The sequence below is a fragment of the Populus nigra genome, chromosome 9 (genome assembly GCF_951802175.1).
Source record: "Populus nigra chromosome 9, ddPopNigr1.1, whole genome shotgun sequence".
Lineage (NCBI taxonomy): Eukaryota > Viridiplantae > Streptophyta > Magnoliopsida > Malpighiales > Salicaceae > Populus > Populus nigra.
In genome coordinates, this window is record NC_084860.1 from 11,488,432 (window position 1) to 11,560,520 (window position 72,089).

The 72,089-nt window shown below is 30.9% G+C and overlaps 4 protein-coding genes and 2 long non-coding RNA genes across 6 annotated transcripts in view; 3 read left to right on the plus strand and 3 right to left on the minus strand.

The window, feature by feature from the left end:
* The first annotated feature begins 9,820 nt into the window (after positions 1–9,820).
* Positions 9,821–14,411, plus strand: LOC133702611 (fatty-acid-binding protein 3, chloroplastic). Its single transcript, XM_062126918.1, has 6 exons — positions 9,821–10,096; positions 11,629–11,730; positions 12,623–12,778; positions 12,867–13,081; positions 13,240–13,403; positions 14,027–14,411. The coding sequence occupies exons 1-5, from the start codon at positions 9,883–9,885 to the stop codon at positions 13,396–13,398; spliced, it is 846 nt and encodes a 281-aa protein (XP_061982902.1). The 5' UTR covers positions 9,821–9,882; the 3' UTR covers positions 13,399–13,403; positions 14,027–14,411.
* LOC133702612 (receptor-like serine/threonine-protein kinase At1g78530) lies at positions 13,875–15,245 on the minus strand. Its single transcript, XM_062126919.1, has 2 exons — positions 14,805–15,245; positions 13,875–14,716 (listed from the first exon to the last, which is right to left on the minus strand). Exons 1-2 carry the CDS (start codon positions 14,905–14,907, stop codon positions 14,535–14,537), a joined length of 285 nt encoding a protein of 94 aa, XP_061982903.1. The 5' UTR covers positions 14,908–15,245; the 3' UTR covers positions 13,875–14,534.
* Positions 15,246–24,023: 8,778 nt separating this feature from the next.
* On the plus strand, positions 24,024–25,084 carry LOC133702613 (uncharacterized). Its single transcript, XR_009843771.1, has 3 exons — positions 24,024–24,628; positions 24,718–24,770; positions 24,872–25,084. It is a non-coding gene; the product is annotated as an uncharacterized LOC133702613 (long non-coding RNA).
* Positions 25,085–44,555: 19,471 nt separating this feature from the next.
* On the minus strand, positions 44,556–45,466 carry LOC133702614 (uncharacterized). Its single transcript, XR_009843772.1, has 2 exons — positions 45,078–45,466; positions 44,556–44,928 (listed from the first exon to the last, which is right to left on the minus strand). It is a non-coding gene; the product is annotated as an uncharacterized LOC133702614 (long non-coding RNA).
* A 974-nt stretch (positions 45,467–46,440) lies between these two features.
* On the plus strand, positions 46,441–52,395 carry LOC133702610 (mitogen-activated protein kinase 19-like). Its single transcript, XM_062126917.1, has 10 exons — positions 46,441–46,923; positions 48,520–48,928; positions 49,107–49,234; positions 49,319–49,378; positions 49,938–50,087; positions 50,175–50,330; positions 50,474–50,685; positions 50,792–50,893; positions 51,069–51,232; positions 51,752–52,395. Exons 2-10 carry the CDS (start codon positions 48,532–48,534, stop codon positions 52,171–52,173), a joined length of 1,791 nt encoding a protein of 596 aa, XP_061982901.1. The 5' UTR covers positions 46,441–46,923; positions 48,520–48,531; the 3' UTR covers positions 52,174–52,395.
* Positions 52,396–71,729: 19,334 nt separating this feature from the next.
* The window catches only part of LOC133702753 (probable LRR receptor-like serine/threonine-protein kinase At3g47570), a 3,286-nt gene continuing 2,926 nt past the window's right edge, over positions 71,730–72,089 (minus strand). Inside the window, exon 2 of the mRNA XM_062127077.1 lies at positions 71,730–72,089. This exon is cut by the window's right edge and continues 50 nt beyond it. Within this exon, the coding sequence (XP_061983061.1) occupies positions 71,730–72,089 (360 nt within the window).

The following is a 72,089-nucleotide window of genomic DNA, read 5'->3' on the forward strand; positions in this document are numbered from 1 at the left end:
CTTCTGGCCCACTCAAAGCAGGAAGTATAAAAGTCCTTCTAGGTTGGGATGGCCACGTTCTCTCTCGAAAGGATATCCGTTTCTTCCAAGCGTCAACTAGATCTCTAGACCGCATGGCCTGATCATAGCCCTACAGACGAGCTAGTCTATGGTGGTTATATCTCTCTAATAAGGCAAGCTAATAAGGCAAGGCCTTCCTTAAAACTGAAAAAATCAAGAGCTTTTTCAATAGTTAAGAAAAAATGTTCTGCCGTATTGGTATAATCGTTAAACCAGTCAATACTTCCATGAGCATGACTATAAATCCTTTGATTTCTTCGTCCTGGCATGGGATCACAATACAGACGAAAGACGAATTGATTTCTGTATTTAGCCTAGCTCCTAGCCTTTCTCTTTCCTTCCAGCCTACCTCTAAAGTTCTCCACTGTCACCTAGGCCTGAGACATTCCTCCTATCGTGCTTTCCTACCTACTTAATAATCCATAGGTGAATTCTCTCCTAACTAGCTTGCTACCCGGGAAGCTCCTCTGCTCTAACCTCCTTGCACTCAACTACTTTGGCATAGGGGTCGTGGGGTGGGGGTCCTGGGGCCTTCCGGCCTTTTTTTTAGAGTGCTGAATTTTTGCGATATTTTGAAACAAGAAGCGGAGAAACCTCGAGATACTTTTCACTTGTCTTCTGCGAGTCTGAGACCGTCACTTCTGCGGCTACTCGACTTTTGCAAGTCCTGATCTCGAAAAAATCCCCTTTAAGTCTCTCTCCTCTATCTCAGAGTCTATTCTAAAAAAAGAATCCACCAATAGCCCTAAAATAGATTGAGTTACATAGTGCCGCCCGGGTTTGGAACCCACTTTTTATAAGTTCATATGCACGCATGCATGTGTCATCACCTCATTGGTCTAAGGTCTGAAGGGAAAAGAAAAATCTTTTTCTTTTCTTATTTAGATTCTTAGTTTTTCTTATAAGAGAGAAAGAGTAGAAACAAAGGGTACGCTCTCTAGAAGATCGGGGCTATTCACTTTCTTTCACTTGGTCGCCTGGTATCCCACAACCTCTTTGCTTGCGGGGGTAGGAGTGGTGAAGTCTGAGAGAGCGCTTCGCGAAAGAATGGTGTGCGCGTAGGGTTCCAGTTGGGGTTTCCGGCCCCCTTGGTCTTCACCTAATTGTGGAAGAGGGGAGGTGAGTATCAACTCTCTCTCTCTCTCTCTCTCGCCTTTCTTCAGCTTGTTCATGTTCGTCTATTCGGGACGGGGCAGGTAGCCCACATACATGAAGAGAGGGGGGGTTCTTTGATATTAAGGTCGTGAGGCGGTCGAAGAAGGCCACAAATGGAAGCAACCGAGTCCGTGCTTGCTGTCATGCTAGCAAAAGCAGGGGTTTCGGCCGATTTTACCTACTATTGGATTTGAACCAATGACTCTCGCCATATGAAAGCGATACTCTAACCGCTGAGTCAAGTAGGTCAAGCTGAGTCAAGTCAGAAAAAAGAAAATAAACCCCTATAAGAGAAAGCCGCGCAACCCGAGTTCCCCAACCTATACGAGGGGGGGCGAAGCGCTAAGAAAGAGAAAGCGTTATCACTATACGAAATGAAGCAGCGGCTAGTACGCTAAGATCAACCAATGTTCGAACGTGGAGCCTTTCTTTCTCGGTCGTCTAGCTTAATCTTAATCTAAGTGGATTTCGATTCACGCGGTTCTCTACTCTACTGCATTGGTGTTTTCACTCCCCACTCTCCACTATAAAAAAATGTTTCCAGTCAAAGGTATGAAGTCACTCGACTGATAAGGAGAGGAAGGGAGGCGGGTCCGAGTAAGAAAAAATGAACTCAGAACTAGGGCATACAATAATGGATCAATTCATTCAACAAGATCCGTTCGGATCAGACCAGGATGAATGGGATGGGTCTGACCTCTCGCTCGGATGTGACAACTCCCGCCGTTGACAGATGTCTCATGCCACGTTTCGTGAACAGCTATGCTCGAGAATAAATTGTGATATAGTGCCGAATAAGCCACTACTCTATTCCCGACTCGAAATCTATAAAGGACTTTAAGGGAGAGAAAATAGGGGGCCCTACACCATACATCCTGCTGCCTCGGGACGACTGCACGTTACATCATAGCAGAACGACCAAATGAAGGCGGAAACCCCTGGTTGGATGTTCCTGCGCACCCGGCATCCTGCAATAAAAAAAAGGCCCTGTCACTATAAGATAAGGGCGTTAGTGCTTTAGTTTCGTTTTCAATAAGGACGTTTAGGCTTTTAACATAGAAAGGGCTTTTTCAGCTTACTCTGCTACAGCGGACCATTAACAGGGTGGGTGCCGCGGTTTGTGGGCTTGAAGGACGTCAGCTCCGTGACAAGTGGTATCAGAGCCAAGGGTTAGGCCAAACCATGGCTAGTGGGAAGAACCCGTAGGCTAGTGCTGTCGAAGAGGCTCGACGGAGATGGTTCGAATCAAGCGAAAGCAAAGGCATTCGTTGGCACCCGAGATGCTAAGGATCGAAGACTTTTTGGATATGGAGCGGCTTGTCGGACGTAGTCCGAGGAGGCATCGGTGAATATGGTTGCCATTGACAGAATCTCAGTGAAAAATAGAATATAACGACTAAGTAAAGAGTTTCGTCCTAGTTCGGAATCACAAGGCTGGGGCGGTTGCTGGGAAATAGCATCAGTAGTTCCACCCTGTTCTGATCGAGTAGGAAGCTAACATACAGTAATGGAAGAGGGCGGGTTTGTAGCAGAGGTGGACTCTGGTAGTGGAGGAGATATAGTAGATGGGATGGGCGGTCCTCCCTCTGTCTTCTGTGTTTGCAAGGGTGAGTTGATTGATTTGCGATCGGGTCGGTCTTCCAATCGGGGGGAGGTGAGCGAAGAGGGATCTTTCTGAGTAGAAGGAGATTTTGAGGAAATGGGAGCTTGATTACACAATCCACCAACATCTGATCAGGGGTCTTCTTAACCTATTTAGGGAAAACTTGCTTAGAAGAAGGGGGCTTGGATTTCATTTTTGCCGTGCAGATGTGAGAAATTGCTATCAGTCATGTTCAATTGTTTGTACTCCCGCTTCTTTCTCCTTTTTCAAATTGAGAGCCTTTTCATATAAACCCATCATTTGGACTGGCTAGGTATACTAATTCGATCACGGCGGTTTTGACGCCTATTAAAAAAAAGTATGAATTTTCATTTTGGTATCTAAGACGGTTTAGAAAGTCTTATATGCTTTCTACTAAAAATAGGCGTCCTATGGAAGAGTTGTTCGGCCGGTGGTACCTATTGTTAGGCTATGCCCATGAGTAGAGAGTGCTTTAGAGTTTAGTCTTGTATTGAGAGAGGGTTGCTGGAGAGAGTTTTCTTACTTTTGGAAGGTTTGTTGTCTAATCCTTGTGATCTCCATAGTGGAGCTTTGTCGGCCTTCACCGGTGGACATAGGTCTACTGACTGAATCAGGCCAGTATGGTTGGTCTTCTTGTGTTTTCTTTGCCTCACTAAACTAGGAAATAAGCGCTCTAACAAAGCAAAAGAAGGATGCCCTAAGCGTCGAGGAACATGTACCTTGGTCTATGTAAAGGATGCACTCTTTCTCAGGGCATGTTTCCTGAAAAAGTAGCTGGACTTCGACGATTCTTTCTTTTTGGCTATGAAGGACACCATCACGACTTTGTTCCAGACTATAGGAAGTTCTACGGAGTTACATTCAGTTGCTAAAAAGCTAGTCGCCGTTTTCGAAGTAACGGGAGATGGAACAAACAAGGGCGCCAAGGATCGTTGAATTGGATTCCCAATCTGATCCATCTGAGTCAGGTCAGAAGAGGTGTAGAGGGATAGGAAATATTAACAAACGGTCTTATGCTTGCTTTTTGCTCCTAATTGGAGGGATCCCTTTCTCTATGCCTTTGTTCTATTCTATGATTGACTTCGGCTATGCAACCCTCATCCAAAAAAGGATGTGTGCAATCACTAATGATGAGTCCCTCCTATCGATTTGTAAAAGGTTTTGAGATTGTTTACCTTGACGCTCAACAACTTCTAAGATAGGGTGCCTTGGATCAAGATGTATGAATGAGTGGCTTTCTATATGCGGATGTGGTATTCCATGTCACCAAAGTAGGCAACTAAGCTTAAGCTTACTTCCATCTCCTATCAATAGCTTCCAGGATACCAATTAGGATCTTTATTAGCAAGCAGTTTCTTTAAGTAATTTCGATCACCCATTGCATTTGAAAACATCCTCATGTGGGATTCCTTATCTGGTCTCCTTTTCGTTTGATCTAGAGCATTTCTCGGGGTAGTTTTGGATCTCAACAGAGAGAAATGGTCTCTGGAGACAGCCTTTGGGGTATCCCCTGATTGACCGACCATGCTAAATAAGCAGGCTCGTTAGGAAGAGTAGGCACCTTGGTTACCGTCAATTCTTGGAATCACATTATTTAAAGAGTCAGAAAATGCCCGTGGAAAGAGAGTCACATTCCCTTATGCTTTTGGTGAAAGGCAATCTTACCTATTAATATAGTCCTTGCGAAGCTCGATAGCCTAAGGATGCGAGGTTGAGCGTTAGCGAAGAAGCGAAGCTTAAAGAAATATGGATTCATAATTAGTTTGCATGATTTTGATGTTTTAATGTTATTTCTTAGAACATGTTTGTGTATGATAATGTAACTTATTATGATAAAGAAAGCATGTTTTAAAGGCCAAAAATACTCATTTTTGGGGCTTGGCAGTGTTGGGCGGTAATTGGGTTTTTTAGCGTATTCTTAGGAAGAACATTGTCTTAACCTCATGATTTAGATCATTTTTTATCCATTTCTTTGCACATGCACCTTCTTTATGCTTGATTAATAGATAATATAGTATCAATAATAAGTTTTTGATGGAATTTAATCTCAAGATTTGGTTTTGAACTAAAACTCATTTTGATCATTTTGTGATATTTCTTTGATAATAGAAGTGAATGAATATTAGATTATTAATCATTGCATAATTTTCAACATGTATGTGCCTTTGTTTTAACCGTATCTAATATGTTTTGGAGCCCATGTTGTTGGGTTGGGTTTTATTGTTCATAGTATTCCTCATTTATTTTTGTGTTTGATCCGTTTTGTTCAAGAATTTTTAAGTTTTTTTTATCTATTTTTTAGCTTTGGTTTTGTTTTTGGATTGTTTTTTGGGTCAAACCATGATTTTTTATTCGATTTATGGTTAAACCAAAAATTTCTAGTCATCCTAGTCGAGTTGACCTAATCGAGTCGAAATTAAGCAAAAGGGTTAAGACCCTATTTAGTTTGTCATGTTTTTGTTAAAGGTTTCTTTTGGTTGAAGGGTATGATTGGCAAACACCTTTAGATATATTTTGGTTGTTTTATTACAAAGAGAAATAGGTTTTTGTCAAATATAGCCTAAAAAATAAAAAAAAAATATTTTTTTTTCTTGTATATGGCTAAAATCCTAAAGTTATTTAAATATGTTTTTAAAATCTAAAACACTGTGACATATATATATATATATATATATATATATATATATATATATATATATATATATATATATATATATATATATTGTATGGATTTTATAACAAGTTTGTAAAATTTTAAAAGATTTTGGCTAACATTTCAAAAATACCAAAAATATTTATTTTGTTTCTTTTTAATATGCAGGATTATGAACTTCTACATGAAATGTATTTATGATATTAAATAAAAAACTAAAAAATTTATTTTGTTTTTTTTAATAAGCGAGATTATGAACTTATATGTAAAACGTATTTTTGATATTAAATAAAAGATCATTTATTTTATTTTTATATTAACATTAGAATGGCTATGTTTGAACCTAATAAAACAAGAACCTTATTGAGAATGACTTTTTTAAAAGCCTAGATGGACCAATGGTTAAAAAACACAACATTACCTTAGTTTATATCAGACAAATAAACAATGCAACTTACCTAAGATAAAATGTATAAGGTGCTAATACCTTTCATTTACACAATCAATCCCCCTACTCAAACTATGAGATCAGTTGCAGTTCCTAGTGACCTACTAGATGACAACTCTCGTTTCCTTTTTTCTACTAATAAAAAACAATAATTCATTATCCTTTCCACCCACATCATTTCTGGCAATCCTGATCTGTTAGAATGATTGTCGTGATACTATACACGTGGGATAAATAGGATCACAAATATCTTTTATACTAGAATTAGAACTACCATCAACATCTATATTTTCTTCAAACATGATATCATTTGTTTCTACTCTAGATTTATCATTATGTTCCAGGTTATTATTGATAGTAATATTTATATCGATATTATTTTGATGTTCCTCAATTATATAGTTATTTGGTTGTTTTTCGGTTACTAGAGTTTCATTTTCCTCTAAACTAGATATAAGTAAAATATATTGTTGATTACTGACTATAAATTTATTAAGGGCACCCTTTTAAGATTGAATCAAACTATCAATTATTCTTTTTTTATAAGTTTTTCATAACCATATGTATATTTTCTACTAGACATTATAAAAATAAAATGCAACAATTCAATAATATATAAAATATAAAAATATACTAAATTAGAAAATTAAGAAAAAAGACATGGAATAAAGGTTGAAAACAAATTCATGTAGCAGCACAACCTAGCATAAAGAATCAAACTAGTTTTACGTGCTAGATGATAGGTGGCAAAAACAATCCACTCTTGGTAAGCAAGGCGTGGTGATTAGCATGCCTATTTAGATGATGAAGTATGGACCGTTGGATTTGACCACTATGATTCTTGATGTAAACACCAACACAAGAAGGATGCATGCTCATCTGAAAATATGTTTTCTTTAATTAACAAACTTAAATAATGGTAAGTATAAGAATTCCTTGTCATTGTCATTTCCACTCATATTATTCCTGGCAATTTTGATATGGGAAGCTGATTACAAATATATTTTACACTATAATTAGAACTATCATCAACATCTATATTTTCTTCAATCATGATATCAATTTGTTTCTACTCTAGGTTCATCATTATTTTCTAGGTTATTATTAATAGTAGTATTTATATAAATATTATTTTTTTGTACCTTAATTGTAGAGTTATTTGGTTGTTCTTCGGTTACTAGAGTTTCATTTTCCTCCCAACTAGATCTAAGTATAACATTTTATTGATTACTAACTACAAATTTATCAAATGCACCCTTTTAAGATTGAATCAAGGTTATCAAAAATATTTTTTTAACACGATAAGAAAATACAGTATAAACTCAAATCGTAAAATCATAAGTAATTTTTTTAACTAATTATATATTGAAAATTCCAACCAAAAAATTAAATTATATTAAAATCTGATAAAGGAAATAAAAAATATTATAATCAATAAGTGATCTAAATAAAACGAGAGAGATAAATAATATGAATCAATAAATTAATGACATGGAGAGAAAAAGTCGTAGAACAAAACTTCATAATATAGGGGAATCACTGAATAGTAGAAAGTACACATAAATATGGTGACAACTTAGTTGTTCCCATCACAATAAGTATTAATGGATTCCTTTTGGGTTGCAAACTAATAAGCATAAACTAGTAATTAACTAACATAAATTCAATAATGAAATAAACCCCTAAAAAATTGCTAATGAGCTAGAAAAAATCAAATTAAAAATAATTATTCAAAAATAAAAAAATAAAATAAAATAGAATAATAAAAAAAGTCTTCATGTTAAAATTCCTCCATATAGCCCGAATCTCTAATTTTCGCACATTCTTGGCAGATTTAAGTCCTGATTTCAAACAAGTCGTTCTCTTTCATCTAGATGAATTACTAGACCTACAATATATTGTTGGAAAGCTTCAGATGTCTAATTTTTAGCCCAATTTTAATCGCAACAAACTTTTACTGGTAGCTCCAGATATGTCTCAAACAATACATGAAGGTATAGTTTGACATATTTGACAAGATTCGTCTACTAACTTTGACCCTCTAAAATATTATGTTCCAGAACTCTATTTGACCTGAAAAGTTACCACAATATATTTTCATGTGTTTAATATTTTTCTGTAAAATTTCAGTTTTATCCAATGTACGATTTAAAAGATATGTTCAATCTCACAAAACTGATCAACAAACATTTTAAGGCCAATTTTGAACCTGACTTGGTTCATATCATAAATTTAGTAAACTTGTAAAATTGGATCGAGTTTACCGATTTTACACGAGTTAAGTCCGATTTTAATAATTTTCAAGTTTTAGTCTGGTTTTATACGTTAGATACATATTGACTCGTAAAATCATACAATTTTACAAGTTAACTCATGATTTTAACAACAATGGATTGAATCAAACTATCAAATATTCCTTTTTAAGTTTTTCGGAGCTAGATGTATCTCGACATTATAAAAATAAAATACAATAATTCAATAATATATAAAATATAAAAATATAAAAAAATTATAAAAAAACATGGAATAAAAGTTGAAAGCAAATTCAAGTGTTGTTAATTCACATATCTCGACTAATTCTCACGGTCTTGAAGTTAATAACCATGTAAGTCTTTAATGATAATCAATATTAATAATTATAAAGCTCAAATCTGAGATCATAAAAAAAATAAACTCCTTAATCCCAAATTTTTACCATTAAATCACCTTGTAAATGATTACACCAACGTTGTTATTATTATTATATATATGTTTTTGCCATTCTTGTTTTGTATCACAAAATTATCTGGTTTTATCATCTACTTTATTACTTGCCATTTAACTTGTGCTTCCTTTTCTTTTATCCAATCACACGTGTTGTTAATTTTTTCGAATTCAAATCTTTTTAGATTTTGAGTAAAAATATTGATCATGACCTTATTTTCTTTATACAAGTGTATTTGAACAGGTTCATACGTGTCACTTTGCTATTCATTTAATAAAGTAAGTTGATGAAAGTTATCTAAATGTGCAATTGAATCGAATTTAAGAATTCAAGGTTTTGATTGGCTAAATTTAGAGCTTAATTAAGGAGCATAATTTAAAGTTTTATTATGAAATTCATAAGTTTATTGGGTTTTTCTTAGAATAATAAATTTATTATCTTTAAGTAAAGTAAAAAATAGAAATTCTAAGGGATATAATTCAACTTGTCAGATTTTAAATTTACTTCGTAGAAGTTACTAATTTAAATTTCATAAATTTTAAGGTCACTGAAGACTTATATAGTCATTAACTTAAGAACTCGTAAAATTAGTCGAGGTACGTATAAATTAATCCGGATATCCACACTAATAATAATAAAAAAATCAGAAGGGAAAGTACGGTACACCTATACAAGTTTTTGTTTATCATATAAATAATATTGTTTTAACTTTTTATAATTTTTTTATTGATTTTAATTAATCCTAATTAGTCTATACGTCTAGTAATTAACTAATTTTTTTTGTTTTATAAGAAAATAATTTTTTTATAAATAAATTTTTTTATGATGTTTTGTGATGTTATAGAAAATAAATAATAATAATAATTTTGAGTGTTTGACTATATAAGATAAAAAATAAATTATTAATATTTTTTAAAAAAGGTTTATTAAAAAAACATGAATAAAATAAAAAATAAAAATTGAAAAATAATAAAATTAAAAAAATTATATTTCATAAATTATTACAAATAGAATAAAAAATAAAAATAAAATTTGACAAATTTAAAAAATTAAAGGAGAATAAAATTAAAAAAATCTAATTTTAAAAATTATTTAAAATAAAATAAATATTTTATTTTAAATAATACGTGAAAAAATGATTTTCGGAAAGTTATTTTATAAAAACAAACGTCCTTATCTCTTTCTGCAAGTCTTTGAACACTTACTTTTTGTTTCTTGATAGTACTTTCTACTGAAGCATGGCAATGTCAATGTGTTCTACTCAGGCCTGGAATATCTTACATCATTTTCCACTCAAATCTCCAAACCATCCAGTTTCGTTACCATTCTATAAAACCCACTCTGATTTCTCACCCTTATCCACATTCCCTCACCTCAACAACAACTCAACTCCAACCCATCTCTCTTTCAAAGCCTCCTCCTCCTCCTCCTCCTCCTCCTCCTCTTTTTCATGTACATTTCTCAACTCTTCTTTTAATTTATCACATTTCTTTTTCTTTGATAATTCATATTGAGATTGATAGTATTGTCATGCATGCCAAAGTTCTTTGCAATTTCGCCAATTTGGTCATAATTCACAAGAAGTGATTCACTTTGTGTGCAATTGGGGTATGCTTGAATCATCTCAAGGATATTTGAATATTCTCATTGAAATTGTATATATATGGAGTGCTACTTTCTTGTGGGGATTGTTTTTTATTTTTATTTCTAAAATATATTTGTGAAAAGTGGCAAAGTTTAAGAAATAGGAATCCTGTTTAACTAATTGTGGTAAATATTATGGAAAAAACTTTGGAACAATGTGGGATCAAGTCTACGGTATTGGAGGCTTGGAGATGGTTAAGGTCTGGTAATCCTTCAAAGAATTAGTCCATATTTTGTTCTTGACTATGTGATTATAATTTCTATTCATAATTCACTTATGTCATTGTTAATTTCTTGTCTCAGTGGATTTTCATAAGAATATCATCAAGGTCGTTATATATTTCCTATGATTGCCCCTAGCAATCTTTAAGGGCTCACTAGTGATTAAATATGAGCTCAATAATAATTGCTGCATCATTGGCATAGAGGCCGAGCTTGAGGAAATTGCTCTTGATTAAAAGCCGAAACAATAACTTTTTTGTGAATCTAATTGGTGGATGTAGTTATATGAACCCAAATCTAAATGGAAGTGGGAAAAGGAAATGGTTGATGGTTTCCTTTTTAGGGAGAACATCTGGAGTTGAGTGCGTTAATAACTGTGGTGATGAAGGTTCAAGAGTATTACAGTAGGATTTATGAAGTTCTCTTTGTATAAGTTGATGACAGAGTAGTGCCTGTTCAAATATTAGATTAGACACCTGAGACCTAGGAAAACATCATCTTCCTCTTAAAACTGAAACTCATCGGCAGCATATCAAAATTTCAGGAAGGGAAAAGCAAAGGGATAATAAGCATATATTAGAAATAATGTTGCTTGTCAAAAACAAATATGTGAAAACTATTCTTTTTAGTATGCGTGTCTGTGTGTTGGGGGCTGGGTGGGGGGCGCTGTATCTTGGATACAAGATCTTGAGGCTAGTTAGCTAATTCAGGAAAAAAAAAAAAATTTCTGTATCAGTTACAATGACCAAAAGAAGAAATGCATGGCGTCCTTTGACTGGAAAACTTGTGTTTCGTTTAGGTTGTCTTTATTCTTAAGAATATTTAATACTAGACATATCACTATGGAATCTGCTATGTGGTTTCATTTAAGATTGTAATGAAAAGAGAAAAGAATAGTAACTGATAAGGAAATGGAATCAGATTGAAATATGTGAAGGTTACTCTAACTTCTTATCTTTCTATTCTAAAGCTATACATTAAATAGAGGTTGAAAGTCTAAGAGAAAAACAATATAAACATGCTGCTTGTTTTCTTTTCTTTCTTTGTTATTTTTTTCTCTAAATTTGAAATCATCACAAAATTATGAGACCTTTTGCTCTCTTAACCCATTGCTGCAGTTGGGAGTGCAGAATACACAGAGGAAACAGCAACCAAAGAGAAATTTCAGAGATCGTTGAGTTTACCGGGTTGCTCTACCTCATTATCATTGCTTGGAACTGGTCAGTTACTTTAGTGTTGTGAGTACATATTTCCACCAGAGACTAGAAACTATGTATCAATCGAACTTTTGTACAATCATTTAGTGTTTGCAGTCCTCTAACTGTAAGAGCTGGTATGATTATCACTTAATGTAGTATCCTTTTACAATTTGTAGGATAAAGGGTTTCTGAAGATAGATAGAATTGATCACAACTGTTATAGTATCCTAGAACAGCTTTTTTTCCCCTTCTACTTCACACTTATTGTAAGGAAATTATTTCAATAATTCCCTGCTCTCATAATGGGTGGAGGAACATAACAAGTTCATTTAAAGAACCTTCATCTCTACCAGAAAGCATAGGTGTCAGATAAACATGTGCAGGAGTTATTATATTCAAATATGTTGTTTGTATTATCTTTCATTCTACATTGTGTATTAATTGATTGTTAATGCATGTTAATAAACTGAATCCTACTACAACAAGCAGTAACTATGATGGACGTTACATAGAGGTGCTTTATAAAATTGCCTCCAAATGTAATCATTTAGGAGAGTTCAATGGAAAGGCCTCCCTTTAGAGGTGGAGGATCCTCTGTTTTAAGATGACAATGGAGGAACACTTAGTTGAAAACAGCTGTCTTTCTAGATAAAGGAATTAATGCGTGTATTTGAGGTGGTGCTCCAACTATAACTGGAAAACTAATGGTTCTACTGACTTGAATCTCCTGCTGCTGGTATTGTCTGAAGGTCGATGTTTTTGGTATGGTTTTCAGCAATAAAAACTCCAAGTAGAGAAGTTAATGGGTCCATTGTAGTTTTAGATAACCCAAAGTCCATTTAAGTCTCATTGTGGCTTTTGTTATCTAAAGTTGTCATTCTAATGCTGTAACTATGTTCTTCATTGAATTCAGGATACAGGGAGAAGGTTTTTGCAATAATTGGTGTTAAGGTATATGCTGCAGGGCTATATGTCAATCCATCCATCTTAAGTACATTGAGCACTTGGAAAGGACAATCAGCCAGTGAGATTCAAGAGAATTCAGCTTTGTTTAGCTCGATTTTCCAAGGTAACTTATCTCATCAGATATGTGCTGGTCTGCAGAGGAAGAGCATATGAATTTTGCTAATATAACTGAAATTATCCCTTAATTGCAGCTCCCTTGGAAAAATCATTACAGATTGTTCTGGTGAGAGATATTGATGGTAAAACTTTCTGGGATGCCTTGGATGACGCCATTTCCCCAAGAATCAAAACTGCCACTCCAGTTGACGAGTCTGCTCTGTCCACATTCCGAAGCATCTTCCAAGGTCGAAGTCTTAAGAAAGGAACTTTGATATTTTTGACTTGGCTGAATCCCTCCAAGATGCTAGTAAGTGTGATTTTGGCACATGCATACAAGAACACGCTTGTAATTCTTTTTTATAATTTTGGTGACAAAAGATTTTACATTTATTTTTCTTCTATTTATTTTTGTGTTTTTGGTTTTCTCCTCTGCATATTAACAAGACCATATTATGATTGTTTCAGGTTTGTGTCTCATCTGATGGGATTCCCTCTAGTGTAGATGCTACAATTGAGTCAGAAAATGTTACTTCTGCACTTTTTGACGTATTTTTCGGAGATGCTCCAGTTTCTCCGTCCTTGAAAAACTCAGCAGCCAATGGCCTTGCAACTATTCTCAAGTGAATAAGGTGACTTGGTTTCTTGAAGTTCATGTTACTTCAATTTTTGAATCTTAGTTTCTTCAAGTTTATATTTTTCATTTCTGCAGCCTCCATGTTAGATTTTCTTGATTGTTTGAGACTCTGGAAAATCTTGCTTATCTCTTTATAGTTGTAGCTTAGACTGTTGAGAATCTGACATCTCCATGTTGTTGTACCACCGAATATTCTGATAGAAGAATTTTTCAGTCCATTAAAATGCTTGGGAGATTAGCATCATCTTTATGTGGCCTCTTTCATTGTAGTTCCTCTTACTTCAATCATAATAAAACTTAGTCCTGTGAGTCTAGTGCAGGGGCTGGTAAGCTTTATGAACCATATCATCCTTTTGGCTATTCACCTATTCTCCAATGGAGAAATATGCGACTCATTTTGTTTTAGATTTTGGGCTCATGTTGGGCTTGGTACTCATAATGGTCAACAACATAAAGCATGTCAAGATTGTCTGTTAATGAACATCTATTAATTAATTCTCTAAAGTAAACATCAAATTTGCTAGAAAAAGGATTAGTCAATAAGTAAATATTAGTACTCTTCCACAACCCTCTCCGATTTAGCTTGCTCAAGCATCTTGACAATCTCATCCATGGTAGGTCTCTTGGAGGGCTCTGGTTCAAGGCACATGAATGCTATTCTGAATACTTTATTAATCTCTTCAGTGGGACTGCACTTTAAGCTACTTTCAAGGACATACGCTTCCCTTTTATCTTCAACAACTGCCTTCACCTGTTTCAAGTTTCAACATGAAACAAACAACGAGGTACCGTATCAATATATGTAATATCAGGTGGTTTCAGACTAATATTAGAGGAAACTAGTAGTTGAGGCACCTTTTTCCCAGTTAAACAGCCTGTTCTGAATCCACATAAAGCTTGATAGGCATATCTCGTTGTGCCATGGAACTTCATGTAGTTTATTGTTCAGAATTTGTAGCTCTTGAGATGAGTTCACTGTATGCAATATTGCTTTCATAGACCATTTTCTTGCATGTGCTAATTAATATTTAAATTTGTTTGAGATGACATTTTTGAATGAGCATCATGGAAGTCAGAACAACATTCTGTACAGAAGCACTTTGGGATTTCCTATAATCTTCTTCCCTCACCCACAAGAGAGTCTAGAAATGCTCATTAAATTCAGAAGACTCACCCATGTTACAAGCTTGGTTCCTTCCTCGAAAAATTCTTCATCTGCTGGCTTCATTCCAGTTAGAAGTTCGAGCAGGACAACTCCAAAGCTGTATACATCCACTTTCACGGTCACTTTCCCTGTTTCAAAGTACTCTGAAGAAGAACATACCTGGAGATATTAATTATTAAATCCCTACAAGGGAAGAGACAGAATTTACAGTTGTCTGGTGCTTTGACATACCAGGAGCCAAGTATCCAGAAGTTCCCGCTACTAATGTTGAAACATGAGTCTTATTAGGTTCCATCAATGTGGCCAATCCGAGATCTGAAACTCGAGCTTCCATGTTTCGATCCAGCAATATATTACTCAACTCGATATCTCAGTGAATTATGTGGGGGGATGCAATCATGATGTAGGTATGATATTCCTCTTGTAGCACATAGTGCTATCTTATATCTTGATGGCCAACCCAATAGCTTATTGTCTCCTGATCTTCCTGCATCATCATCCACTTCAGTGCAGTAGACTCGTTTAGCATCGACTTGTGCACTGTCCCATACGCTCCCCCGACCCTATGATGTCCTTGTTTATCGATTTAAGTGTCTTTTTCAAGATTTTAGGGATTGCATCACTGCAGACTTGAACATCACTATCTTCCCACCTGTAACATTGTTAGCAGGACTTTATCTTAATTTCCAAGCTATTAAAACGAAGGCCGAGAGCTAAAACTAAAAAGGAAAAAGAAAGCTAGAATTTATTTATTTTTTTACCACACACAGTTTAAACCTAAAGTTTATTCCATCTTATTATGTATTATTGTGTGCAGAAGAAAAATTTTGAACTTCAAAATTTTTTCAGAAATTACAATCCTTCCAACTTGTAAATGTTACTAATTATGATTAAAAAAAATCTCTTAATAACAATGGTGATGATGATCGATATACTGATTGAAGGTCCAGCAGCCTCAAGATGCCTCTGCACCTTTATTCCCTCTTTTGGAAAAAGGAATAATATATATATATATATATATATATATATATATATATATATATATATATAAAAACTGAAATTTCAGTAGAAATTCCTCTAAATTTAGTCAATATCAAGTTATCGACTATACAACAATTATACCTTTTTGGCCAACAAATCAACATAGTGCATTTATCGATTATTATACTTCCTTCCACCATTTATTTAGCTTTAGAATGCATGTCAAGAACTTGATATTTGTATATTATATAACACATTCCATGGTAAGAAGAAATCGCAACAATTTAGAAGATTAAGTTCACATGAACATTAAAGAGAAATATCCAACATTTTACAGATAAAGTTCATAATATTGTCTGTTCGAATTAGGATGATATCCTAAAGCAACAGTCTTGGAATGCGCTTTTAACAATATTTTCTTGAGATTAACATCTCCTTCAGGCTTCAAGCATCGAAGAGCTGTGAGATAATTGGACATAAGTTCTCTTGCGAAAACCCCAGAATCAATTCCTTTCATAGCCCATCCACTAACACCATCAGCCACCCCAAAGGTTTGCCTTTCTTGGCAAATAAAATGAGCGTCTTCTCCCAAACTTTCCGGTTTCGACTCCAACTTTTTAGGAAAATAACAGAATCCTAGATTCATCTTCAACTTCCCTTTGCTTTCATAATCGGGAACCGTAACCGTGGCTTGGAATCTTCTCTTTTTTATGATCATGTAGTTAGTTGCCTTAATTTGGGTGGGGTTCGGTCTCTGGGTAGATCAATTTGTGACGAAGAAGAAAGAAAGTATTGTCCTTACTGAATGGGGAAGGAAGAAACAGAGGGAGGGATATGAGAGGAAAAGATGAAGAAGCAGTCGTTAGGGTTTTGTTTGGGAAGAAGAAATTATAGATTACGCGTATTTCTCAGTCAGCAGTGTGCTGAAGTAAACACATACTGTAATGCGACGATAGGAACTTTTCTTCCGTTCTCAGTCAGCAGTCGGAGAAATCTTGTCTTTCATAATTTTTCTATAATGGCCCCCTTTTTGTCACAGGATCCGAGATGATGGACGCAATGTAGCATTTAGCAAAGGAACGAGGTTTATTCACACAAAAATCCTAGAAAGAAAACACAATAATAAATTGTAAGAATAAACTCACAAGTGTGAATATTTCTAAAAAATTGATAATCGAGTCCCAAATCTTAAAATAAAAGTTTAAATAGTTTGTCCTTAAGGTAAATAGAAAATAAGAATAACAAAGAATCTAAAATTAATATTGAAATAAAAGAAAAAAGAGTTTAAATAATCCGTCTTGGTCAATCATACGTTAAACAAGAAAATAAAATAAAAATCTAAAATCTAAAATTATAAAAAAATAATAATTAACAAAGCTAAATTTCTATAACGAGAGTCTAGGTGATTTTAAAGATTCAAATCATAAAAATACTTGTAAGTAGATCTTTAAAATGGATTTTGACCTTGAAAATATGTCATGATTTAATTGTACCAATTAGATTATAATCTGGATTAATGATTTCTGAAGCTGTTTTGCTATTAAAATAGCTTATATATCAATATATGATATATATTTGGATTCTCAATTTAATTTTATAATTAGAGAAGTTAGTAATTTTACAACTATAAATGATTAATGTTTGCTAGAAACATATATATATATATATATATATATATATATATATATATATATATATATATATATATATATATGTTTCTAGCAAACATTAGTCATTTATAGTTGTTACAGTCCAACTAACGACTGAAACGATCAATCAGTTCAAATGGTCAAGCCAATCGATCGACCAATTCTTGCAAAATTTCTAGGTATTCATCAATGATGAATAAGTGGTTGATTGATTTATTTGGTATCACCAAACGGTAAACCGGTTCATGCAGAATTTCAATTTTATTATTTTTAATCTCGGTGAATTCTTAAAACCGTCTATTAGTTTTCAATCAATCATTTTAAATTTATGCATGGTGAAGTGTGTGAGTTCATTTTAATTGTGCTATCAAAATAAGATATACATTACATAAAGAATTAAAATGAACACTTAAATTTCTAAGTCTTCACTTTGCTTTTTTTTTCTTGGACTTCTTGATTGATTTCTTCATGAAATCCTTTATTCTTGTTGATATAATCTTTTTATAAAACCTATTTAACACTTATTCTCAACCAAACATAATATTAGTTCAATCTCTATTTTATTTATATCATCAAAATATATAAAAATCAAATATGTGACTTAAAGGTCAACAGATTCATCAAGTGGTAAAAAATCTTAAAGAAAGAATATCTTTATGTGGTGAAAAATCTTGGTATAGATTCATCAAGTGGTGTAAAAAGCTTGGAGTGGATTCATAAAGTGGTTGTTGTACTCTTGAACTTGAACTAGTGAAGGAATATAACACTCAAGTACAGTTTGGTACTTAAGGTGTAGATGTAGGCTTGTTGAACCACGTTTGAAACAAGTTTGCAAATTCTTTTCCTTATCTCTTTACTTTAAACACTTTAATTATATTATTGATCATTGTGTTTATTTTAAGTAATTTGTATTATTTGTTAATATTAGTGATATACCTAATTCACCTCCTTTTAGGTGTTATTGTTGCTTTAATATTATAACAAGAAGAATCGTAAACTATGTGTTAAGTAGTGTTATTCCCACCAAAAAATAATAAATTATGAGAACAATATTTTATGATTTAGGGTAAAAAATTCTAGTTTATTAGTGTAAAAACTCGGATGAAATAAAAAAAAAATTAAATCAATACATGAAAAGTATCAATAATTGGAGATTTAACTTAAATAACATATAAGACATTAAATGAGTGGCATTGTTGTAAATAAAAATAAAATCTTCCTTTTCCTCTTTATAAGTGTGGCTTGGCAGCTTGAATAGAAGAAAAAAGCTTGATTTTGTTCTTTATTTCCTTCAACTCTCTCAATTTAGATGGTATGAAGAGTCTGAGCTAGATGATTTCTTATCAAGAAACCAAATCACATAAGTAAGTTTTAAGAGAGAGGAAGGTTAGGAGTTTGGGGGATAGAGAGAGAAAGGTTACAAATTAAAAGAGTAATGAGAAATTCTTGGAAATTATTGTAAAGGCCTATCAAATTGCATTTATTAGTAACGATAAGAGGTATCCTTTTCAATTGAATCCATTTTTCTTCTTGTTTTGTTGGGGATTGAAAATCCCCAAATGTGAAATTTTAGGGTTTTTATGTTTTTGAATTGAAATGCTAAATTGTGTAAATTCCTAGTTAATTATGGTTGTGATGACAAGAATAAAGATTAAAATATAAGAAATTAAACTCAATTATAGTATTTAAATCATAGGTGGTTCGTTTTTAGTATTGAATTTTAAGGGAATCTAAAAAAATAATGTGGATTGTGTTTACTTTTTGTGTTATTGATGTAAACCCCGTGGATAAAAAAATTCAAAAACCTACAGTCAAATCGGCCATTTCCAAGAAAGCTAAATTTAGATTTATGATTGAGCTTGACATAACGATAACTTATACCGAGATACCATGACAATAAAAACCAAACCCTCCACCTAACACTTATGAAGAGACACAAACAAAAAGCATAAAAAACACTATAAAGCTTGGTTAATTCTTTGGTAAGTCATTCAATGTGGAACTAAATTAAGAGAATCTTCTCATGATCACACATTAGATTATTATGATATCAAAGTCTGTAAAACAAAAAAAAACTAAATATAAGCTACATAACCTCATTTATAATAGATTAAAACAACCTAAATAATGCTGGAAAATACTAAAAGTGTTCTAAATAAAATAGAAAAAAGAGTCATAAATCAATTAGAAAACTAATACAATTCTCGTATAGTAGATTCTATGTAAAATCCCAAGAAAAAAATATAATAAGGAATAAATTAAAATGCTATTATATACATGATAAATAAAAGTAATAATTAAGAAATTAAATAGAAAAATATAAAGACATAAAAAATGTGATTCAAATTGTAAAGAAAAGGAAAGAATAAGGGTCGTTGTATAATTAGGAAGAATAGGGGCTATAAATACTCCATTCATTCCTTTTTCATAGTCGGCTGGAAACAAAAGAAAAAAAGAGGGTAAAGAGTGCGGATTTTCTTCTTCAAAAGAGAAAGAAAAACACCAAATCACTTAGGAATACAAACCTAGAAACTCCAAATACAGAGGACAACCAATAATAAGGGTTCTGATAAGGATAAAACAAGTGCAAAATTGAAGAAAAAGAAGAAGGGCCGGCTGTATGCTTGAGAAGAGGGGCTAAAATATTCAATTTACATGAGCTGAAATTCTGAAATTTCTAAAGGTATGGATACTAGACTTGATTGTATAAAACAAGTTAACAATTAAGTAGGAATTATGTACAAATTTCAGATTTTATAAATTAAGGTTCTTGAAGGAAGATTGAGGGAAATGCAAAAATTGATAGAAATGAGGCTAGTTAAGCTAAATGGGATGCTCTGAACTTGAAAGAAACACACATAAAAAATTGTTAAACAAAGAAATCATTGATTCCAAACTAAAGTGGTCGGCCACGTGATGGAAAGGGGGAGGAAACGGATTCTGAAATTTAGGGTTGATGAACACTTATAGCATGTGTAGTATGTGGACAACGAGTGTGTGTGGTAAGAAAAATCAGCTAAAGAAAAAGAAAAGAAAGAGAGGGATCCTTAGTTCCTTTAGACTAAGATCGACCAAGAGCCAAATAAAAAGAAAGAAGAAGAATTCTGGTGTGTTATGTATGTTTATGTAGGAACCAATTATAGAAGAAAGCTAAATTGTGTTGTGTTTATATATGAAATTTCAGTGCTTGGATGATTCTCTTAATTACTAATTTATGCATGTGATATAGGATGGAGATTGAGTATGAAGTTTTGTCCTGAGTATATTCTCGAATAAATTAAATAGTTGAATTAGACCCATTGTGGATGAGATTATGGATGGGATGTGATCATAAATGCATGCAGGGTAAATTATTGATAACTTGGAACCTCCCGGTATAAAGGAGATTTTGTCGAAATTTCATTAGAAACTTCGGTAAACTCAATGAAAAAAATAAAAAAAGTATGCTCTATTTACCCTTTACTTGGAAGTTAAACGGATAAATTGACCTAACTATTGGGGTTGTTACATTCTAGACCTTATTGCAAGGCATTTACAATGTCCGATTATAAAAAGCGTAACCTTTATACACACAAAGATCACTTCTCATTACCATTCATGGACCAAATGCTTGAACGCCTAACAGATAAGTCTTTTTATTGCTTTCTTGATGGATATAGTGGATATAATTAAATTGTTATTAATCCTGAAGATTAAGAAAAGACTACCTCTACATGTCAATTTGGTACATATGCATATAGGAGAATGCTCTTCCGTCTATGTAATGCACTCGTAACTTTTCAAATATGCATGATGAGTATGGTTTCTGACTATGTTGAAAAAATAATTGAGGTTTTCATAGATGATTTCACTGTGTCTGGTGATTTTTTTTATAAGTGTTTAAAAAATTTATCTTAATCTTGAAAAGATGCATTAAAACTAACCTTATTTTGAACTATAAAAAGTGTTACTTGATGGTAGAACAAGGAATGGTTCTTGAGCATGTTGTATCTTTACATGGTTTAGAGGTTGATAAAGCTAAAATAGACATTACTTCATCCTTGTCTTACCCCTCATGGGTAAGGGAGGTTTGTTCTTTTCTTGACCATGCAGGTTTTTATCGACACTTTATCAAAGATTTCTCGAAGATTACAACACCCTTGTGCAAATTGTTAGCCAAAGAAGTGGATTTTATGTTTGATCAAGGGTGTAAAGATGCCCATAATGAGTTTAAAAGGCATGTCACATCTACCCCCTTCATGCAACCACCAAATTAGGATGAACCTTTCAAGATAATATATGATGCAAGTAACTACGTGGTAATGGTTGTACTTGGGCAAAGAATAGGAAAAAATTTGCATGTTATCAAATATGTTTCTCGCATGTTGGACTAAGCGTAATGTAATTACCATACAACTGAAAAAGAACTTTTTGCAGTGGTGTTTGCTTTAGAAAAATTCAAGTATTATTTACTTGGTACAAAAATTGTTATTTTTACTGATCATGCAGCTTTGAGATATCTTTTGAAGAAAAAGGAATCTAAACCAAGATGGATTAGGTGGATCTTGTTTTTACAAGAATCTGATCTTGAGATAAAAGATAAAAAAAAAAGGTGTCAAAAATCATGTAGTTAATCACTTGAGCCGACTGCGGACCAAAAATATACAAACCAAAACAGTAAGAGAGACATTCTTATACAATTAGTTATATATGTTACATTCCTTTATAAGACCATGATATGCTAATTTGGTGAACTATTTAGTCACCAAAGAATTCCATTCAGGTTTGTCTAAATCCCAAAAAGACAAGTTACGATGTGATGCTAAATATTATTTTTAGGATACTCCTTATCCATGGAAATTTTGTGCGGATCAAGTAATTAGAAGATGTGTACCATAAAATGAATTTCACTTCATTCTCACTTTTTGTCATTCTCATTCTTGTTGTGGCATTTTGGAGCAAAAAGTATTGCCCACAGGGTACTTGAATGTGGTGTCTATTGGTCTTTTATTTTTAAGAATGCATATCATTTTTGCAAATCAAGTGAAAAATACCAAAGGACAGGCAATATCACTCATAAGAATCAAATGCCTTTAACTAATATTCTTGTAAGTGAATTTTTTTTATGTTTGGGGTATTTATTTTATGGGTCTATTTCCTTCTTCTTTTGGTAATCTTTATATCCTTCTTGTTGTTGATTATGTGTCCAAATAGAGTGAGGTAAAAGCCACATGAACTAACGATGCTAAGGTTATTTTAGACTTTGTCAAGACTCATATATTTGACAGGTTTGGAATCCCCAAAGCTATCATTAGTGATCGTGGCACGTATGTTTGCAATTGTTCAATGGAAGCATTACTACACAAGTACCATGTGACTCATCAGACTTCCACAACCTATCATCTTCAAACGAATGTCAAGCTGAAATTTCAAATCGAGAAGTCAAGTTCATTTTGGAGAACACAGTGTAACCTAACCAATGGGATTGGAGTCTGCAACTTGGTGATGTACTTTGAGCTTATCGGACTACTTATAAATCACATATAGAAAAGTCACCTTATAAGATGATTTACGGGAAAGCATGTCATCTATCAGTAGAACTTGAACACAGAGCTTTAGGGGCCATTAAACAATGCAACTTTGATTATGATGCTGCTAAGATTGCAAGGAACTTACGATTGTAAGAGTTGGAAAAGATACATAATGATGCCTACGAGAATACAATGATTTAAAAAGAAAAGACCAGGAGTCTTCATGACCGAATGATTATAAGAAAAGAGTTTCATGTTGAAGACAAAGTTCTTCTTTATCATCTACGTTTGAAACTTTTTCCTAAAAAGTTACGCTCTTATTAAATTAGATCCTTTGTTGTTTTTAATGTTTTTTCTTATGATGTAGTTGAGATTACAAATATAGAAAAAAAAAACAAAGTGCTGAAGATCAATGGGCATCGATTGAAAACTTTCTATGAAAGTTGGATGATAGAACTTACAGCTTCTTTGGAGTTAGCTGAACTAATCTATGAGGTACAAGCATTAGATGTGTCAAGCTTATGATATAAAACAAAAGCGCTTACTAGGAGACAACCCAACACAATATATAAATAAATTCATATTGGCTTTCTTTTTCCCTCATCTTTTATTTTTTTGCATTTTACTCTATGTTTGTCATTTTTTTCTATTCCTTTTTTTTATTTCAACATTAAGGACAATATTGTGTTTAAAATGTGTGGGTATTTGGAGAATTTTGGTTTTCTTTGTTGTTTCTATGTAAAAAAAAAATATATGTTTTTCAACCTTAAGTCTTAAGTTTTATCCAATGAATTCTCATTAATTTGTGAAAATATGAGTATTATATATGAGATAATGTATTTTTTGTTATTTACCTCTTCAATAATTTTGTTCTACATAATTTTTTGAAAATTAATTCTTATTTTTAAAAGTCACTTACTTATGATATTATTTTTAGTTTTCCATGGAAATATATGTTTATAATTATGTTTAATTTATTCAATATTGATCCCCACGTGTTTTTTTTTGGCAAAAGTTGATAAGTGTCTTTAGGAAGTCTATTAGATATTATTTAAGAAGTCTATTAGATATTATTTAAATATATTTATTGGACTCTATTTATTTACGAGTTAATAATATAAATAAAAATCCTATATTCAAATAGAAATTAATTAATGATGTTAATTTAATCTATCAAATATTTTTCTTTTATATGGTGAATTTTAAGTACTGTTATATATTCTATTTAAAATAAAAGAAAATAGAAATGATTAAAATATTAAATGATTCTTAACAAGTTTAATTACTCAACTTTGTAATTATATTTTGATTATGTTCCTTCTTTTTGGTCTTATTTAAATGTCTTTTGATTCAAGCTTTGAGTTTGAGTGTGGTTCTTCTCCTCTCAACGGAAAAGGGGCTGGAAGAAGAATTTCCCTCATACGAGTGCAAAATCTTCATGATCTGAGGTCCTCCCCCTTCCAATAACACCTCCCGGCCACCCTTTGTTTTTTCTTCAAAGGAAATATGAATAGCAAAGCATATATGTTGATTTGAGTGATTAGTGCATATATATATATATATTGGTCCTCGATCGGCAGTCCCTTGACTTCTTTTATTTGGCCATCCATGGGTAAGGACTAGAGCTATGCACAGAAGAAAGCATCTCTTACTTGACTTCATCCATTGTCTTACTCTTCTTGCGTTGAAAAGCCAATCCTTTCTTATCTGTGTAGTGTCTTCAAAACCTATCCTTGTCACTTAGAGCCCCCTGCTCTCTCCATTAAGAGCTATATCCTTATCTCTTATGAACGTTCATGGTCTTCCTCATGATACAAAGCCATGAATTTTCCCTCGTCTTTTCTTTTCATTCTACTACTAGTCTCCTTCTCCCACCTCCTCACTCATTCCAGTTTGGCCATCAGAAAGTTTGAAGGTTTTTGCTCTCTCTCTATCTTTCTCTCCCTCCGATCTCTTTCTACAATAATAATATGTCATCTTAAAATTGATGGGTTTGTTTTTCAGATACCGGAATGACCAGAGCGAAGTCATCAAATATTAAAGTCAAGGTCAGTACAGTAAGTAGTTTCTACTCTTGTTGTCACAGTGAAATATTCACCAGCACCTTATGCTTCAGCTTGTTGTTTTTCTTATACTCTTTTATTTGGTGAATCTTCAGTCATTTGAAGAAGGTGATCACGTTCAGAGGAAATACTTGCATGAAGTGCATTCAGGACCTAATCCTATCAGTAATTCCTTTCCACGACAAAAGTGGAAAACAAGGTTAAGAAGAAGTCCATAAAATTACTTCTTCTCATCATTTCTTCTATACCAAGTTTGTCAGCTAGATTTGCAACTTTATATGAAAAGCTATTAGCAGATCTTTTAGTTATGCTTTTGAGTACTTGCCATTATTACAACAATCATCATCTGCATCGAGCTGGGAAATAAAAGTAATTCAAATGATTGTTCAATCTCCCCAGAAAAGAGGTGTGCAGTAGTATATTAATTATGAAGCAATGATGCCACAATAATTCATTATGGTGCGCGCCTAGCTGCTAAGCGATGGGCCAGCCCTAACTTCACGCAATCTGCTGTGTCGCATAATATCGGTTTCTGACATGGCAAAACAATACGAGGTCTACCATGTATTGTCTTAAAGTAGTCCAAGTCAAGAGGCGGACTACAAACACAAGTGCACAGCAAAACAAACACTTCTTATGAACACAAAAGAATTATTAGTCCACAATTTAAGGTACACCAATGCGTAGCGTTTGCACTACGTATACACAATCTTGACGAAAAACAACGTAGCTAAATCAAAATCTATAAAGTTTGCTTCATGTTTTCTGAAGTTTGAGTTGATGTTTGAAAGACTGAGGTAAAAGGGGTGCTTTTTATTTGCTTTATTAAAAGTTTGTTTAAAAGCATCCCCCACTATATATATATATATATATATATATATATATATATATATATATATATATGGGCATAAACATTTCTGCAACCTCATCTTGACTTCAACTTGGTTTCAATCAAAACTAACTGGGATTCACAGTAGGAAAAAAAACACTCGATTCAAGTAGTGGAATACCAGACTGACATCTATCACATCTGTGGAAAATTAAAAAGCATGAGGCGACGTGTGATCATTGGTTTATCATCTGTTTCGTAACTGTTTCAAAATATATGTTCTCCAGTTGCTGCTGGGTACATGATTTTTTGTTGGTCCTCTGTTTCAAACAATCAAAAGAGAGGAAAGAGGAGCATTATGAGAGGCATAATTGTACAGTTTTGAGAATAAAAATAAAAAGAAAAGCGTGTTATCCCTCTTGCTGCTGTTTCCTTTTAGAAAAGAAGTCTAAAAAAGCAATCTAAAAAGTTGCTTATAAAATCTGGATTGATGAGAAATGTTGCCAAACATTTCTTCTTCTCGAAGTATGATTAACTTTTCTTACATGTGTGTTCCAGTTCATTTGTCGGTAAAACACAAAATACATGTATGCCGTCGTGAAAACGGCTATCCATGAGCAGGAATGTTAGTAGACTTGCATCTATAAACAATATCCGGCCCCTGCCAAAGAAATTACAAGGATTCTCTTAGGGTGTGTTTTCTTTTGTTGTTCAATCCTTTTTTTAATACTTCTTTTATATCCAGAAATATAAAATTGATATTAACAATTAAAAAAACATAAAATTCATACGTTTTCAATAAATATTTTACAAAAACACAATGCATTACAATATCAAACACATACTTGGTAAAAACTCCTGTAAAATGACTAAAATTCCAAAGAAAAGTTTATCTTTTAATCAAAATAAATATGAACAAAGAGATGAAAAAAAGAAAAATCTTTCATTTCAACGTTTCTAACTCTTTGAAATATTTTGGAGTCTAGCAACGGGACTTAAATATTAAGTTAAATATGAATCATAACTTTAATACTTCAAAATCTATTTTATATATTTCTTGCTCCAAATACTAGAAATAATATATGACAATGTCAAAAACTATATCTATCAAGATAAGATGACAAACCTATTTTATATATTATCAATAGAATCCATTGTAACAAGTAGCACACTCATATTCCAAAAAAAAAAACATTCCATGATTGAACTATCAAAATAGAATAGCATAAAATGAAATTAAAAAAAAGACCAAAATACTTTACTTTGTATTCTAAAGCTAGAATTAGTGATTCTTGTAAATCTAATCTATTAAAATTTCAGTCAGTAAAATGAAAGAATTATAAATCTTCAAACTAATAAATAGAGATATCACAAATAAAGACATTATCACAACCATTATAGGAGTAGTTTCTCACCCCGAAAGCGACTTTACCAATTATGAATTCAATGAATCCCTTACAATAAATTCCTCTAGAGTATAAACCATGGAGAATGAAATTGTAAAGAAAAATCTAAAAAAAGATCTCAAACAAAACAAATAGCAATAAAAAAAAATGGGGATCAAATTTGAAAGATAAAAAAAATAAAAAAGGTGAAATTAAAAAATATTTGTAATTTTATGACTCAAGTGTATTTTAATTATTTTTTTTAAAGAATGTGACTCAAAGAATAGATGTGACCATGGAAAAAAAGGCTGATATACATATAGACAAAAAAATGGGAAACAATAAAAAGTGCATGGTTAAAAAAAGCATATAAAAGGCAAATAAACAAAAAAAAAGCTTAATCATTAATAATATAAATATTGAATGATAAAACTTAAAAAAAGAAAAATATTAGCTTTAAAAATGGGAAAAACAAACCCTGAGAAACTTAGGCAAATGTCTCAATCTTGCAACCCATTAAATCTTAGACCTAGGCTGAATAAAGAAGATCAATTCCAAACTAATTTAATATTGATTAGCCAAAGTCAATTCAACAAAGAGCAACAATTAAAAAACCAAAGAAAACCATAGTCATTTTTAAAATCAAAGGAAAATCTTAGAGAAAACTAATAAAGAAAAATAATTTAAAAACTTTATATCAAATAGAACAAATAGCAATAAAAAAAATAAGAATTAAATTCGAAGGAAAAATAAAATATAAAAGGATGAAATAGAAAAGAAATTCTAACCTTATAAATTATTTTAAAAAATCATTTCAAATATTGAAGAAAGAGATCGGAAAAAAATATAAATTTAAAGAATTAGCCAAAAAAGTCAACTAAAAACGATAAACAAAAAAACTTGAGATAATCGGGTTATTTTCAAAACCAATAAAAAATTTCACAAAAAGAAAGCTAAAAAAAAAAAGAACATAGTCTACAATTAAATAAATACCTAGGGATGAAACGGGAAAAAAATAGTTTAGAGAAAGAAAAAAAACAAGTAAACTCGAGAAAACATCTTAAACCTAGTTAAATTTTAAAAACTCGCAACCCGTGAACCTTGGATCTGAGTCAAATCAAGGAGTATATTATGAAGAAAATTAAAAATATCAATTTCAAAAACTTGTCAAAGAAAAAAAAATCAGCATTCAAAAGAATAGGTATTAAATTTGATACGAGAAATAAACAAAAAGATGGTGAAATTGTAAAATAAAACCAATTTAAAACATTATTTCAAATAAAAAAAATAACAATCAAAAGAATTGAGACAAAATTTGAAAGATGAAAAAAATTAAGAGGGATGAAATTGAAAAGGCATACCAATTTTATAAATTATTCAAGATAAAATAATACAAAAAGAAAATAAATCAAATCTAAAGAGTCGACAAATTAAAAAGTTATTCTTGAATTTTTAAAAGGATGACGTTAAAATTTAGACGGGGATAAAGGAAAGAAGGGGGCAATAGTTGTCAGTATCAAACTATCATGAAGCTTGGAACATACATTGTCTAATCGGGTTGGAGGTGTCGAGACCTTTTAAAGACCATCCTAAAAAGCCATGTTTGGTTGTGAAACGGACCCACATACTGGCGCATGTGTGGAACGTACTAGTAGGTTTTTTTTAATCATATTTAATATATGTCAATTACAAAAAATTCTTCTAAGCAACTTTTAAATCTGTAATAAAACTAATGTAAAATGCCAAAACAAACCCTTGTGAGAAAATTAAGTTGATTTTATCTTTAAAAGTATCAAATACTATTTTAAAAATTTAAAAGCTTAACTAGGATGGCTTGGTGAAGTCTAGAGTGAATTATCTGCAGATGCATGGCTCTTACAAATTCTACTAAATGAGCTTGAAGAGTTGGGGAAGATTACAAAGTAAGGGTTGGTATACTTGCATGCAAAACAGGTCCCTATATTAATAATATAGACAAATTCCTTGATACTTGCATGAAGGCTATGTATTGTATATTTATGTGCTTATGATTGTTCATATGAAATATCGAAGAAAATGAAGGTTAAAATACTATATTATAAAAGAAAAGGCTCATGAACCGACAAATAGCATTTATTTTTTAAATTTATAGACTCTAATGGATGGTGGCTTTTTTTTTTTAGCCAAAAAGCCTTGTTACATTGAACACCGACAAATCATTAAAAAAAAAATTTAGTATAGCATTTACTGCAATTAAATTATTTTTTATTTAAAAATATTTAAAAATAATATTTTTTTATTTTTTTATTTATTTTAAATATTAGCTCATCAAACAATCTAAAAATATTTTAAAATAAAACACATTAAAAACCTTTATTTTTTAAAATATATTTTTAAAACACAAAAATAATAAACTCATAATACACTAAGTGGGTATTTGACAGTGTAGCAGAAATTGTTTTTCTAAGTGTTTTTCACTAAAATATATATTAAAAAATTATTTTTGATATCAGTACATCAAAATAATTTGAAAATATAAATAACAATTAATTAAAAATTAAAAAATTTTAAAAATATTTTTAAAACATAAAAACATACTAAATATAATTATAATAAAAGGATGTAAATGCACTGACGGCGAGTTGTTGTCCTCGGGGATACAACTAATGCTGAGGAGGGACATGTAGTTGGTTCACTGAGAAGGGGTGCACTGTCAGTGGCTATAAGAAGGTCTTGGATTCGGGCATAGCTTGCCCGAACCCAACTAGAAGAAGGCCCAGGTGTGGCCTTTGGGCTCGAATATAGCTTGCGTTAGCTCAACTAGAAAGATGTCTAGAAAGAGGCCTGGGCCTGGGCCTGGATACTTGTAAAATGAAATGAACAAGTACTATTTTATCTATGCCTAGTTAATGTGAAGAATACGAAGAAAAGGAAAAATAATATATAAGGGTATCATTATTAAACAATGTGCAATAAAGTACTTCTTTGTGTTATTTACCACCTAGCCCTGGAATCTGGATATTATGGGCTTGAGCCCGTTTAATTTTGTATTTTAAGAATATTTTAAAAAAAATTAAATTTTTTATTTTTTATTTTAAATTAATTTTTTTAAATTTTTTTAGATGGTTAATAACAACTCCGCAAATGTCTATTCTCACGGTGTCGTTATTTAATTTTAATTTAATATTCTAAAATATTAATGATGCTGTGGAAAAATATTTTAAATTCATTTCAAGAAAATTATTTTTTTTTCAAAGTGTATTTGGTATTGTAATCTACCCATAAATCGTGACTAAATCTTGACAGTGGCTAATAATTTATGGGAGAAGATTTTTGTTACTCTCTGTGTGTGTTTGTTTTGGTTTGTTCCAAGTGCTGCTAGCATGTATCACGTCGATTACACGCGCCATATAGTGTTCCAAGTCCCTGCTAGCAATTGTTTTTGGTGTTTTGTAGTACCCAAGGGTCAGTTTTGGTCATTTTTTTTTTATTATTTTTTTTCATTTGCTTTATTATTTTATTGTAATATTTATAGTAGTGGATAATAATAAAAATATATATATATATATAAATAAGCATGTGGGGATTAAATTCACGCATAACGCGTGGATATCCTTGGGGATTTATAATCGAGGGGATTTTATGTGCATGGAATGATAAGGAACATTCAATCCCCTGGTTAGAATTAAAAACTAAAGGATTTCTTTGGTTTATATATATATATATATTTACACGCATTTTGATCTTATGAGTTTTTTTTTATTTATATTATTATATCTTCTTTTAAAAATAAAATGATTTTTTGCTCTTTTTTTTAAAAACAATTACGTTAGAAATTTTCTTTTATAAAAAAATGCTTTTTAAAATAATATATTTTTTTATAAATAAAATAAAAATTATTTTTTTAAAATGAAATTAGATTGGTAAGTTAAGGTGCTTTAGGGCAATACCCTCTTACTTACCTTTTATATTATATAGTAATTTATATCTACATATGAAATTACCTCAAAAGTGACTATATTATTTAAAAAAAAATATTTATCTTTTATTTTATTTTATTACTTGGCTTTAGAAATAGATTTTCATTTTATTTTAAAATTTTTATTTATAATTTTTATTATGATTTGTTTTTATTATAAGAGGATTTGAACTGGGTTAACATGACCCAAAAAAATCCATTAAAAACAAGTAAGAATAGATAAACATGATTTAAGATATTACAAAGAAAATAGACTCAAATACCCAATTTAATTTTACCCAATTTAATTTTCATCAACCTCCCTAGCCCAATGCCTGTGTTACAAGAAATGAGGATTGGGCCTCTTGTTCCAAATCACTTTTTAAAAAATTTTATGTTGAGTTTAAATGATAATTAAAAAGTGTATATTATTATAAGATTGAAATATAAAAGCAATTTATCTTTGATATAATATTTTAAGTTGATGAATCTTTCATTCAGTATAATCAGTTTTTTTATGTAAAAACATCTGAAAACCAATTAGAATTCATAGTTATGATAAATTAAATGATGATTTTTTATTTATTTTTTATATTTTTTAATTTCCTGTTAATGTCAATAGCGAAAACAATCAATAGATTTGAACATCCAAACTCATCTCATATCACAAATCTCCTCCTCCATTGCTTAATTTGTTCAATAAAAACTAGTTTTTTAAGAGGTGTTCAACCTTGCATGAGAAAACAATGGAAACCCTAAATAGCTATAAAGTTATTATTATAGGGTTTCGTCCGCCACAAACTTGAAAAACAAGCCAGCAACTGCCACACCTAAGGGCGGAGCCAGGAGAGGTGGGTAGGGTCCTAGCCCTTATATAAAAAAAAATGGGCTCTCTCTAGAAAAAATTAAAATTTTAAAGTCAAAACTAGTAAAATTTAAGCTTTGATCCTCCTAGAAAAAAGTTTCTAATTTTGGCCCCTCATCAAAGATTTTCTTGGCTCCTCCCCTATGCACGCCCTTAAACACCCAAACAAAATAAAATTTACTCATCAAAAAGCCGCCATGGATTATCCCGTTTGGTGATTATCCCGACTAAAAATTCACTTTATCCAAAAATTATATCAAGTTATCGTAAAATTTAGTATGATAGATTTTATTCTCTGTTAATCTCTTACCAAGCTTAATAAGGGATAAAAATAATAATTAAATTATTCATAATGATTGGTGAAAGAGAAATAAAATATTATTTGGTGCATATTTTGAAATAAAAGCAAGAGGTGAGTGACAATATCCTTTTGGAGGGTGAAATTTACCTTAAAATTAAGGTTTGGAGGGGTAATTAATTACTTCCCTTAAAATTTCACTTTATCCAAAAACTATATAAAACTGAGTTAAATTTCATAAGAGCATCACCTCATTAACCTCCAATCAATAATAATAACGTAATATGGAAAAATACAATTTTCAAAGACTATGATTTGAAAAAAAAAAGGAATTGATAACAAAAAAAAAACAATGTGTTAATGCAAAAAAAAAATTGCTAATACCTTGAAAATATATCTTTTTAATATTCTTAAAAAGTTCATATGATCTTATTTGTTAACAAAACAAAAGTTAAATGAAAATGAGATGATCACATAAAAACTAAAATGAAAAAAAAAATATGAATCTCAATTCTTAGCAAATAAAATGTTAAATGACAAAATTAAAAAAAAAAGATAAAAAAACATGAGTATCTAAGCCAATAAGCCATATTTGTGATCTAGTTGTGAGACTAAAATAACTTTATAGAAAGTAAATCAAATAAAACATGAAGCTAAATTCTTAAATGAATCAGGTGTTACAGGTGTGAAATCGAAAAAAAAACAATAAAACTTGAAAAAGGCAACGTAAAAAAAACTTGAGTCAACCCTAGTAATTTTGTTGAATCCATGATTCAGGATATGAGATTGGGATAAATATATAGAAATAAAAGTAAACAATAATGAATACAAATCCCCAACTAAAACAATGTTGAAAGATAAAATTGAAAAAAAATAAAAAAAAATGAGGAATTAAAAAAAGACCGAATCAACCCGATCTCATCTCTTAAACTTATAACATGGGTCATAAGGTTGGATTGAACCATAAAAGTCAAACTCAAAAAAATCTAATAATATGAGATGTTGAGGCAATGCTTTTGTTTTTAAACAATCAATAAAATATGAGATTTGGGTAATTGATTCAATTGAGTGTGATAAACTTAGTTAATCTAATAATATGATTTGAAAAAAAAAAGAATTGATAACAAAAAAATAACAATGAGTTAATGCAAAAAAAAAGCATGCTAATACCTTGGAAATATAACTTTTTAATATTCTTAAAAGGTTTATATGATCTTATTTGTTAACAAAATAAAAAAAAATTAAATGAGAATGAGATGATTACATAAAAAGTAAAATGAAAAAAAATATGAATCTCAATTCTTAGTAAATAAAATGTCAAATGATAAAATTTAAAAAAAATTAAAAAGAAAAGAAAATCAACCCGAGTCCACCTAAACCAATAAGCCAAACTTGTGACCTAATTGTGAGACCAATATAACTCCATGAAAAGTAAATCAAATAAAATTATGAAACTTAATTCTTAAATGAATCAGGTGTTGCAGACGCGAAAAAAAAATAAAACTTGAAAAAAACAATGTAAAAAAAAGATGTGAGTCAGCAATAGTAATTCTGCTGAATCTATGATTCGAGATATAAGATTGAGATAAATACATAAAAATAAAATTAAACAATATTGAATATAAATTAACAACCAACACAATATTGAAGGATGAAATTGAAAAAAAAAATAAACATTTAAAAAAATGACCGAATTCAACCCGGTTTAATCTTTTAAACTCATGACATGGGTCATAAGGTTGGATTGAACCATAAAAGTCAAACTCAAAAAAATCATGAGCTAAATAATGAGGGGCAGAATTGAAAAAAGGATAAAAAAGAAAAAAAATCAAATTATGAGGACCAAAATTGATATAAAAATAAAATGAAATCAAATTATGAGGAATGAGATTGAAAAAAAATCAATCAAGAAAAGTATAAGAAAAAAAATAACAATAAGAAGAATGAAGATCTAATTTGATATAAAAATCAAATGTTAAATGATGCAATTGAAAAATAAATAAATCAAATTTGATACAATTAAAAGAATAAGGATCAAATAATGATAAAATTAACAAATAAACATATATTTTTTTAATTTTTTGCTAAGGCAACGTGTTTTTCAAGGTTGAAGATAGAGAAAAGAAGGGGAGAGAAGAAACATTGTTAGAGCTCTACCGTGTGGGGGGCGACCACTCGTGCATCACCATCATGAAGGGAGCAAAGAGACATGTCAAACCCCGCCCTAAAATGTGATGTTTAACTATTAGGAGGAGCTGTTTTCACAATCCAAAAGGCATAAATACCTCCTACTTGTTGACATGTGTGTTACACGTGCCAATATTTTTTTTAAATAATATTATATTTTAATTAAAAAAACTTAAATGCTTCTAAGTAAACTTGTCACTTATAATTTTATATTAATCTATGAAAACGTTTGAAAAATAATTTTAAGAACAATTTGGGAATGTTACTGTTCAAAAAATCTTAAAATGCCTCAAGCGTCTCTCTCCTTCAAGTTTAATCGATTTAGCTTTTAAGGGTAATTTAATAATGTTATTAGACAGCTAAATACTGAAAAGTTCTAGATATCCACGTAGCTTTTGAATTGACAATATGATCCCGGGAAAAAAAAATCATTTTACTCTCCAAATAAAGTTATAATTTTAAAAAAATATATAATTTTACAGTGTAGAATCTATAATAAAATTAAAAAGCGTCCACATTAAAAGTCTCATCAGTTTTAATTTCTTTTTTTAAAAAAAAAAAACTTAAATTAATATTATGGCATGGAAGGCGGTGCACCGCTCAATGATGGAAGAAAAAACAAAAGCAGTGACATTGTCTTGCCGATGCCGACTATGGAAAGAGTCGCCGTACGCGTGCTGAATTATTTGAAGAAACAGCCAGCCAAACATACGTGCAATCGGCAATATTATTTCCTTGTCTGCTATTTACTAGTGAAATTGTCCACACTCAACGGTCGAGACATAATTTGGACAGAGAAATAAAAAGGGCATTGATGTAAATAATTATGATACGGTCCTCTCCGAAATGACATATATTTTGATTTCACACCCACAGTTGACCAAATTGTAGTTGCTGTCTCATCGCTCGCTCAGGTGGGAAGAAAATATATTTTGATTCCACACACACGCGTTATAATCAGCTCACATGTGTATTCAAATTAAATCACTTTATGGATCTCGTTTAAAATAAATCATTCACATCTAAATTAAACAAATTGTAAAATCAGCTTTCATGATGTTTTCTTACAATGAATGATTCCATCGCTAATTGGACTGTTGGATCTTATAAAATTAAACTTAGAAGTTGATATTTGAGTTAATTTTGTTATTTTTCTAAATATTTTCAGATTTGTTATTTAATTTTAGATTTTACATTATTTTTCTTTATATTTAGGGATTATGGTTTTGTTTCCTAGTCTAGGTCATTTTTTTCCAGCATATAAAAGACATTATAAACCAATTTTGTTAAAATCATGATCTAACTTGTAAAATTATATGAATTTACGGGCGTGTTTGTTTACAAGAAAGTGAATTCCTGAAATTCACTTTCCTTATTTTTCCATGTTTGATAACAATATGGAAAAGTAGTCAAAGGAAACTGAATTCCAGTCAAACCAAAAAAAGCAACGTTACCAAAGGAAAGTGTTTTCCTTCTGTTAAAGAAAGGAAAACACTTTCCTTTTTTTTCCAGCTCCATTCATTTTCTCAAATACACAGTCTCTTTTTCTTCAAAATCAATTGGAAGCTGAGTAGGAACAAGAGCATTTTTCTGGAACAAAGAATTTTTCTAGACCAATTAATTTCAGGTATTTTTTTCCTCTTTTATTTCATTTATGTTTTTATCTTCTTCTTCGTAGATCTGTAAAAATTATGGCATAAATCCTTTGATATTCTTGATAAATCTGCTACTGTCATATTTTTTCCATAACATTTTCATAACTCTTCATCTTATCTCGTCACATTCCACAGTTAAAACTAACCAAATTCATCAAGCAACCCACAAAAAACACATTTTTTCCATGACTGTTTTCTTCTTCATGAATCACAATCGGCAAAACGGGGGTGGGGGGGATTTCTAACCAAACAAAGAGACAAAACCGGGGGGGGGGGAGATAACTGTGAACAGAGAGAGGCAAAACGGGGGGGGAGTGCGATTTCTGTGAACAGTGAGAGGCAAAACAGGGGGGGCATTTCTGTTAACATAGAGAGGCAAAACAGGGGGTGATTTCTGTTAACATAGAAAGGCAAAATGGTGGGGGGGGGTGATCGATTTCTGTGAATATAGAGAGGCCAAAACGGGGGTGGGGGGGATTTCTGTTAACAAAGAGAGGCGAAACAGGGGGGAAGATTTCTGTGAACTTTACTATGAAGCAACCCCTCCCTGTCCCCGGATCCAGCCACCATATACTTTCTGTCAACCCTTGCTCTCTTTTTTTGTCAAGTCACAGCATTACCAGAGCAAGTAGCCAGGGGAGAAAGGAGGAGAAACCGAGAGGGAGAGGGAACAGGGGAATGGGGGAATGAGAGAAACCGAGAGGGAGAAGGGAATGAGAACAAGGGAATTAGGGGAACTGGAACCGGGAGAGGGGGATGAGAACAGGGGAATTATTGGAACTGGAACTGAGAGGAGAGGGGAATAGGAGGGGAATGGGAACAATGCAATTGGGGAATGTTAATGGGGAATTATAGAAACCGGTTATAACAGGGGAAATGAGGAATTATAGAAACTGATAGGGTGAGGGGAATGGGAGAATGGGATGGGAACAACGAAATTGTAACAGAACCCTAATAAACATAAATTTGTGTTTTATTTTGTTTTGATTAATTTATGATTAGTGTTTGATTATATTTGTTATATATGGATAAATTTATGTGACTATGCCGGTAATTATATGGATTTCATTGCGCAATGTCTATTGATTGTTGTGAATTTATGAAATGTATAATTTTCAAAACGGTTTTATCATCGAGAAATTGAATGTTATGGTCTTAAATAATATATTTTAAGACCTTGTTTGTTTAGGGAATCAGATATCATTGCCATAACTATTATATATTGTCCGCTTCTTTCAGCATAATTTATTATATTAATTGTGTAAGTATTTTATATGCTTTTTTTAATATTTATTTCCCTAAATTTTTAGGTTTTTTTATCAGAAAACTTCACTTTTATGTTATGGATAGTAATATAATTCATGCAGCATGTATGGGAGCAACTGTAACTGTGATAGCTAAAAGGTAGCTATTATTGAACAAGAAAGAAATACAATTTATATACCAAGAGAACCACGTATAAATGCAATTGTTCAACGAGAATTCTATATTGACAGTATTTTGAATCGAGGTGATAGACATTGTGTTGAACAAATTCGTATGAAACCTATTGTCTTATATAGATTGTGTGATATTCTCACAAGTCATAACCTATTACGATCAACTCAAAATGTATCGATTAGAGAGCAAGTAATTGTGTTCTTATAAATTGTAGGCCAAAACCAAAGATTTTGTTTTATTAGTGGTATATATTATAGGTCTGTTGAAACTATCCATCGTTACTTTAGAATTGTTTTAAAAGCAATTTTTAAGTTATACAAACACCTTATTAAAGATCTAGAGGATACAATTCCAGCTGAGATAATGAATAATTGAAGATTCTATCCTTATTTTAAGGTATGAGAACAATACCAATATTTTTATACATTAATTAATTACATCTAGAAGAAAAGTTTATAAATTATTTTTTCATGTTTATATAGGATTGTGTGGGAGCAATTGATGGTACCCATGTTCCTACAAATGTTCCTGTTGAGATTCAAGGAAAGTTTCAAGGTCGAAAAGAAGAAACAACACAAAATGTTTTAGCAGCTATAACTTTTGATTTGAAGTTTATATATGTTTTAGCTAGCTGGGAAGGAAGTGCACACGATTCATGGGTTTTAGGTAATGCATTATCAAGACCTAGTGGTCTAAAAATTCTAGAAGGTATATAATAAAGTATTGTATTATATGCAATAAACATATAAAATGTCTTATCAGATAAAGATAGTAATATGTTTTATTTTTTTAATTTATAGAGAAATATTATCTTGGTGATGCTGGTTACGTTATTTGAAAAGGAATCATTTCTCCTTTTCGTGGAATTCGATATTACTTGAATGAGTTTACAGAACGTGCACCAGAAAATGAAAAGGAGCTATTTAATCTTCGACACTCTTCATTGAGAACCGCTATTGAGCGAATGTTTGGTATTTTGAAGAGTCGTTTTAGATCAATTGATGGAAAAAAATTTTGGTCTTATGAAACACAAGTAGATGTTGTGCTTGCATGTTGTATTATTCATAATCACATAATGGGGGTTGATCCTTATGACTTTCTTATGGAAGAAATATGTTCGGATAGTGAACCAATTAGACGAACAATCAACTTAAGTCAACGGGAGGAAAGGGAAGAGAATAGGGAGTGGATAACAAAAAGAAAAATGATTGCATCAACCATGTGGAATGATTATAACACTCAAAGAAACTAGTAATTGAGTGTTAATTATATGTGTTTGTTTTTATTATGTCTTGCTTGAGTTTGTATTATCTTTGTTATTTATTTGGAGTAGATTTTGACTTTATTATAATTTCTCTTTTAATTATTAATTGCAGTTTTTATATGAAATTTATTAAATCTAAATATTGTATGATTTTATTTTGTATAAATTTGTAATTTCTTTTTTGTAGAAATGAGTTCCACGCAGAATGAAAAATGCAAGGGTAAGCACTTCACATGGTCTAAGCCTATGTCTCACATGTTGCTTGAGATATTAGCTAAGGAGGCACTTAAAGGAAGCAAACCTTCTTCCACATTTAAAGCAGAATCTTTTGTTAAGGTGGCTATAAAAATCAGTCAAAAGTTCAATGTGCAATGCGAGCCTAAGCATGTGGACAATCATCTCAAGACTGTGAAAAAAGAATGGGGAATAATAACCAAACTTAAAAATAAAAGTGGCTTTGGTTGGGATGATTGTTTGAAGATGATTACAGTTTCGAAAGATGTATATGATGAAGAAGTAAAGGTATGATAAATATACTCTTTGTAATTTTTATATTTACTTTTGTTTCTAAAATGTTATACAATAAACTAAAAAATTGCATATTCTAAACTTTATGAACAGGCACATCCCAATCATGACAAGTATCTCAACAAAAAACTTGATATGTACAAGACAATGACAATTGTTATTGGAAAAGACATGGCAACCAGGAATTATGCTAAATCATATACCGATGTCAACTTGGAAGAGAACACTGAAGAGCAATCAATTTCAATTGAAAATGAAAGGAAATATGAAGAAACTTTTAAGTGAAAAGAGACATCTTCCTCTAGTACACAAAAAAGGCAACATAGGAAGAGAAATCGCATGTATGAAGATGATGGTGTTGAAAAGTTGTCTAAACAGATTGAACATATAACATTTGCAATTCAAAGCCTCAACAAAAATCAACTTGATGTTAATGCGTTGTATGCGGAAGTGATGAAAATTGAAGGCTTTGATGAGATCACTCTTGGGGATGCATTTGATCATTTGGTCCAAAATGAAATGTTGGCAAAAACATTTATTGCAAAAAAAATGCTAATTTGAGGAAAATTTGGGTTTAGAATTTTATGAACCAACACTACTACATGCCTGCTTGCTAAGATGGTTTGATTATGTTTAAAATTTAGGTTCAGACTATGCTTGTTATTTGACAAGTATGTTTGCTTGTTTAATTCGGTCTAACATGTTTATGTTTGTAATTTGAACTAATATGTATGTATATGACATCGAAATTTAATATTTATGCATGACTTTGTTTGATGTTAGATATTTATATTTATTTCTTGATGCTTATTAGATATATATTAAAAGGATAATTGCCTTTACCCGTAAAAAAATATATTTATCCAAAAAACCCATCAAAAATATTTATTTCCCTCTATTTATCTTTTTTCAAAAACTTCATACAAAAAAAAAAACAAACCCAAATATATAACTCTTACCATAAACTAATTTGGCTTTCTTCATATGAAAAAAAAAACTTATTTTAAGCTTTTAAAATTGAAAAAAAATATAGTAATAGGTTTTACTTAAAAAATATTTCACAAGCTTATTTCTATATAATATGATATGACATATATAGTTATATTTTATAAAATAAGCTATGTATGAATATATATTATAATAAAAAAAATTCATCATTATACTTTTTAGATTTCATTCTTTTATTGTAAGTGATTAAATATTTATATTAAATATTTTATATATATTAGATAAACTTGAAAAAAAATTAATTCATTAATAAATTATTTTCCAGTTCATTTTCCATAATATAACTAAACATTGGAAAGTGTTTTCCAGTTCATTTTCCATAATACTACCAAACATCGGAAAATACTTTCCCGGAATTCACTTTCCAGGAATTCATTTTCCCTAAAATTCACTTTCCAAAAGGAAACAACTTTTCTGCAAATAAACGGAGCCTACAAGTCAATATATGATTAATATACAAAATCACTTTACAAACTCAAAAATTGGACTAAAATTGAGTAAAATCATGATCTTGAAATCATTTTTACGATTTCACTGACACACACACACACACACACACACACACACACACTGCAGCGCAACAATAAACATTTACCCTAGCCTTTCTTAGTCTCTTTTTTCTCAGTCGTTCAACAATCAACCACCACTAATAGCCCTCTCTTTTTTTTTCCTATCATTGACGACATCCTCTCTACCAGCCATCGTGAGGTCCAAACAACAACAACGACGTCCTTTTCACCGGTCATCGTAAGTTGTTTTGTTTGTTCTTGTCCCTATAAACTTGTATTCTTAGACATTTTAGCTAAAAAATTTTAATGAGAAAATTAATTATCTAAAAATTTTAATGAGGAAACTTAAGAAAATATCTAATTGATATTTTTGTTTAAAAATACCTTCATAACCAATATAAGAGGCATCAATTTCTTTAATAAAAAAGGTGTTTCAGTTAAAAATTCCTAGATATAGGAGACTCTTAACTTTACTTTTAAAAGATTTAAAAATTTTAATCATTTGAGAATTACATAGGAGAATTTTTCCTAAAATGCTTGTATAAGGATTGATTATTGATTTAAGATTGGAAAGAATTCTATAACATAATAAAGTCATCCAATAAACTTTTAATGTTAAGTTTTTTCTTTAATTTCATTTGAAAATTTGTTTGCAAATTCAATTGATCTATTAATAGGATTTATTACTCCATAATATATTATATATCCTAAAAACTATATCTTTATTTGACACATATTCATGCAAAAAACAACCAATCCATTATGTTTTGTTATATTAAACAATTTTTGCAAATGCTTGAGATATTATGAACGTTATGTATATTATTGCAAATTTAAAATAAGAATTAAGGATGTTACCTTTTAGGATTATGAAGGAGTGTTTGTAAGTCTAAATGACATTTCATACTATTCATAATGTTCAAACAAGATGGATGTTGTTTTGAAATAATCTTTTTCATCTATTTGGATTTGTTAAAATCTTAATCTCATGTCCAACTTTGAAAAATCGATGCATGGTGGAGTCTTTTGATTAAGTATCGTTTGTTAGATATAATATATCTATTCCATTGATGATTTATTATTATTATTATTATTATCAAAAAGCTTGTAATTAATGACAAGTCTTGGTGCATCTTGTTCTATTTTTGCTTGATTTTAAACATAGAAGACAATACAAAATCAAGGTGACTTACTTGGCCTTATGAGACCTTTTTAAGCATTTTATTGATTTTCTATTTTTAGTATTCAAGTAATTCATGATTCTTATGGATTGGCCTTGATTTTGTTGTAATCCCTTTTTCATCATTTTTTTCATATGCTAATTGAACTATATGCTATCTTCTATTTCAAAATGCATCACGTAGATCAAAACAAATTTTTCTTCTAAATAATTTTTGAATTTTTTAAACTTTTTCTTGATTTTGTAAACTTTTAATTTCTTCTCCAATCTTTTTATAGTATATTTCAAATTTAATGAGTTCTTTTGAATCACAAAGTTGGATTTGAAAATTGATTTATTTTGAAAAATATGTTTTTCTATTAGTCTTAGGTCATGATTACCTTTTACCAAGTATTTTTATTTAAATTCGTTGGCTATCTACTTCGAAATGATAAATTTGAGTTAAAAAAACATTTCTAAAATAACTTATTAAGTCGTGTCTCGAAGTATGGATATATTTTTGAAACAAATCTCTTAATTGTATATAAGAATCTTATATAACTTGTAATTAATCTGAAGTTTTTTATTATTTATCATTAGAGCCATTTAGGGTTTCGATCATTTTATCATAAAACTTTGTTGACACTAACCTTTTCTAATACTTTTTGACGACTCCATAATCAACTAAAGCAATTATTTTGATCTTGTGTTCTTTGTTAATAGCTAAGGCTTTTTTAATGTATTATTTTTAAAATTATATTTTTGTAATAGTATTTATGAATTCTTGATGTTAAATATGATTAGTAATATTGACTTGAGATGTTGATGGTAGATCTTGGATTGTAAAATCAATTTGAGATGAAAATCTTGGTCTTGTTCACAATGATTATTTTAGAATTTCCTTAATTCCTTTTTTATTTCTTTCACTTCTTGCTAAAGATATTGAATTATTATTAGGCTTTGGAAAATTGATTGAATATTTATTGAACATTACAAGGGTTAACTTCTTTTGATTATTTTTCATTTGAGATTAAGCCTTGTAGTTTTAATAAATATTCTTATTTAGTATTAGAGCATTTTTCTTATGTCATGACATTTACCTATTTGTTGATTGCCTATTGACTAGGGATGAACACTTGAAAATCTGCATGAACTAGTTGACTGTTTCAGCCATCAATAAGGCTCAAATGACTAGTTTCTTTTGAAAACTTATAAATAGCTCTTATTTTTGATAAAATAAAAGGGATTCCAAACATATATGATGTAGAGACTATTTCAAATGAAAAAAAAATAGAAATCATCAATACTATCATACTCTAAGTTATGCTAATTGTAACATTCATATTCTAGCACTTTAAGATTAAGTATCCATTGTTATATTCATTACACTTAAACACCTTCAAATATCATAAGTGTTATTATGTGAGATATAAAGATACAAGTTTCAATTATATTATCCACTCTTTAAGAGAGTATTTTGTTGTAAGCAAAAATCAAATAATTGTAAACCTTTAAGAGTTTAGGTGAAAAGCTCTTAGTCAAAAAAGGCTTGGTGTGGGTTCACCAAGTGACATTATATCTTTGAGCTTGGATTAATGAAGGCTATAATACTCAAGTATGGTTTGGCACCTGAGATGTGAATGTAGGCTCGCCAAACTATATTAAAAATCAACTTTGCAATTTTTATCACTATTTACTTTATCAAATTTAATTATATTGTTGGTTAATTAAATTAATTACAATATTATTAATTATTAATGAAACACATAATTCACGCCTCTTAGATGTATTGTTTTCTTAATCTTAGAACAAATTTTTAGGTGATGACAAACTATTAATTTGAAAATGTATGTATGACAAACTATTAATACATGCTTATCAATTTATTCTATAAATTTTATAGCGATCAATTTTATTAGATTCATATAGTTTTTAACATATATACATGTTTAATAATAAAAAAAACATTTTTTTTTCATATAATTAAAAAAGAGAAAAGGACTAAAAAGAGAATTAGCATAAATAATTAAATTTGAAAAAAATACCCTAATGCAAAAAAAGTAAAAGTTTAATTAAACAAATTAATTAAAATTTGAAAATAACCCTAATACAACCAAATAACCCTAACTGAAAAAATCTATAGAATTGAATGGAATTATTTCATACGATCCTTATATTTATAGTAATCGACAATCGTCAATGTAAAGATAAATCTGATAATGCTTAAGGAGTTACTAATGGCTTCTTGATATATACCTTTTAGACTTATTTTGAAGAAAGAAATTGTTATAAATAAAAGATAAAAATTTTAGATGGAGATAATATCTTCATTTTTTATGTGTTATGAATGTTTTATTCTCCTTTGTCTTTATGTTTATCTCTCTCAAAATGAATTTCAAGAAATAATTAATAGGATGTAACTAATTATTTTATGAACAATTAAGACTTTTCATGCATATACCATGGTAAATGACCATATATTTTATAAATAATCTTTAGTAAATATAATGCTTTATTTAGTTTTTAAATTTATTGAATTTGCTTATAATTAAAGAGTCTATAACTACAAACATTTATAAAAAAAATATTACAAATAAATCTTACAATTTATATAATCAAATTTATAAATTTATAACACTTTACGTCACATAAAAAAAAATATAAAAAAATTATATATAAAATTACAATTATATTTTAATTAATAATGAAAAACCCTTATATAAATATTAAACTTTACCATCAAACTATAAATCAAATTAATATTACAACTTTGTAATAAAAAAAAGAAGAAGCTAGAACTTTCACAGAACACTTTGTGTGCATGCAAAATCAAACCTCAACTAATTCCAGGAAATAACAAAATCACTATCATCTGACATACCGGCAGTCTTAGATGCAGTAGAAGAATCTTGATTTTCATAAACAAATATTTTTTCAGCATCTTCTTTGAAAATAACCTTTTTGGGTTCTTCGAGCTTTCTGCTATTGGAGAAGCTGACAAGCTGATGGAAACAAAATGCTTTCTTTGATGGAAGATGGATTGAGATTCACCAGTTTGGTTTTCCAAGGTAGCAACATCACTTCCCTGCTGCAAAACACATAAGAAATATGTAATCCCTTTACCTATTGTCGCTTTCAGAAGTTATTTTATCAAGAAAATTAACACAAAGCCACCCAAGAATTCCTGTGTAATCAAGCTATAATTGTTCGGTAACTATCACAATATGTGCAGCATACCATCGCCGATGAACTGAAAGGTTGAGAACCGCTTGGTTGGCGCTAATCATTCAACATTTTGCTTAGTTCAATGCTATCAAAGCTATCCACTCCATTTGATGAGATGTATTGAATGAGTGCTGGAAATTCTTCTTGGAAAAATCTGCTTTCCAGATCTGGATTTTTGCTGTTTTCCATCATGAAAAGTTACCCCTGAAAGGATAGTGAGATTTGACAAAGATAAATTATTTAGCAAACATATTTCAAAGGTCAAAGATTTTTTAAACAAGAATAATCTCAAACTTCTTTTAGACCATCCCTGTATGTGTTGGCTTTCATGTTGGGCGAGCGTTTTCAAAGTTATGGTCTTCTCTGGGTTGTGATTGTTCTTTTTTCAGCTTTTGTCTTTGCAATAAAAACAAATATAGCAAGATATTTAGTAATAAATCAAACTGTATTTTATATGGAGAATTCATTAAAAAATTAAGTCTGAAATACAATTTTGATCTTGTTTTTATGTTTTAAAAATATTTTTTAAATATTTTTATTTTATTTTTTTCTTTGCTTCAAATTGATATATTTTTAGTATTTTTAGATTATTTTAATGCGCTGATATAAAAAATAATTTTTGAAAAATAAAAAAATTATTTTGATGCAAGTAAAAAACACTTTGAAAAGTATCCACAATTACATTTCCACCAAACATTTTATATATGTTTTTTGCTACCTATAAACTTTAATTATAATTTTTACGTATCTAAATTCAATTAATTACAACTAATCATATTTTTTTAAAACTTATTTTTTTTAACTACAACCATAAAAATTACTTAAAAAACAAACACACATCCATCTAGCATTTTTAAAATAGTTTTGAGAACGAGATCCAAATCATATTTTAAAAAATTTTAATTTTTTTATTTGAAATAATTATTTTTTATATTATTAAATTATTTTGATATACTAATATAAAAAATAATTTTAAAAAAATATATTTTTTATTTTAATATATTTTTAAATAAAAAATATTTTAAACCGTTATTACTATTACAATCCCTAATATATCTTAATATCAAAGTTTGAACAACAAAATCTTTTATTTTATAGAATTTTAGTCTCAATTTAGGTTATGATAAGAGGTTTTTTTTATTATAAAGATAAAAAAAATAAATTATATTGTTTTTTTTGTTGATTTTATGATATAATATATATGAGATTATATTGATTAATTTGAAATTTTTTTTTTGTTAACTAAGGATATTTTATATAATTTTCAAAACAATTGATGTAAAATGTAAAACAATTACCTAAAACAGTAATTGAAAAAAGAGAGTAAAACAGATAAATATATAAATAAAGGAATAAGAGAAGCAATAACAAGACAAGTTAGTTTTCTCATTATTTAACATTCATTTTAACACCGTTGTGAGTCTCTCTTTGTTTCTCTCTTTCCGTTGTTCTCTTCTCCTCAGATCCATACAACAACCGTTTCTCTCTTTCTCACAGATTTCCTCTAAAATTCTATTTCACCAATTGAGCTGGTTCTTGTTTCAAAGTTTAAGCTTTTTGAGTTTTTGGTGGTGGGTTTTGAGAGAGAGTGAAGAATTTGAAGTGGGGGTGTTGATGGTTGTTGAAAAGAAGATAACTTTGAAGCAGAGAGTGAGAAGGAAATAGATTTGGTGGAGGTTGTTGAGCAAATGCAGTTGTTTTTTTTATAATTATTATCTTAAAGGAGAAATAAAAATAAAGCCTTTGTTTTTGTTTAAAACAATAGATAAAAAGAGAACAAGTTCTTTTCTTGTTTGTGTTTATTGTTTTGTGGTGGGTTTTGAAAATCTAGAAGACTCAACAGGATCATCCAAAGAAGGTTAGTTTCCCTTTCTCTCTCTGTTTTTTTTTCTCTCCTATTAATCTTGATTTTTCTGTTGAAAAAGTTTGAATTCTCTTGTTTTGAAGAATTTGGGATCTGGGTTCTTTGATTCAATTTGGGTAAATTTGGATTTTGGCTAAAGTTTTTTTATTTTTAATTGTATGGTATTTTTTCTTCCGGGGGAATAGAAACTAAAAGAAAAGAAGTTGAATGGATTTTTATCAAAATCAACCACCCAATTGATCAAAAAAGAATTTTTAGGATTTTGCGGCTTTCTTTAACTTAAGGGAAGATGAAAGATTTGATTTTCGATGGTGTTCTGTTTAGTTTTTGTTGAAGTGGAGAATTATCTTTTTGAATTAGGATCTGGGTTATTGATATTGTCTATTCGGGTGGGGAGAAAGTGTAGGATAATGGATGAAGTTTTGTAATTTGAGAAAGTTGGGCTTAATCAGATTAGTAAGTAAATATGTCAAGTTTGGGGTTATTTATGCTTAATTTGCATTAAGTTCATGGTCAATTGGTTTGGTTTTGAAATGTGGTTGGATACTACTTCTAGTTAACTAGTAAATTAATTCTTTGGTTTGGTTGCTGTTTTATTTTAAATTTTGAAAACTTAAGCTAATTATTTGTACTATTATGCTCTTGATAAGTTTTAAATAGAATTTTAATACTTTTGTTACTTGTATGAAAAAGTATGATCTGTTTTTAGCTTTTGGTTGCTTTGTGATCATGAAGTGGTTACAGATTTGTCTGTCGCAATACTTATTGAAACAAATGCAAGCTGAAATTCCCCATTTCCGAACTGCTAAACTATGAGAAACCTAATTGATTGGTTTGGGTTTGATGCTTGAAAATTTTGTTCCTGGTCCTAATTAGTCAGAGTCAGATAAATGGTTCTGATTCTCACTGATGTTGCTTCCCACCAGAAAATAAAGGTGTTTTACTTGATATTTTTGGGTGCTGTATTGCAATCGCTAGACACTATTCAACTCCATTAGATTCTGAATTTGATTCTTCACTAATGCATATTGTGAGCTGTGACCAATTGCAACCTGATGCCTTTCCCTAAAGTTGATGGTGCACAATTTCTCCGCTATTCATCCTTCGGTTCTTTTTTCTAATGTTTTTCATGTGTATTGATTTGTCAAAGATTCCACTATCTCATTCTTCAAGCAGTTTTTTCAGTGTAATGATTATCTTTTGGCATACAATCAAGTTAGAGATTAGTTCACTCCTAGCATGATCATTCGATAAAATTATTGGTTTATATGTGTCCAGTGTTGACCCCCTCTGGAACACTGGTATGTCTTGTCTGCTTTGGAATATACAATTTATTTCCGTTTGCTTGTTGAACTGTCTGGATCTTATTTTTGGTTATGCATGCATCTATATATAATTCCCAATACATGCTCTATGTATGCTATCATTTTAACAGAGGCTTCATCTGCTTGTCTTTTTTATCCAGAGGCTCTTGGATTTGTGTTTATGTTTTCTATTTTTTTTATTAATTTGTTTCTAGATGCTTTTTATCTAGGCAATCCCTGCAGCAAAATCATTGCATGCTTGAATCTGAAATTTGTCTTGTTTCAGGACTTAAAAGAGATGGAATTTTTCACTGAGTACGGGGATGCCAATAGATACAAGATTCTAGAAGTTATTGGAAAGGGAAGCTATGGAGTTGTTTGTGCTGCAATTGACACTCATACTGGAGAAAAAGTGGCAATAAAGAAAATCAATAATGTTTTTGAGCATATTTCTGATGCTATTCGAATCTTGAGAGAAGTAAAGTTACTTAGGCTTTTACGGCATCCTGATATCGTTGAGATTAAGAGAATCATGCTGCCACCCTCAAAGAGAGAATTTAAAGACATATTTGTTGTTTTTGAGCTTATGGAATCTGATCTTCACCAAGTCATCAAAGCTAATGATGACTTGACAAGGGAACACCATCAGTTCTTTCTTTATCAGATGTTACGAGCACTGAAATATATGCATACAGGTGACTGTTTCTTTCTTACCTGCTCTGTCAAAGGCCGCTTTTGGGTCAAAATTTTCCATCTCTAATCCTTGAAAACAGATATATGCTTGGTCATTATCTTGTGTAACAGTGTAAATGCAGCTTAAATTGTAATGCTTTTGATCTACCTCTGTTCTGAACTAAAGTTGTTTGGCTGCAGCAAATATGTACCACAGAGATCTTAAACCAAAGAATATTTTGGCAAATGCAAATTGCAAACTTAAAGTATGTGACTTTGGGCTGGCAAGAGTAGCATTTAGTGATACACCAACCACTGTTTTCTGGACGGTATGTATTCCAGCATTTTATAACAAGTATCAGCTGACAACATCTCCCAGTTAAGAAGTTTTCATTAATAAATGCATCTTGCAGGATTATGTTGCTACGAGATGGTATAGAGCTCCAGAGCTGTGTGGATCTTTCTTTTCAAAGGTATGGCTTTTGTTTACCATGTGTGGCCATTCTTTTCCAGAGCTAACTGGTTGGAGCGTGATATAGGCTACAGTGGACTAACATTTTGGTATAGGTCGACATGTAATTTACTGGTGCCTGATTCCTAAATTTCTTACATTTGTTGCTATATAGTGGTACATTATTTTTGTTAACACTATGGTTATTTCTTTTGTTGAATAATGCTATTGTTATTATGTCATTGTTCAGGGTATTTAATATCATTTTGGTATTTCCTTGTTTTACAATAAACTTTTGTTGGATATGAAGCAACAGAAAATATAGTACAATTGGTTGTCCTTGCATTATTGAAGCAGAATGTTTACTTCTCCATAAAATGATTTGAGTGCTTTATAGTTAGCAGTAATGCCTAGATTAAAATAATTGTTGTTCAGGGAGGACTATGAACTCTCCTGGAAGTTGAAATATCTGTCAATTCAGGTAACTGTGTCAGGTTATGTCTGTTTCTCTGGAGTGGTTTAATTGCAGTTTAAAGCTCTATAATTCTGCTGCTTATTTTTGTGTTTCTACTTGGGTGCAGTATACACGAGCAATTGATATTTGGAGCATCGGCTGCATCTTTGCTGAGGTATTGACAGGGAAGCCACTGTTTCCGGGTAAAAGCGTTGTTCATCAATTAGATTTGATCACTGATCTTCTTGGGACACCTTCATTAGAAACCATTTCTAGAGTATGACTCTCTTGCTCACCCCTCCAGTTGGTCACAGCAATTCCTTTTCAAGTTATTGATCATAATTTGTATTGGATTAAAATGCAGGTACGAAATGACAAGGCAAGAAAATACTTGACAGAAATGAGGAAAAAACAGCCTGTGCCATTTGCACAGAAATTTCCAAATGCAGATCCTTTGGCACACAGGTTACTGCAAAGGCTACTAGCATTTGATCCAAAAGATCGACCAACTGCTGAAGAGGTGTGTGCTTTGTTGTATTTGCTCACCTTAAGAATGATGTCCTGGCATTCAATTCTTGTTGATGTATGAATGGAGCTGCTTTTCCTGCCGCTCCTTATCTTTATTTCATTGCTGAACTGATTGATGCAAGTTTTGTATAATAGGCATTAGCTGACCCTTACTTTAAGGGCCTAGCCAAAGTTGAGAGAGAACCTTCCTCTCAGCCAATCATGAAGTTGGAGTTTGAGTTTGAAAGGCGAAGGGTAACAAAGGAAGATGTTCGGGAACTGCTATACCGTGAAATACTGGAATACCATCCACAGCTACTCAAAGACTACATGAACGGAAATGAAAGCACTAATTTTCTCTATCCTAGGTACTAAGTTCTTCCTCCCTCCAGCACACCATTCCCTTTTCTGAGTAGCAGCAATTGCCTTTCCTTTTCCTTTCTATGTTTAAATTATATATAATTTGAAATGCAGTGCCATAGGTCATTTTAGAAAGCAGTTTGCATACCTCGAGGAAAACAGTGGTAGAAGTGCACCAGTGATACCTCTAGAGAGGAAGCATGTCTCCCTTCCACGGTATGACTTGCAATTACTTGTTCCTTTGTCCTCTAAATCATTGATAATAAAATGGTTTATAGGACTTATTTGTTTTGAGGGTTATAGAGTATTGTTTAATCTGGAATTCTTGTGTTCTTCCACTATAAATATGTTGTCTGCATTCTTTCCTTTTAACCTTTCCTTTTGTTCACAGGTCTACTGTTCACTCGAACACAATCCCTCGTAATATGCAATCAAATTCAACCTCATTTGACAACAGGCAAGTTACAGAAGATGATTCTAAAAATTTAAGAGTACAGGATACGAGTTTTGAAAATCCAGCAAAGGTTGCAAGGCCCCCACCTCGAATGCCATCAGGTATAACTTATGCTCATTTTGCTTGCTTTCTGTAAATAGACATTTTCCCCCTAAATCTAGCCTATTGGGAAAACTTTTGTATTCTATTCGACCTTCAAGCCTCTGCAAGTTCTCTCTTTGTCAGTAAGATGTTGGACGGCTTCATCTTTCAGCATTTACTGTTAAGGATAGACTTTACTAAATAACTACATCAATATATATGGATCACTTGAATGTTCAAGCTGCAGGGAGTTGTCGAGTCATTATCATACCATAGTGACTTAAGGCAGAGCTAGTTAACTTTTTGTCCTTGCGACTAGTTTAGTTCCTATTCTGGATATATGCCGTTTCCATACTGCAAAAAGCTAATTTTCTTTTGAAGCTCGGAAGCAAGAACTAGTTTCTGAATTGTTCTTATGAACTCTTTTACCAGATGTCTCTAGACTTTTTATTGTGCTTCCTGGGAATTTTGGTTTCCCCAAGCTAGATTCCATTTAGCTGACTAAACATCTAATTTTTTCTTTTTGTTTTGTTGTACAGCAAAGCCAGGGAGAGTTGTGGGATCAGTTGTACCGTATGAGAATGGCAGAAATGTCAAAGATCTCTATGGTACAAGGATGTTTTGTAGAAATGCTGTTCTTCCTCCCCAAACCAGCTCTCCACACTGCTTCTTGAGGACTAACACATTGATCCAAGAGAAGTCTATTTCGGAGACTGGAAAAGATTCACAAACCAAACAGCAACCTCCTAAATGTAACGTGGCGGCCAAGCCATCCTCTGGGATGGCCATGGACGTGAACACCAACCCATATTACCAACCACAATCTAGGGTGGAGCAGTTAAATGAAAGAATTGCCATTGATGCAAAACTGCTCCAGGCACAATCCCAGTTTGGTCCAGTTGGTCCTGCTGCTGTAGCTGCTCAGAGGAATGTGGGCACTGTTCATTATGGATTAACATAGTCAGTCTTATTTGAGATAAATCCTTTACACCCTCGCGATAAGACAAGTATCAAGATTATGCAATGGATTTAGGTCTAGATTCGAGGTGGGGTAGCTGGTCTTTCTAGAATGATAGGTTTCAGGGGTTTAGTCAACTTCCTGTATATTCATGCTGTGTAATTAGATATCTAATGTAATTCAATTCGTTGATCAGAATAAAATTCCACTCAGCATTTCATGGAACTTGTGTTTTAGTGGGGTACTGTAGTCTCATACCACCAATTGTCGTTTAAGCAACAAAAGGGGAAATGATGCCTGAGCGGTTAGATGAGTGCTGTACTTTTTATCAACCAGGTTTTATTTAGCAGACAGGTTTGAGCAGCCCAGTGCCTGCTGACAAGGACAAAACTAAAAGAAGAAACAGGCTCAAAAAGTTTGAGGAATTTCATGAATCATAGCTATAATATTTTTACTTGGCCTTTTGCTATCTGACTGTATCGTTCTTAATTTTGGAGCAACAGTGTTGAAGTCACCGAAGATCCTCTCTGCCACTTGATCTTTGCTGATGTGTTACTCCAGTTGCCAAGTCAATTGATGGTCAGTTTCTCTTCACGGGTTTAGTGCCAGGATCCTGCATTGCAACAATGAATCGAATAAAATAGTAAGAAGCAATTCCAAATAACATATTGGCACCCTCGTCTGACAGCAAAAAAAGGAGAATATACCTGGTAAAAAAGTACGTGTCAACGTGAAGTTCCCCAAGTTCTTGGATCCCTTATCCAACCACCCCCCTTCTTTGTAGAGTACCCGTATTCCCCCCAAACAGGATGAGGAAGAATTTGCAACATCTCTTGTGCTTGAGGGTTGCTATACGGATCACTTAGAATATGTGGCTCTTCAAGGTGCTCAGCAGTGCCCGGAGCACACCAGAGGTGGTGAGCATTACGAGGGTAGTTCTCCTTATCGGTCATGTGGATTTTGATTCCATTTGAAAAGGAGTGATAAGGTGGACACTACTTTAAATTTTCTGGTTGGCACCAAGATTTTGTTTCAGGATTTACGATCATCTTTCTGTATCGTGCAACGCCTGTGATCACATCCCTATTACAAGGTTTTCCTTTGTTTTTTCAACATCCTCCCATGTCCTTCAGGTAGAACTGGCTATTTTGACCGCCTCCTTGCTTTATTTCTAGTCTGAACTTCACTTCGAAAATGGGTGATTTTGGAGCCCGAGGGATATTGATAATGTGCATGAAATTAAGGTACTTTTTCATAAGACCACGAGTCTTAGAATCATACTAGTTATGGTGCCAAGTGGACGCTTTCAAAAAGTGCTGGAGGCCGCAACAAAAAGGCAGGAATCACAGGAGCATAACTAATTAACTTGCGACCTTGTAAAAGTTTGCAAGAATAGATCGAAAGCTAGTCCTCCTGCATGGAAAGGGAATGTAAGCTTGCGGCCTTTAAAATAAATCAGTGGACGACAATATTACAAGGGAAAAAAAGAACATGGCGAATGAATAAGAAGCTGGAATTAATTAATTACGCATAGCAGGAACAGTTTTATGTGCCGATAAAATTAAAGTAATCAGAGGAGCAATCAAGCTTCGCTAAAAACAGCGCAGTTCAGGATATCTTGGCTTGATGGCACGATGGGGGTGTGCTGGATCAAGGTTAACAACAATCAAAGTCACGTTCAATGCATATGAGATTGCCAGGGCCCAGATAGTGGCTTGTTGCAATCTGTGCAGCTTTCCCACCACCATCCTTTGTAAATATCGTAGTCTGTAATGGAAGCTTGACATGTGAATCCTCTGCATGTCTCAGTCCAAAGACAAAACAATTCTTAGCTACTGGGCAAGCCAACATTCAAGAGAAAGTAAACGTGTGTTCTGTTGTCAACGAAAAAGGAACTCCTGAGAAACAAAACATAAGCCTTATGTTCGAATGGGTCCGTGCAAAGGATCTCTTTGATTTTATAACTAAGGTAGCAACCCTTGAAACTCAAGTGACTCGAAAGCTCATGAAAGTAGCGATGATTGGAGGATCTTGTATGCTTAAAACAGCCTCATCAAAACTTACTTAAAGTTATTATTGTTCAAATGACTCATAAGATATGATGTAATTTTATAAGTTAATATATAAAATCAGATTAAAAACTTGGAAAATTAATAAAATTAGATTTAACTGGTGTAAAAATTTACTAGTTTATAGAAGAACATTCAAGTAATTCCAAATTAACTCTCATTTCTCAACCTAGCCTACACTTCCAAATTACAAGCCGACACTTCCACTCAAAACTCGAACACCTTTTTTTTCTTTCACTTCGTTCGACTCTGATCGTCTCCTCTCCTTCCTCTGTTTTGACATCAATCAGGTTAGTGTTTCTTAAACTGAGGTTCGATTGTTAGATAATGATTTCAATGCATTTAGAATCTCTGCTTCAGTGGTGCTGTCAACCGCACTTGTAGCTTCATCACATATCCCAAGGAAATCAAATGAGACAGAGTTCATTAGGCATAGGTGACTGATGGAAAAAAAGAGCTGATATTTCATCTACTTATGTCTGCAGTGTTGTTCATGAATATCCATAAACGTATTCATTCAAAAACAGATATTTTGGATGCATTCGACAGTGGATAATGGTGACAAAATAGCACTTACGTGGGGTTGAGATTCAACTTGACGAACATGTTGCTTTATTCTTTCTAAGCAAAACTCATTTCATTCTATTTCCATACAAATATCAAATATCCCAATCCTTGATCATTCTGTTAATAGTTTGGACTTGGTTTTATTTCAAAGCCGACTCAAGCGTAGGTGAAGCCACTCAGAATTTTTTATTACTCGCGTAGATTTGCAAATAGACCGTAAAGAAATCTATGTATAGTTTAGTCAAAAACAAATCAACTCTTAATATTATTGGCATTGGCGAGAGAAACCCTGAATGTTTTCTATCTGGTCTGAAGACAGTTGTGTACTCTCAGTTCGGGCACGTTCCTTAAAAGGTTTTTTTTTTTAAAAAAGAATTAATGTTTTCTTATATGTTTTCCATCGTTTTAATGCACTAATCTTAAAAATAATTTTTTTAAAATAAAAAATATTATTTTAATATATTTTAGTATGGAAAATACTTTAAAAAACAACCATAACTACATTTACAAATAAAAACAACGTTGTGAGAATATCATGTTGTGAGAATACCGCGAGGAATATTTGCTGGAGCATGCAAAAGTTACCATATAACAATGTTTAATTTCATAATAATCTATACATGGTGATTGTGGTTGTCTAAAATAATTTGATGGAAGTTGGTTTAATTTTAACATAAGATTATGTCCATAGCTTGTCACACTTGTTAACATCACTTTACAAGATAATTTAATTAATATTTATGATATTAAAAATTAGAATGGCACGTCTTTGAAAGATTATGATAAACATCCTAAGGTTTGTTTGTAATTGCAATTTCCCTTTCACATGTAAAGAACTACAATTTACATACCGAGTCAAAGTCAATTTTTTATATTTAAATAAAAAAGATGAAAATAACCCATTTATATTAATAACCCAAATCTCCCTTTCTTCTGCTGCCATCATAAATCAAATTTGGCTCAATTCCCAAATCAAAACGCATTGACAAATACAAAAAGCCAACAATTTTCTATATATAAAGAAGAGTCGAAGAGCTAATGTGCACTGTGGGTGAAAGGTAACAGTTGGTTGGCTTCATAGGTTGATGATGGTGGTGTCCGTTGGTGGACAAGAAGGGATGATGCTGTTAGAGATCTAAATGTATATGCCGTAGTTTATCTTTGCTCACTCCCCCTTAAATTATTCTAGATTACTTTTCTTGCGCCGATGGTTGTGGTGGTGGGAGAGAAAGACAATATGGTGATTGTAGCGGTTTTTTTTTTTAAATTTTTTTTTGGATGAAGACATTTTGAATATTAAATCAATATATAAAGTATAATTTTTTAAATATAGAAGGAAAAATACAATCACAAACGAACAATCCTTAGGATGATTATTATAATTTTTCCTATCTTTAAACATGATCACTAATGTCTTCATGAGATATATTAGTGGAATAATAAGAATACATCTCAAAAAACATATATGGTTTAATTGTATAAATCAACACTTTTTTTTTGTTTTTTTTTTCATATATATATATATATATATAAAGAATATTCAAAGGCTTGGGTTTATGCAAATGCTCTCCTTATTTAGTTTTTAATTTAATTTTTCTGATATTGTTCAAACTAGAGATGGTATATTATATATGTAAAATATCTCCATCATACATACACGTGTGTGTTTTTGTATGAAGGAAACAAGATAGACACAACCTTACATACTTTTCAACTACTTTTTTATATAATTCCATAGAAAGGGATGATTATTTGGTGAGAGATTTTGTTGTTGCGACCGGGTCAACTTGCTACACCGGTCCGAGTTTAATAACTATGATTGTGAGTGAGTGAGTATAAGGATCAAATTTTAGTGATAACAAAATAGTTATTGTATATCTTTTGTATTTTATGAAAACCAGATTTCTCATATCTTTTTTTGTGTGTTTATACGAACACCCACATTCTTTAAATGAATGTATAAAAAAAAAAGAATATTAATTCCCCAAACCACTTCTTTTGATTTATTATGTTTTCCAAACAGAGATTCTAAGATTCAATAGGATATTTGCTACGTACACGTGAATTATTGACCAAAAAATAAACTTAGTTAATAAAAAACCTCGGTGGTTATGAATAAGTTAGAAAAACATAGGTAACATAGAGAAAATCCTACTACTATCATCTCAGAAGTCTTGATGACTAAAATTAACTGTAAACCTCAAGTCTACTAGTGTAAACCTCTGACTAAAAAATAATACACACACACATACACACACCAGATAAACAAAAGATGGAACAAAATATGTAAACACAATAAGAACAAAAGATAAACAAATATGTAAACAAGTAAGTTGGGTTGTTACACCTAAAAATAATCTTTAGATCTGGTCACAAGTTTTTAGTCGATATACTTGATTTTAAAACATAATATAAAACATACAAACTTCTGATGTGATTGAAAAGATAAGTCTAATAACTTAGAATCTGCTCTAACAATCAAGCTAAACAATCATAGTAAATAAGTATAGGAAAACATTCATACTTATCATATAAATTGAAAAGAAATTATAGAATAGATCTCATGGCTTTTGAAAGCCGAAGATTTCTGTATCCTTTCAACCAAGAAAAATAACTTAGCCTTGCATGTCCATTAAAAAAATAGAGAAGAGAAAAGATGAAAACATAATTTTAGGTTTAAGAGAAAAGGGTGAGAGTTTTCTTCTTCTTTTTGGCTGCCTCCTTTTCTTTCTTTTTATTTCATAGGAAACTCAAAACCCCACATCCCTCTAATCTGTTTGTATCCTCCAAAAAATAAAAATAATCCATTCCAAAGTAGACAATCTACATTTAAATAGTACAATAACTATTTTCCTAAAAAAAGGAAAAAATAGTCTTGCATAAAATCTTCAAGCTTTGACTTTGGATTTAAAGAAGTTAATTTGCCCAAATAAATACCTTTTCCATATGAAGAAACAATTGTCATGTTGGTTTGGATGCTTTGGAAGTAAGTTGAACTTGTTTCTTCACAAAACTTGTTTGTTGGCAGAATTTATAGGTTGTCTTAGCAAAATCATATCTCTTTCATATGAGCTTATTTTCTGCTTCAATTTGGTAGGTTGATAGGTATTTGAGTCAGGAATCCAAAAAAATTGAGTTTTCATCGAAATGAATTCTTTAACTCAAGATATTCAAGTCAGAATGACCAAAGGTCAAAACTGGCAGAATTTAAAACTTGTCTTTGAAGGCAGCAATTTCCATGCCCTTTCTTTTTTATTTTTCCTTTTCATATATGTATAGAAATGTGTGGATGTTATCTTTCTAATGCAACTAGAAGTAAGTTGAACTTGTTCCTCTAGTTGAAAGGGATCATTGAGATCCAGGGTTTCAGGTCAGTTGAGCTGGAAAAAAGGTAATATTTTGATTCTGGTTGAAAGGGATCGTTGGATTGAGATTTCAGGTTGACTGAGCTAAAGTCAAAGACCAAGGTTCGAGTTAAAGGAGTTTTCTAGATTGAGATTTTAGGTTAACTAAGTTGAAGGCAAAATTTTGGTTTTAGTTAAAGGGGATTGCTGGATTGGGATATTAGGTTGACCGAGATAAAGATAAAGACCAAGATTCTGGTTAAAAGGGGTCTCTAAATTAATATTTCAGGTTAACCGAGTCGAAGACAACATTTTGATTCTGATTAAAGGGAATCACCAAATTGAGATTTCAGGTTAATTGAGTTGTAAACTGTTTGATCATAGTTTTAATTGAAGGGGATTAATGCGAAGATAGAGTTTCAGGTCAACCAAATTAAAAGCTTTCAGAGGATTAGTTTTAGAAGAACATTATGTTTGTCTTTACAAACTTACTAGGCAAAGCACATAACAAGTCTTTCCTCTGTAAGTATTATAAAGAGGGGGCATATATTGTTACCCATTTTTTGAGGCCCCACATAAATGAAAATATCAAAAAATAAGGGAAAAGAGAAAATAAAAAAAATAAAAAAATATTAGAAGAAAAAAAACATATTAGTTGAGAATAACATACCAGAACGCCTAGGAAATTTTCAAAGACTGGTTGAAGAGGATCAAAATATACAAGATTGGAAAATTTGGCAGCATGTTTTCAACTAATGAAGACCCTATTGGAAAAAAAATTTCAATTTTGAGGAGGAAAATTCAAAATTGAATGGTTAAGGATTTAATTGAAAATTTTCAAGGTTTAGTTGAATTTATTGATGGATTAATTACTAGCAAAATTATTTCTTGAAGTCAATTTAGGCTTTAATCGGAAGAAATTAAAGTCTAGGGGTCGAATTGCAAATTTTAAGAGTTAATTTGGTCAAATCAGGGGCTTAATTGCATAAATATTAAACTTTAAGGAGCAATTAGAGACTTGATTGAAGAAACTTAAAACTAAGGACCAACTTGTAAGAAGCGCAAGACTTCAATGTTTGAAATCGTTGAAATCAGGGACCAAATTAAAGAAAATTAGGGTCCAATTGAACAAAATAAAAAACCAAGGACTAAGTTGTAAAAGACGCTCAAATTCGAGGCTGGCAATTGAGTTTGGTAGGGGTGAAATTGCATGAAATTAGGAGTTTAAGAGGAAATTACTGGTGAAAATAAAAGAAATTGGAAGAATAAGGATTAAATTGAAGTTTTTCAAATTCAAAATTAAAAACTCAAATTTGTAGGCTTTAGCCTAAATGATGTTGTTCGGCTACTATGCATCTTCTTCTTCGACAATTTTGGTTGATCAAGTAGGTACTTTCAGGTTAATGAATATGACGTTTCTGACCACTTCTAAGGTTGTAACCACCACCATTCAATTGACAAATTCCCCCTCTACAACCTCATTTTCACGAAATCAAACATTTACATCTCATTTTCTCCATTAATCTCAACAACATGTTGTCAACATTCTCACTGCATTTTCAGACGAATGAATATGGAGATACAAACCTTCAAATTAAGCAAGAGTGGATCCAACATAAATGTATGCACCCTCTTTACCAAATTTAGGTGGTATCGGGCAACGTTGACATTAGAGTTGCTCCGACGAAGCCACAAAAGTGACCAACCCATTCAACCTTAACTGAGACACTAATTTGCACAAAAACACAACTCTTTCATGTGTTCACACTTAAAATACTCATAAAGGGTTCTTATCAAGGGTTTAAAACCATTTTCTCAAGATCTAAAGGCCAAAAACACTTTACCTTGGTCTCCAAGTTTGTTACAAAAGCACCTAAATCCAAAATCATTGATCTTGTTGTAAAACCAACCTAGTTTTGATTTGTTAGAACCTTAACAAACTCATTTAGAAGTACTGAATCATTCTATAAAAGGATAGGTAATTAGAGGATAAATGGGGAAGAAAAGGGGGAAGAAGAGATAAGAAATAAATATTGGTTAAAAGGATCCAAATTTAATCTCACGAATTGAGGAAAAGTCCAATTTGTTCTTGTTAGGTTTAGAGATAAGAGCAGCAACAACAAAAATCGATTCTCACTTAAAGATTTCAAGCTTGAAAGGTATATCTTTGCAAACTTTGAAGGTGAAGCCCATAAAGCCTGCTGGATTGTTTTATTTTTTAAATGCAATGTTTTGAGTTGTATTGATATGATGATTATTGCTTTAATATGTTAAGTTAACACTTTAGTTTGATATGAAATCTATCAAAAATGGCAGTAAGGTTATGATGTTGTTTTGTGTTGATTGAGGCATGTTTCTGGGTTTCTGAGTGTTATTAGGTTCTTGTTAAAGGTTTATAAAGACATTTTGAATCCAAATTGTATAAATACGTAGGCTATTTTAGGTTGATAATTTTGAAGCTTGAATTTTTTTGGAAGTTTATGATGACTTATTGTTTTTGTTAGTTCTTTTTTTATTCAAGTATGCTTGGTTTTGATAATGTGCTTTATTGGAACTAAGAAAGCATGTTTTAGAGGTCAAAAAAGGTCATTCTAGGTCGGATAGTGGCTGGTATTTTCTAGGCAATTGTTGGGTTTTTAAGACAGTGTTCTTTGTGTTCTTGAAAAAACATTGTCTTAATTCTATGACTTAGATAATTTTTTATCCATTTACTTGCACATAACCTTTTAAACAACTTGATTGGCAAATAATTTAGGTTTAAAACGCATATATAACACAGATTCATACAATTAGATTCTTGGTTTCTTTTGACTACCCAAAATACATTTTGACAAAAATTAATAATCAAAACAAATTGACACTTGATTATTGATCTATACTTGATTGCGAATAAAACCTTACCTTTTATTGCTTGAAATGTGGTCTCATTTGATATTCATATTGTCGGGTTTAAGTTTGAATGTTCTTCATTCTTTTTGTGTTTGATCCATTCGTCTTGAAAAAAAATTGATTTTTTATGTTTTTTTTATGTTGAATCTGTTTTGGTTTTGGGTCCTTGTTTTGGTTTGTTTTCGAGTCAACCCGGTCGGGTCAAAACCAGGTTAGGCCTTGTTTGGTTTTTTTTTTGTTAATGTTTCTTTGGTTTAAGGGTGTGTTTGACAAACACCCTTTAGGTTTGTTTTGGGTAGTTTTATTTTAAAAAAATAGGTTTTTGTTTTTGCCAAACATGCCTTTACAAAAAATATAAACAATGATATTAAAATATAAAAAAATGTCTTTTTGCATATTTTATGTGGCCAAGTCTCTCAAAAAATAAAAATCATATCTTGCTTAAAATATAAAATACATGGTGTGTTTTATTATTTTCATAAAAAATTTAAAAAATATATATTAGCATGCATTTTGGATTTAATAACAATTTTATTAGATCCATGAGAACATGACCAATATTTCAATAACCCTGATAATTTTTAATTCATGAGAATTAATTATTAATATTCTGGTATAAATATTGGACCTACAAGTAGGCTTATATTTAAATAATAGGAGTTGAACATGAAATTTTCAAAATTATTTTGAATATTTACCAATATTAATTGGAAGTCTTTTTTTTTTATCATAATATACGAGTTGTGGAAAAGCCTTCCGTCTTTCAGGATAGGCGAACCCTACTAGGTCACCTATATGGATCATTTCTATAAAACTTTATTGAGGCACATGAGCCCATAATAAATTCGAAACGCCAGATTTATTCACACAAATAAATCTCTATCTTAAGTCAAAGACAGACCACTACTTAGAAATCCATTAAACCTTTTAAACCACATTCACACAACACAATGTAGCTTACCTCATATAAGGTTCGCTAGGAGTGCTAATACATTCCCTAGCCACAACTAGTCCATTACTGTTAAAATTTATGATAAGCCCAGAACTCCTGAGTTTTCCTAACGACCCTAAAATAAACAATTAGGTGGTGACTCCCTTAATTCCTCGACGTTGCATGTTCATGTGCGACATACATGTAAAATATTAATTTTAAAAAATTTGTATGTATAACCCAAATATAAAACCCAAAATATTTTGTACATGTATAACCCAAATGTACAACTTTATATTGGGGTTGTACATTAGTTAATAGTCTTTCAGAAAAATATTTTGTACATGTATAACCCAAATATAAAACCTTCAAATATTAATTAAAAAATTTGTGCAACCCTAGTACAAAACTTCAGATATGTTTGATGAACCTTATACATTTGTTTTAACAATTATAACATGAAAGTGTTAATAGCGTAGCCAAATATCCTTTGGTTCTGCCAATATAAAAACATGAAACTATATTACATTACATCACATTTTTAGTTTATTTTACTGTTCAATAAACAGTAACCCCGTTCTCTTTTAGTTTTAGTACTAGCCTCGGTGACTGCGCCTCACTTTGGGTTGGATAACACGCAATGAAATAATAATTAAAAAGTCGATCAATGTATTAGAATAAATTAATCAATCACCATAAGCATTGATAAATAAATAAAAAGTTGGTGTGACTTATTCGACAAAATGGACAAACAATAAATTGGTTGCCTCACTTAAATGGTGATCTGTTTTTTTTTTAAATATCTACGTCATTTTAGTCTTGTCTAACCCTAACTTAAATATGAAAACAAAGAACTATCAAAATATTAAATCAAGGAAAAAAAACTAAGCGAGTGAAATGAAAAGATGAATATAATAAGTTAACCTGATTGAATAATTTATCTTTCTTTTTCCTTCTCTTATTTGATTCTCGACTAGGTCTTCATCATGTCTTAATTGATCACAAATTAGATTAAACCTAGAAGCAACTAAAAGAGTTATAAAATAATTTAAGCTAAAACTTTAAAAATATATCATATTGTATTAATCTTAATCAACTTTAATTGAATAACAAAATCTAGAACCCATGTCAAAACATGATTCCAATCGGGCATAATTTTTCTAAGGCAAGTGATAAAAAAATGATGAAATTGCATTTTTTTTATTTTAAGTTAAATTTAAAATCAATGATAACAAAGGGTCAAACTATATTTTGTTTTTTTTAATTTTGAGAAAAAGAATACATGAAAAAAGCCCTAAATGTTGTGTCATAACCGGTTGAATCAGCGATCCATGCCATGAAGTCAATGGAGTTTTAAATTTTTTTTATTAAATTTATGTTGCTAAAGAACAAAAAGAATTGCAAAAAAACAAGGCCCATAAAAGGAGTGAGTTTAGGCCTATAGAAAGAACAAAGCCTAGGCCCACACACTTGGGCTTTATATTTTTTTTATATACTTTTAAGAGGTAGATGATCTATCGTCCATCTCTTTTATTAAAAAAAAAAAGCAGACAACGTGCTACCTGTGTATCTAGAATTCAACCACCATTATGGTGGTTGGAAAATCAGGTCAGGGGTATTTTTGCCTAAAAATCTTGTTTTTTAACCAATTTTAACAAAACAAAATACCTCATAAACATCCTCACAACATCTAGAAACCTATTTATAAACTTAACAACCTAAAAAATACCTGAAAATATGAAATCAACAACTTTAATCTTCTTTTTAGGTAATATTAAGGTTTGAAACAACCACCTTTCAACTCCTTATATCAAATGGAACTTGTGGACATCAATATCAACCAATTTGATGGCTGGAATATGAGAAAATAATGACTTTCTCTCTTTATGCCAGAATCCAACAAAAATTTCTCTCTCTTTCAAAAAACCAGGGATCAAGAAGGTCTAATTTATAAATTGGGGGATTGAAGCATATCTTTACACCAAATTTAAACACATGACCTATTTGTGGTGCCTTTTCTTAGTTAATTCTTTGTCTTTTAATTTTTTTCATAGCTAATAAATTTGGAGCAAATGGTTGCAAATTTTGCAACTAAAGGACATAATTGAAAAAAAATACTTAAGGGACCAAAGTGAAAAAAAAAAGAGTCACTGCTCATGTCCACAGTTCATTGTGAGTGTGTGAACAATATTAATCATTGTTCAAAACACCCTTCCATTTTAGTTGTTTATAAAATTCGATCAATGGCCCACATTATACTGTGAGTTAGATAAATTTTTTTTTGTTAATATAATAAAAATTTATAGGCATTGTTAATATTTTTTTTACTAGAAAAAATTTTAAATCACATGAGGATTGACTTCATGTGACCTGGTCACCTTAATTGGTCCAAAGACAACCCAGAAAACAAATAAAAATATAGTTTGACTCAAAATAAATATTCAAGATGATATTTTTTATAAATATTGAGACAAAATCATTTTAGATTGATTTGGGTCAGTATAGGCTAATATGCCAATTTGCATGCCTAGTCATGAGAATATGATAACTCCGTAGAAAATAAATAAAAACAAATTATGAAGCCTAATTTTCAATTAACTTAATGTTGAATAATAAAATTGAAAAGAAAATCAATTAAAAAAAGGACAAAAAAATAACTTGATTCAACCCACCAAAACTACAATCCTTTTTATAATACCAGGATAACCCACTAGAAAGCAAATTGAAATAAATTACAAAGTTCAATTTCCAATCAATCTAATGTTAAAAAAAAAATAAAAAAATCAATTAAAAGTAGGACAAAAAAATGAATTGAGTCAACTTAGGTTAATATACCAAACTCGTGACTCAAGTCATGAAACAGGGATAACCTTATAAAAAAGCAAACCAAAACAAATCACGAAGCCTAATTCTTAGTCAACTCATCATTAAATGATGGAATTAAGGGAAAATTCAATTAAAAAAAAGGAAAAAAACTCGAGTCAACTGAGTTATCTTATTAAACTTGTAGTTCAGGTCATAAGAATCAGATAACCTCATAAAAATAAATTAAAAAATTATAAAGTTCAATCCCTAATAAACCTAATGTTGAAAACTAAAATTGACCAAAAAAAAAAACAAACAAACATAGATTGTAAAAAAACAAAAAAAAATTATTATAGTTAATAGTATTTTGTCAGGTGGGGTACAATAAAACCTCCTTCACTTTTAGTTCTTTTTGTTAATGTTAATGTTAACTAGCCTTAAAACACAAAAGACGAAAGCATTTTTATTATGAATGTGTTTTTGGGTATCATGAATATTTTTAATTGAAAAATAAAAAGATATTATTTATGGTTAATAAAATAAATAAAATAATAAATGATGTTAACAATGCTAATTAAATAATAGATGCAAACTAAAATGTTTTACATGGGTTGTCTGTTTCACTTTACAAGTTTTAATTTATTTTATATTAGAGATTAATTTCATTGTTAGTTACAAATGATTTTCATTTCTTATAGGCGCACTATTAAAATACAACTCATTTATATAAAATATAAAAAGCAAAAAATTGATAGCAAATTACAATATTCTCTTTGAAGAATTATAAAGTAAAAAAATATATGTAAAAACATCAATCACCATTTAAAAAAATTAAGTTAAACAATTTAAAAATTAAAAGAAATTGTATCCATCAATATTTATGTACAAAAAAATCAATAAGAGAGAGGCCAGGCCCATGCTCCTAGCTATCAAAGAGCTTAGGCTTTGAAACTTAGGCCTGCATACATAGCTATGTTTTTTTTCTCGTTGTATTTTTTTTGTTGCTTCTTGTGGCAGAGGATGTATCGCCTACTTAACTATTTTCTGGTCACTAGATGTGATGAGAAAAAATCGATGTCAAAACTTTTGGACCTTAAGAACCCATTTTCTCGACTTATTTGAAAAAAACTCAAAAACATCATAGGAACCTCGATAAACATATTTCTAATCTCAAAGCACTCTTAAAAAAAATCAACTCAATCAAAAAAATACTTAATAGACCCAATTTATGTTTTCTGGTATGTTAATAGAAAAACATCATCTTCATTGAACTTTTAATAAGACAATTTGTTTGACACAAAAATGAGAAAGGGAACTTTGATTAAAAAAATATAAATTTCCTCTAAAATTTAAATTATATCTTTCTTACTGAAAAATAACAATTTTAATTATTACATAATTAAATAAAAATAAAATTTGAAACTTGCTTCATGTAATCCTACTTACTGGTATAAACTAGAATTTGAGGTTTTCTTTTTCTTTGAATTATAGTAGTTTTTAACAAATACTCTAAAACTCGTAAGTTATTAATTGTAGCCCAATCAATAGTGAAATGTATCTTGAGTTACAGTAAAATGATCATTTGACCCTTTACCTTTTGATTTTTGAGGCTTAGCTTGAGGGTAGGATAATATTTTAACATGTGTAAAAATAATCTTTTACCCCCAAAGTCAACAAAATTTAAAATAATTGGCTAAGTGCTTTCTTGACTTTTGACAAACTTTTTAACAATAAAAATATTTATTTGCCCCCCCTAAATAATCAAAATATTTATGGCCTGCTGGACAAGTGTTTTTTCAGTTTTTTTATTGTTAGTGTACAATGTAAAAACAAAATTAACCTTGGAGGAGATAAAAAAAAAAAAGCTTTACATGTTGGGGGTATTTTTATACTTTCACACGGGTATTTTTTGTTATAGTTATTTTTCAATTCAATTTAAACTTCGAAGTGAAATTTTTTATTTGCCCTCTAATTTTTTTTTTCAAGTTTCACCTTTTGAAATTTGATTTGTTGGAGATTCTGATTCATATGATCTTATCATTCTGCATTGGTTTTCTATGGGTTTATATATAAAAAAAAAACACATTGAAGAAGCATGTATACCCTGTTTTTTGAAAAAAAAATTACAACCAGCGGTGAATCGCGGGTTAAATGGCTAGTAGTTTACTAATAAACCATGTAGGTTGTTGTCGTGGTTTCTTGGTTCAACAAAGCAATAAGTAGTCATAGGTTCAACTAGATAGGTGGTTTGTGTTATGCTATGAGTCGCATCAAAGTTTTTTTAAATATGTTTTTAAAAAAGTAAGAAAAATCTAAGACCCGGACCATTGACTTGACTAGGTCAACAAGCTCAGTTAATTTAATAATATAAGTATAAAAAAAACATTGACAATAAATAAAGCGATAAAACAAATAGAATTATTAACTATAAAAACTGAGTTGTCAATATTATACTCGAGAGAGGAGAAAAGAAAATCTCATTAGAGACTCATCATTGCTCTACCATGAGCACCCCCTACCACTAGAAAAAGCTCACCAAAATAGTTTTAATGCCATTACAAAATGGTGCACAACAACACTGAAAGAGCTTATATACACTGTTAGAGCAACAATCTAAAAAGAAAACTAAACAAAATATCATGAAGTGAGCATGTCATATTTATATATAATCAATTAGTTTAATTTGATTCATAAACATAATTTATTTTAAAAAAAACTAAATTTAATAATGAACAACACATAAAAAGACTTGAGATAACCTATGATATTTTTAAAATTAGTAAAAAACCTTACAGAAAGTAAATAAAAAAAAGAGTAATAGAGCCCAATATCCAATTAAATAAATGCTCAAGGATGAAAATGACAAAAAAAACATGATCTTAAAAAACAAAAAAAAAACAATTAAACTAGGATGAATCTTCTAAACTTGGTTAATCTTCAAAACTCACAACCCATGAAATCCTAGATCCGAGCTTAATCAAAAAGCTCAATTCCCAAGCAATTTAATGTTAAAGATGAAATAAGAAAGAAAATATTAATTTAAAAAACTTTCCTTAGTAGAAAAACTAGCAATCTAAAGAATGAGTATCAAATTTGATAGAAAAAAAATAAAAAAAAATACGGATCAAATTTGACAAGCAAAAAAGTTAAAGGAGAATGAGATTGTAAAAACAATTCAATTTTAAAAATTATCTTAAATAAAAAAAAATAGTAATAAGAAAAATAAGAACCATATAATAACAAATGAACAAATTAAAAGAGGATGAAATTGAAAAATAAATTCTAATTTTATAAATTATTTCAAATAAAATAAATAGTAATCAAAAGAAAAAAGACTAAATTTAAAGAAAAAACAAATTGAAGGGCTGCTTTAAAATTTAGAGGGTTAGGTATGAAAATCAAGAAAAAGAGAGAAAAGGTAAAAAAAAAGTCATCAAAGCCAAACTAGATATCAATAATCCACACGCGCTGCCTAAGAATGAAGGGGATGCCGAGATGATTTAAATGTCGCCCCATAAGCCACCATTTGACAGTCAAACACCCCCTCACACATCACTCGAATAACAAGAACGCAACCTATACGCTGACTCGTGTAGTACATGCGCTAGGCAAGTTTGCTTTTAAAATATTATATTATATTTATTAAAATATCAAATTGTCACTTAATCATCTTGGTTATAACAAAAAAAAAAAGCTAAAAAATATGAAAAAGCCCATTAATATTAGTTATAGCTTTTTTTCCTTTAAGGATAATTTATTTTTTTAATATATTTTATAAAAATAGAAATCTGAAAAAATCCCCTAGATGCCAGTATAACAAGTTTTGCTTTTATAGATAATTTAGTCATTTTATTATGCTATAAAAATATAAAAAGATCGAATTGTCCCCGATCAATCTGATAATAACTAATGAAACTTGTGAAACGAATGTATTACCCCTAATAGCCTGAGCAACAATACTTTTTTTTTGGGAAATGTAAAATTATTATTACATTATTTCAATCCATGGTGCTTTATATCTTTGTCCATAGTGAAACAATCTTTTAGGTCTTTTTTTTTTAATTCTAGAATTTATTAGCATTTATTTAAAATTAAATTTGTTTATGTCTCTTGCAAAACTGATCATGTTAGCTTTAGGTAATGGATACTAAGGAAGCATTCAGTATTGTGGTTAGGAGAGAGAAAAAGAAAAGAAAGAAAAAAAGGAAATTGACGTCAAACTAGAGATCAATAAGTCACAGACATTGTCTATAGATGAAAGGGTTGTCAAGACAATTTGAACACTACCCTGTAAGCCACCGTGTGACCGTCAAACATCTCCTCACGCGTCACCCGAATAATTGGAATGCAACCCACACACTGGCTCGCGTAGTTAATGCGTCAGACAATTTTGTTTTAAAAATAATATTTTATATGTACTAAAATACTAAATTTCCTTTTATTCATCTTGATTATAACCAAAATACCAAGCTGAAAATAGAAAAAATCCCTTGAACGCTAGTTAAAGAATTTTTGCTTTTAAGAATAATTTAGCCCTTTACTATGCTTTAAATAGTGAAAACTTGAACAAAGCCATGTCAATAAAACAAATTTTACTTTTATAGTTAATTTAATTATTTTATTATGCTATGAAAATGTAAAAAAATCAAGTTGTCCCCAATCAATCTGATAATAACTAATAGAACTTGTGAAATGATCGTATTACCTCTAGTAGCCAGGCCAAAGAATTTTTTTTTAAAACAAAGTGTATAATCATCATTATATTATTTCAATACTTAGTGTTTTATGTCATAAAGAAAGGGAAAACAAAACGAAAGGCTATCGACACCAAACTAGAGATCAATAAGCCATACGCGCTGCTTGGAGATGGAGGGGTCACTAAAACAATTCACACATCACCCTGAAAGCCATCGTTTGACCGTCGAACATCCCTTTGCATCACCCAAATAGTGAGAATGTAACCTATATGATGGCTCATGCAATACACGCGTCAACCAATTTTGTTTTAAAAATAATGTTATATATTTACTAAAATACCAAATTACTCCTTAGTCATCTTGATTATAACCAAAATACCAAGCTGAAAATAGAAAAAAGCCCTTAGATGCCAGTTAAAGAATTTTCGCTATTGAGAGTAATTTAGCCCTTTCCTGTGCTTTAAAAAGTGAAAATTTAAAAAAGGCCCCTAGTTGCCAGTAAAACAAATTTTGTTTCTATAGGTAATTTAATCATTTTATTGTGCTATGAAAATGCAAAAAGGTCGAGTTATCCCCGATCAATCAAATAATTATTAATGGAACTTTTGAAATGATCGTACTATCCTTGATAGTCAGGCCAATAATATTTTTTGGGTGAAGTATAAAATCATTATTACACTATTCCAATCCATAGTGTTTATGTCTCATCCATAGTGAAATAGTCATTTATGTTTTATTTTTTATTCTATAATTTATAATAATTTATTTCAAATTAATTTGTGTATCACCCATGCAAAATATGATCATGTTAGCATAAGGTATTGGATACCCGAGATCAATTTAGTAGTGTGGTTAGGTGTGATTGAATCTGTATTTCATCCCAATTACATTTTTAAAAATATTTAGTTAATTAACATACAATATATAGTTTTGCATAGGTTTTACTCAAAACTTTCTTTTGAAATCTTGATTACAAAAAAAAATACAATTTGTAGTTTTTTTTAAATATAATTTTCATAACTATAACCGCAAAAGTTATCACAATGTTAAACACCCTAATACTAACTAATAGGTATTAATATATATGAGTTTGTTGAAGAAAATTTTCTTTTATTATTATATAGGTGACATCAACATATTTTCCTTACCATATTTGTAGATTTTGGATTATTTTCTTACACCATGGTATTTAACGTGCATCCGAGCTCTTTGAATCCATCATAGAGGGAAAAAAAATTATATTAGATCACATCCTCCTACGATGATGAAAAAATTGTTCTTGTTGCATGATGGAATTTTATTTTTTTTTCAAACGGTTAGAAGTGTATTTAAATCATTTTTTGTTTCAATTAAAATTGATTTTTTTTCAACGATTTTGAAAACACACTCAAAATAAATTATCTTTGATATTGATTTTAAAATTCAAACCCAAAAATTTAATAAGAAGAAATTGAATATAGTTTAAGGCCTGCTTAATGACTGTCCTTAGAGGTGGAAATAATTTTATTAGGAAATTGAATATAGTTTACAAATATTATCCGTAGAGGTGACCCTTTCATGTTGTCTACGACCCAGTCTTATGATGTGAATAGGCTTAATTTCTCGTAGATTTATACACAAATTCAATGAATCTGCCAAAAAAATAAGGGTTAACAAGTTAGATTTATCAATGTTAAAATTTGGGAACGTGTAAAGATGAAGTTCTGAAATTTTATTTTATTATTATTAATAATATTGGTGTTCAGATCAGCTTGCGTATACCTTAACTAATCCTATAAACCCTGAAGTTAATGATATGTAAGCTTTCAGTGACTTTAAAATTTGTAGGACTCAAATTAATAATTTTTAAAAAACAAATCTAGAATCTAACTAGTTGAAGTACCCCGCACTCTCATGATTGAAGCTCTTAAATCTTAATTTGACTTTTGGTGCTGAAGACTTTAAGATATAGAAGTCAAATTATGTAAGAATCAGTGGAGAAAATTCTGAAGTAAAACATGACAGTTTTTCCACAGTAACATTTACAGAAAATGTTCATCATACAAACAAAGCATACTGAAATTAAATAAAATACAACTAATGGCATGATAGGTGGTGAATGGCGAGGCCCAGAAATGATAAATGATTGACAGGCGCCCCTGGCAGATGCTCCATCTCGACCGTTTGGCAACTTGGAGAAATGCTATCATCCTTGCTTACCTGTGATGGAAGAATTTAAAATTGTGCGATTTTACATGAAAATATCAGTAATGGAGTTCTAACTTTTAAGTAGGAAGATAGCATTATTACCACCAGTTGATTGAAGTTCATTTCGGACAGAATGGAGTTGAGCAACGGCGTCGCTAATCTTCATGCGCTCTCTTGGAAATTCAACAGAACATGAGATTCCAATTCGTAATATTGAGTTCAAGCACTCGAGAGATCTGCTGTTTCTCATGCTGCTAATTTCATGTTTGTCGCCGTCCCCAGTTGGTTCTTCCTGAAGAAGAGTTGGATCTGTTATCTGTTTCACTTGTTCAGGCACAGCTCCCTTGACAAAGTTATGAAGATTTGAGCCTTCTCTAAACATTTCATCAGTGGGCCTCTTTCCTGTGAACATCTCCAACAAGAGTATGCC

Bases quoted from the DNA above. Each gene is read 5' to 3' on its own strand.
- LOC133702612 (XM_062126919.1), bottom strand. From the start codon at position 14,907: ATGGAAGCTCGAGTTTCAGATCTCGGATTGGCCACATTGATGGAACCT. The intron at 14,717-14,804 runs GTATGTCAAAGC...GTTCTTCTTCAG, and splicing joins TTCTGGATACTTGGCTCCTG to AGTACTTTGAAACAGGGAAA.
- LOC133702611 (XM_062126918.1), top strand. From the start codon at position 9,883: ATGGCAATGTCAATGTGTTCTACTCAGGCCTGGAATATCTTACATCAT. The intron at 10,097-11,628 runs GTACATTTCTCA...CCATTGCTGCAG, and splicing joins CTCCTCCTCCTCTTTTTCAT to TTGGGAGTGCAGAATACACA. The intron at 11,731-12,622 runs GTCAGTTACTTT...CATTGAATTCAG, and splicing joins ATTATCATTGCTTGGAACTG to GATACAGGGAGAAGGTTTTT.
- LOC133702610 (XM_062126917.1), top strand. From the start codon at position 48,532: ATGGAATTTTTCACTGAGTACGGGGATGCCAATAGATACAAGATTCTA. The intron at 49,379-49,937 runs GTATGGCTTTTG...ACTTGGGTGCAG, and splicing joins GTGGATCTTTCTTTTCAAAG to TATACACGAGCAATTGATAT. The intron at 50,686-50,791 runs GTACTAAGTTCT...TTTGAAATGCAG, and splicing joins ACTAATTTTCTCTATCCTAG to TGCCATAGGTCATTTTAGAA.